At 37.4% G+C, this 62,191-nt stretch overlaps 1 protein-coding gene and 1 pseudogene across 1 annotated transcript; both read left to right on the top strand.

Annotated features, from left to right (window-relative positions):
* Nucleotides 1-15,074: 15,074 nt before the first annotated feature.
* On the top strand, nucleotides 15,075-59,374 carry TMX4 (thioredoxin related transmembrane protein 4). The gene is made up of 8 exons (XM_032295446.1): nucleotides 15,075-15,954; nucleotides 24,595-24,710; nucleotides 35,484-35,529; nucleotides 37,470-37,598; nucleotides 40,782-40,827; nucleotides 48,803-48,904; nucleotides 52,331-52,394; nucleotides 54,157-59,374. The coding sequence occupies exons 1-8, from the start codon at nucleotides 15,779-15,781 to the stop codon at nucleotides 54,525-54,527; spliced, it is 1,050 nt and encodes a 349-aa protein (XP_032151337.1). The 5' UTR covers nucleotides 15,075-15,778; the 3' UTR covers nucleotides 54,528-59,374.
* Nucleotides 52,401-53,559, top strand: LOC116562923 (annotated as a pseudogene).
* Nucleotides 59,375-62,191: the final 2,817 nt, after the last annotated feature.

Here is a 62,191-nt window from a genome sequence, read left to right on the forward strand (position 1 = left end):
CATACTAAATGTGCTATTTTATAACCTATTTATTATAATTTCCTAAATAATCAACATTATATGATGTTAATAAACTTCAACAACATGAATTTCAAATACTTTAAAGTAAAATACAAATATTTGAACGTATACAAACTACAAGCATGTAGCGTGATAAATTATCAGAATAAACAAACCCACTTCAGAACATCCATGATAACCCTACATCCTCTCTCTCAACTTGTTCATGAATTCACAGTATTTGAAATAGAATCCCAGAGTAACAAGTTGAAGTGTTCCATATATATTCTAAATCTTCTGTTTTGAAGACTACAAAATAGTTTTCATTAGCAATAGAGGGTGAGCTACGACTGAAATTTCCATCAATAAATTAACTGCAACTTATTTTACTATGCTCTTCTTACTAAAACCTCAGCTGATCATTTGCAAATCTAAACTTATGAGGTGTCTACGACATGATATATATGAAACTGAAGTTATCCATATAAACTCACATGACTAAAAGTTATAAAGGCCTATAATTAATTAAAGGCACAAATAATATTCAAATACTGTTTATATGGTTGACACTGGGCTATATGCTACACCTGCAAACTTCATTATTCACTACAACCTCAACAAGGACATTTCTAAGTTACCTAAAAGATAGTGATTTGAAGGAAGTAATTAAAAAAAAATCTCTAAACACTAAATGATATTTAAAAAAAACAGTACATTTTGTAGAGATCATGTTTCTTGGAAACCTACTAGACCATGGAAAGTTGATAGGTGTATTATTGAAGAAAAAATTAATCAAAAGGAAAAAAATCTAGGAAATCATCAGAAATACAAGTAAAATTTGCCAAATTGGTACACATAATTGCTCATTATTATGTCACAATTCACCTTTATAAATGGTGTGGTCTATCTATGTACGACAGGAAGCCCACGGGGCTCATGTTTATCAGTATTTCCAGACTTCAGCTTGGCTGCTGAAGTCAAGTCTGTGTTGTCTCCATTAGTCTCGTCTCTCCTATCTTTGAGTGAGTGTGTAACTTCAGTGGCTCTTGTTGAAGGAACAGAGGAACAAGGGGCCAAGGTCTAAGAAAAATGTTATGTTTTTTAGGGGGGACTGTGTGTGTGTGTATGTGTGTGTGTGTGTGTGTGTGTGCGCGTGCATGCGCGCATTAGAGAAAGACTTAACAGCTTTGATGTAGGCAGTATTGTGTAGGAAAAGAAATATAATTTTATTTTATTTATATACTTATTTTAAGAAGCACTATGTGGCTTAAGTGCTTTCAAAGGACTTGAGAAATGCAAATATTTTGAGATTACTTTCGAGTGTGGCATTGCATTCTTGCATCAGGATTTATACTTTTTTATGCATCATGAATGCAAAATCTATGCTTTAATACCTAAGCAGCATTTATTAACAAACTAATGTATGCTGCTTAAAAATCTAAATTCAGCATGCATTTGTCATTTTGGGATTTCATGTTTATAAAACACTAAAGAAACTCTTTCTCTTGAAACTTTGAATGAAAGAAGAAAGTTTTAAATTAACAAAACACTTTATTTTACAAATTAAAATTGAAGAAGTGTTTGATAGTGAAATATGTTCAGGAAACACTAATTTATAGTCTCATTCTATTTCTGCAGATATGTTAATACAAAAATGATTAATTTATTAAACAACTTTAGTTCGTTATATTTGAGTGTTTCTAAGTGTTAGCATACTTAATATATTTTTCTTTACAACCTGCAGACACTGTATCCAATTCTTCAGTAGTCCCCCATTTTTAGATATTTTACCACTCAAAAAAAACTTGCAATCTTACCCAACTCTTCCGGAGAATTTATTGTCTGAGACTTGCATATTCTTGATATCAGAACGCAAAGAAGCCAGAAAAATAAAGGAAAATTAAGGCTCATTTCCAATTATTAACATAATGCAAAAATCTTAGCCCAAATATTGGCAAACTGAATCCAAGAATTTATAAAAGGGATACAGCATCATAACTAAACTGCTATTCTTACCTCCTTTTCTTTGGGCTAAAAGGTTACTTTAATGTTAAAATGTCTGCTAACATAATTCAACACAGTAACCATTTGAAAGAAAAAATACCATATTTTTAAAAGGTGCAGAAACAGTGTTTGATATAAGTCAACACTTATTCCTGACAATAATTCTAGGGATCCACAAGAATTGCTTGATTTGATTAAAGAGTATCTATGAAAAACCTACAGTAAATGTCATACTTAACATCAAAACATTGAAAATGTTCCCTTAGATGTAAACAACTAGACAATAATGCCCCTACCGCCTTTTCTAGTCAACTTTGTACTAAAAGTTTTAAAGCAATAAGGGAAGAATAAGAACTAAAAGGTATAGAGATGGGGAAGGAAGCCTCATTATTCATTTAGAATACATTTATGCATGTAAAGAATTTAAAAGAGGCTTGTATAAAAGTTACCACAAACCTAATGGCTAAAAAACCACATATTTATAATCTCATTGTTTCTATGAACCACAAGCCAAGGAGCAATATAACATGGTTCTCTGCTCATGGCTTGAGTTGACCTGGGTGTTCTCATCTGGAGCTCAGGGGCCTTTTCCTAGCTCATTCAGGTTGTTGGCAGAAATCAGTTTCTTGTGGTTGTAGGACTGAGGTCCTCAGCTGTTGGAGGCCATCTCTCACTGTAGCAGTTCACAGCTTGGCTGCTTGCTTTTTCAAGGTTAGCAGAAGTTCTTTTTTCAGGAAGAGCCCAGTTCCTCCTTAAGAGCTCTCAACTGGTTAGGCCAGGCCTGTCCAGAATAAGCCCCCTGTTGATTAGCTCAGCTGATTCAAGACCTTAATCACTTCTGCAAAAATCCTTTTATCTTTGCCAGGCAACTAAACCTATTATTTACGGAGTGATATTCCATCATACTCACAGGCCCTGCCCACAGGTAAAGGGAGTGTCCACCAGAGGGCAGAAATCTTAGGAATCATCTTAGAACTCTTAGCCACAAAGCTTCAGAAAAATTTTTAAAAATTAGTAAGAGTTTAGCAAGTTTGGTGTTTACAAAACTTATATACAAAAACATTTGTATTTTTATGTACCAGAAATAGAGTTTAAAAATGATTAAAAAAACCATTTAAAATAGAATTAAAAATTGAATAATTAGTAGTTAATATGACAAATAATTGTATAATCTATATAGAGAAAATATAAAACTTTAATGAAAGTCATTAAATAAGGTGTATTAAAAGGAAAATGCTACCTTAATTTATATAACCAATGTAACCCCAATAAACCTAATAAGCAATTTTTGTTTGTTTGATTTTAGGATTGGCTAAAATGAAATAATTCCAAAATGTATATAAAAAAATGGAAAAACAAGAACACCCAAGCAACTAATAAAAAAGATAGACAAAGGGGTACAATTTTATCTATCATATATCAAGGTTGGTCATGAACTATACTAATTAAAACAGTACAGTGTCAGTACAGGAAAGACAAATGGTTCAATGAAACAGAGCAGACAACTCAGAAATTGAATTACCTATGTACCAATAGACTATGACAGAGTAGTAGATTACTAGGGAAAGTTAATACAGTTCATTAAGTGTTTCTAGGACAATTTGGCACCCATTTGAGAAAAAAGTTAAATTCCTACCTCACAGTATTAAAAAACTAAAGAGGGTAAAGGCCTAAAAAAATAAAGACATAATTGGAAAACTTTTAGAGATAATATAGAAAAAGTATCTTTCTAGCTACTTAAATTCTTAAACAGTACACAAAAGGTACTAACAAAAAGAAAAGTATAGGTAAATGCATTAAAAAAACTTTAAGAAATTGTATTAATAAAAATGACACCATAAAATTAGTGAAAAATCTACATGTAACTGGCAAAGGATTAATTTCCAAAATACTGTATACAAAGAAATACTACAAATCAATAAAAAAAAGACAACCCAGTAGAAAAAAATTGAGAATAAAAATTACCTAGCCCTTTATTAAAGACAAGAAGTTTGTCAATAAACATTTATAGATTATCAATCTTGTTAGTGATCAGAAAACTGGATTAAAATCTCAGTAAGATGTAGACCCACTGGATTGGTAGATATAAGGTCTGACAATAGCAAATATTGGAGAAGATATCATTTAATAGGGATTCTCATAGACTGTGCATAAGAGTACCATTTGGAAAATAATTTAATGCTATCTGGTAAAGCTGAAAATACACGTACACCAGATTTAGTATTTCAATCCTCTGTATATAATGTAGAGCAACTGGTCCACATCTGTCTCAAGGTTCATGTACAGTGATGGTCATAGTGGCATTGTCTTTGGCAGTCTCAACTTAGAAACAACCTAGACCGGGCACGGTGTCTCACGCCTATAATCCCAGCACTTTGGGAGGCCAAGGCGGGTGGATCACGAGGTCAAGAGATCGAGACCATCCTGGTCAACATGGTGAAACCCCATCTCTACTAAAAATACAAAAATTAGCTGGGCATGGTGGCACAAGCCTATAGTCCCAGCTACAAGCTCCTTGGGAGGCTGAGGCAGGAGAATTGCTTGAAACCAGGAGGTGGAGGTTGTGGTGAGCCGAGATCGTGGCATTGCACTCCAGTCTGGGTAACAAGAGCGGAACTCCATCTCAAAAAAAAAAAAAAAAGAAACAGCCTAAACATCAATCTGCATTAAACTGGACATATAAATCATGTTTTGTTCATACAATGCAATAGTACACAGCAACTTAAAAGAAGAGACCAGTTATATTCAATCAAATGCATAAGCCTCACAGACTATAATGTTGAATGAGAGAAGCAAGATGATAAAGAAAATCTGATCAAAGTATGATATTCATCTAAAAAGCATATTTATATAAAATATGAGACTGATAATACTCTAATATTAGTGATACATGCATAGATAGAAAAACTATAAATGTGGGTAGGAAAATATATGCCACATAAGTTGAGACAGAGATCACCTCTGGAGGGACTGGAGGGTGTTGTGACTGGGGAGGGACATGTGAGGGGCTTCAGTGGTGCTGGTGGTGCTCCATTTCTTCATCTGTGTGATTTTACATGTGTGCAAATATTTGTGTATAGTACAAGGTTTCTATTGAAATTTTAGCTTTTTATTGTGGGATGCTGTCCAGTGCATTCTGGCATATTTACCAGCATCTTTGGTCTCTACCCACTAGATGCCAGTAACATTTTATCCACTTCAAGTTCTGACAACCAAAATATCAGCAGACATTGCCAAATGTCCCCTGGGGAACAAGGTCACCTCCCACTCTTCCTTGAGACCCATCGGCGTTCTCTAATGAATATCTCTAATATAATCCAAGAATGGTTGTTACTCATTCACAATAGCCAACATGATTTTTACTTGAGCCTACCACATTTTAGCATAAGTGAAAAGTAGGAGGACATTTCTGTAGTTTGTCATCGGAGCATTTGTTGCTGCTTCTGCAAATCCTAGCTTTGAGATTGCTTTCATTCCCCAGTTCCTCTATTCAGTGATAGTTTTACAGGCCACTAGTTAATGGGAGAAGAATTTTTAATCACCTTCAAAGATTTGATGAAAATTTTCCCTGTGCATGGCATAAAATAAGACCAATAGAGAAAGTTCTTCTATTTTCAAATCAAACATTTTAAAACTAGCCTAATATTCCTGGCCCTTTGGTCTAGGAAAACACTATTTTTGAGTTAGTTAGATTTACATTCTCTTTTATTGATTAAAAAAGGTAGAAGCTGAAAACTTGACAACACAGTGCATGTTTTGTATTATAGATGTTTTAAAGCACATTGTCTTTTATGTAAGTGCATTTTGAAAAAAAAAATAATGTTATGATTCATTAGGGTTTAGGTAGTGCCGTAAACCTGCCATGGAACATAGGAAAAGCGTCATTTAGTTATGTTGGAAAGAGGACCATTGCCACAGCCCAACCACCTGTACTAAATTTAGTTATTTAAAAACTCAAGGGGTGTGTGTGTGTGTGTAGCAATATACACAAGCAGTGACACCAGTAACACTTAATGTAGCAAAATAATTCACTTGATAACATGTGTTCTTTAGTTATTTTTTTAAAAAAAGATGTTAAAGAAATAAATTTAGTAAGTGCCTAAAAGCATAGGATTAGGTCAAGTGTAGAATTTTTAAATGAGTCTAGTGTGCTATTTTTAAAGTTGATATATATGCAATACATACAATCCTATATTCATATATTTTATAAATGTATTTTAGAGTTCTTAGTTTATCCCATTAACATTTAGAATAAGTAAAGAGTAAGTATTTTGTTAAGTGGTAGTATACTATTATCAGTGTTTACAGTGTGGTGCTGGAATTATCTTGTACTAGCTTGCAAGAACCAATTGATAAGCTTTAAAAATTTTACTCGCTGGTAGATACCAAGTTGGTAGTCTGAAAGCAGTCATAGCGGGAATACTTAGACCACGAAAGTCAGCAAACTTAACAAATCAGGGCTCCGCAGCCTCAGGAACATGCGTTGCAAGCATTTGACAGCATGCCACTGGCACTTAGATTAAATGGTGTCATATAGACTCTAGTCTACTATATTCAGAAGTTTAAAGTATATTTATGCTTTTGTAGTAAAATTTGCTAATGATTTATGTGAAATACGGACTTGTAGTTACCTTTTAGTTCTGCTTTCTCTTACAGAATCCATCTTAACTGCTTTCCCAGCTTCTATCAAGAACATTAAAATTACTGCCTAGCAATTGTCCCAATGTATTTTATTAAAACCCAAAATATTAAATTCTTGGCCTGTATTATCTAAAATGTTAGTGTTTATTTGTATCTAATTTTGGATTTCAAAATTTTACATGAAGACAAAGGGAGAGCAGTTTGAAATAGGGAAAAGATATTAAGTTAGAAATATAAAATCACCTTTATTAAATGATGAACTGTTGTTTTCTACTTTCAGTGAAATATAAACAAAAAGAAGTTTAAAAATACATGATATAAGTACATTAAATGATATTTGGTTCAAATATCAATAAATGTTTTCTAAAATGAGATCTGTCAAGTAAAGTGAATTCTTGGTAGACATATAAGAACCACGGTTTAGTTAATGTTTTGCTGCCTTGCAGCAAAGCAGTAAACACAATGGATATCTTTGTTCCTTTCCAGTTTCTTCTCTTCAGTAAAAATAAATCTTAACTAAATCCATTAAGTACATAAATACAGTTCCTGATTTCCTAGTCTCCAAATGTCAAAAGACAAGAATAGATATATTTTCATCATAAATATTGTTTAGTTGTTTTTTGTTTTCAGATCAAGAGTTAAACTTTAAGGTTCTTATATTTTCTTATCAGACCATTTTCCCCACTTGAAATTTTCTCTGCCTGTCATTTTTAACTGTTAGTTACTTACTGAGAAAAAAAAAAAAAAACCAACAACTTCAGCCAAATTAACTATCCGTGAATCCTGCAGCCCCCAGAATCACAGAAGATTCATAGAGGCTCCAGCGTAGCCATGTAATGGAAGAAGATTTATAGACAAGAAAAGGGAAGTGACATGCAGAGATCAGCAGTGAGGTACAGAAACAGCTGGATTGGTTACAGTTTGCCATTTGCCTTATTTCAACACAGTTTGAACACTTAGCAGTCTATGAGTGGTTGAAATGGCTGCTGGGATTGGTCAAGACTCAGCTATAGGCACATACTCCTAAGTTAGGTTTTCAGTCTTGTCTGACTATTAAGCTAGGTTGCATTTCACCCACAAGGACTCAAATGTAGAAGTATGGAGACCTTCTCAGGCCATATTTAGTTTGCTTTAATGATTCCTCCTTTTGGTCATTTTCTCAATTTTGAGAGAATGAGCAAAACCTTAGTTATTGACATCACTAACACCATGGTAAATATATTCATATGATCTTGAAACACACTGGGAAACAGTAGAACAGTGGATTTTCTAAGGAGGGAATAAGGACTGAGTAGAGGATACATCTTTTTGCTGGAATGTTCTGTTTATAGGAGAAAAACAAAAACTGGTCTGTTCTAGGATCTATTTCCTTAAGTCCTTAGTTTGATTATGTCACATTTAGCACAAGTGACTCCATTTTATTTTGGTTTGCTCTGTTGGGGCCTAGTGCATGAGATCAGTCCAAAACAATGGCTTTCCATAATTTTGTTTTTAAAAACTTCCCCTTAAAAATGCAGGCCTTAGCGCCACTCTCAGTTACCATCGTTTTGGGTTTCCAGTCTCAGCATGTCATTCATAGGTTATGGTTTCCTCTTTCACATTTTGCCATTCCAGCTGAAGAAAGACCATTCGACCTTCTAGAGATGGCTGCATGCAAACATTCGAAACCTTTGAAGGAGTACAGCACATTAGGGAGACTATTACCATGACTATCAGGAGGATAATAGCAATAGTTTGGAGTATGCTCCTTATCCAGGGTCCCTATAAACAACACCACCTGAAATTAAATAGATTAAAGAAAGAGCTAGATGAAGAGTCTACTCACATGATTATGTGGTCTTTTCATTAATCTCTTAGAGCTGAAGTTTCAGAATTGACATTTCTTATATTTCTCACAGGCCACAAGCGTCAGCAGTTGCACAGACACTTTTCTGTTTAGTCAGTTATATTACTTAGCATAACTTTCACAAGAGAATGTAAAGTCTGTTGTGTAACCATAGCCTTTACAGTAGAATCTGCTATAGAGCCTATTATGAGGGATACATTTTTAATTATTGCCTCTTTTATTACAAAACCTTGGAAACAGGACCTAGCAAACGATGACTTGCTAGAAGAGCAGAGGTCTCCTGACAATGTTCTTTTTAACTCATGACGTGGGTTAATAAGAATTTTGACTGATTATGAGGCAACGTGTGTACCATAAAACTTTCTTACCTATAATGGGTCTTCATTTTTCATCTACCAAAGTAAAAGATTATTCATGGATAAGGCTGGCTGTAAAATCCTTCACAAATAAAAGTATAGTTCAGATCATTTCACCTGGTTTGGCTTTGCTTGATTTTTTTTTTTTAATTGAGTGGCAAATTTCCTAAAGCCCTTTTATAGCTTTAGTGTTTCATATGTTACATAGGAAGGCTTTGCCCACTAGATTGTTATATAATTATTTTCCAAACACTTTTCCAAGAGCATTTTAAATTTTGTGCTCTTCATTAGTGGATCTAGGACTTATTTTGGACATAGATTAATGTAGAGATATACTTTTTTTTCCCACTGATTAAGAGGAAATTGTTCTAACAACATTGTATATTAGTCTCACTTCTCCCACTGGTTTGAAATGTCATGCGTGGACATTATTATATTCATCAATATTTAGTTCCCCTGGCAGACCATCTTTCCTTTCTGTTAGGCGAGGTCTTATGATTAGTTCTTGCCAATGGCCTATGAGCTGGATTGGTAGGTGTTACTTGTGGACTAAGAAAGCAAAAAGCTTCTTGTAGCGTGTATATTTCTCCTTTCTTACTATGTGCAGGGAAAAGGTTTCATGTTGAGACAGCAAAGATATAAAACTTAAGCAATGTGTATTGTGTGGACCCTGCCCAAGGTATAGCTTCTCTGGAGAGTCTCTTAGCTCCAAGGTCAATTTTGCATGCAAGAGAAATTAGCTTTTTGAGTTAAGCCTCTGAGATTTTAGGGATTTTTTTTTAACTGCTACCTAAGTCTATCTTATCCTGACTAATATATGACCTTTAACATATATAAATACCCATAAACATATGAATATTTATTTTTTGGGGTTTTGTTTTTTGAGTCTTCATTCTGAACCATTTATTTATTTGCTTCTTCTCATGCCAATACTTCCCTTTAATTGTACTTTATAGTAACTTTACAGCAGATTTTAATACCTAAGAGGGCCAAGACCTACATCATTATTTGTTTTCAAAATCCTGTTGACTGGTCTCAGGCATTAATTTTTAAGGTAGATTTTTATAATTCTATAAAAGATAATGGTGAAATTTGCAATGGTATTGCATTAGATTTACAGCTTATAGATTAATTTAGGATAATTGCCATATAATGTCCTGTAGCTTTTTTCCTACATCTTGTATATTTCTATTAGTTTTTTAAAACATAGGGTTTTTTTTAAAGCTATTGAATGAGATCTTTGTCTATATTACATTTTAAAATTAATTCTAAGCAGTGTACAGGAAAATAATTGATTTGTATATTTCTCTTGCATGCAGCTGCTCTTTTCCTCAGCTCATTCATTAGTTCTGAAAATAGTTGATTTTCTTGCACCATGACATTGTCCTGGGGTTATTAGAGGCTTATCATGTCTTCTGGATTTGTCTCTAGGCACAAGCCTGGGTGCAATTCAGTGTATTTTCAACATTCATGATATCTTCTACCATCTGGTTCTAGGAAATATTACTGTGTCCTATTTAAATTCTCCATCCTACCTCTTGTTCCTGTAAGGCATTTAGCAAATCTGTTTGTGTAATTAAATTTTTGTACTATTATTACTTTATGGACTAATTTTACAGCATTGCTTAACTTATTTAATATTTCCATACTGGTTTTACCATCTTCAATAGGAAAACCATTGTATATTATAAATATACCCTATTAATATAGGGTTTTTAATCCGAATACAATTTTCTTATTTCTCACTGATTATCTTCCTAATATCAAGTCCTGACTTACCAGTTTTATCAAAGGCACTGTCTATAGCTATGTATTAAAATTTTCTATCATTAGAATATGAGTTTTGTCCTTCCTGGTAAATTGTTTCCCTACATCCATTATTCAGGGGTAAAATAGATGTGTTTACACAAATCTCAGCATACACTTTTGAATCTTTTTTGAATAAGCCTAACAAAAATTCTGTAACATTTGATGTGCACTTAAATAGCAAGGCATCAGGCTTGAGAATCATTTTACAGAAGGTAAAAAGGGAGAGGAAGTTTCTACTCTGCTCTCTGAAAATATCACCTCCGCTCCAAAATAAAGAACTCTCAGATGCTCATACATAAGTAGTCAAAGGAAAACAGTGAGTTAGTCAAAACGGGCTAGATTATGCTTCAGTGACAATTCCAAATTTTCAGAGTGGCCTTTTGATAGAGTAAGTATGGCTGCAATTCATTTTGTTGCTTCTTATTAAAGGGTAGTCTAATTCCTCTTCCCTTTAGTTTGGGATGTCCTTCAGGGCTTTCACTAAAAGAATGAGGTAGAAATGCCATTCTCAGACCTCTGGAGCAATGCGGTTTCCACCTGACCTTCTGGGGACTCTTGCTCTAGAGAAAATAAGTATGACAGACCTCAAACTGCCATGCTGAAGGAAGCCGAAGCTAGTCACATAGAGAGAATGCATGGGTAAGAGCAATGCCTGTACCAGTCCCCAGCTGTTCCAGCCAGCCTACACTAAGAGCCAGAAGTGAGTGAAAGGGACTTTAACTAATTCTGGCCTCGGTCTCCAGGTGTCTGCCACCATATAAAGGAATACAAGCAAACATAGCCCAGCTGAGCTCTCTATCCCCCAAAACCATAAGAGGTGAGTTTCGGGGTGGTTTGTTAGGCAGCAGTACTTAACCTGAATAGTCTATCACAGTGAAAATTTATTTCTTGCCTATGTAAAATCCTTTCTTTTTTTTGAGACAGAGTCTCGCTCTGTTGCCAGGCGCCAGGCTGGAATGCAGTGGCGCAATCTCGACTCACTGCAACCTCTGCCTCCCAGGTTCAAGCAATTCTCTTGCCTCAGCCTCCTGGGGAGCTGGGACTACAGGCGCGCACCACCACGCCCAGCCAATTTTTTTTGTATTTCTAGTAGAGACGGGGTTTCATCATGTTGGCCAGGATGGTCTCAATCTCTTGACCTCATGATCCACCCGCCTCCCGCCTCCCAAAGTGCTGGGATTACAGGCTTGAGCCACCACGTCCGGCCATAAAATACTTTTAAGAATCCAGGGAACCACCCAGTTCTACTATTCTCCGTGAGGCAGCTCAACAATTCAGGCTGCTCTGGTTTTGTAGACTCTTAGATCATGATCTTTTCTCTAAAATTTCCACAGCAGGAGAACAGAACACTGGGACATTCTGTGCTGGTGATTAAATGCTTCAGCCTGGAAGTGATACATACCTACCCCTTCCATTCATAGCCCATTGGCCACAACTATTCATATAAATATGCCTAACTTCTGAGGGGTATAGGAGCAGTTTCCCCCTCTCTCCTGCTAATGATGTTATCTCATCAGAGTCCTAGGAATTCCTTTGCTTACCAGGAACCACATATTTTTGGGTAACCAAAGCTGTCTTGCAGTGCCACCATTACTCTGGGGACAAAAGCCCTTTCTCCTAGTACGAGGTACCAATATTCTTAAAACTGTCAATCCATGTTTTAAACATGGACATTGATCACATACTGGCCTAGATATCAATTACAGCATAACAAATTGCCCCAAATCTCAGTGGCTTGATATTATATAACAACATTGATTACCTCACAGTTTCTGTGGGGGGAGGTCCCAGCTAAGCTAAGCTGTGCCTCCAGATTCTGGGTCATTTATAAGGCTCATTTGTCGCAAAAGCACTGGTGACAGATTTGCTTCTAGGTCACTCGTGGTTGTTTGAAGATCCAGTTCTTTGAGGGCTGTTGGGCTGAGGTGTCAGTTCCTCAGGCTGGAGACCTCCCTTGTCACATGGAGGTTGCTTGTCACATGGAGCTCTCCACACAGAGTCACAAAGTGAGCATGCAAGAGGAAAATAAGTTTCCAGCAAGACAGAAGTTGAAGGTTTTCGTAACCTTATCACAGAAGTGATAACCCATCAGTTTTCCCATCTTCTGTTAGAAGTGAGTCACCAGGCCCAACCCACACTCAAGAGGGAAGAATCACACAAGGGGCTGAATACCAGGAGGGAGAGATCTCAGGAGCAGTGTCAGAAGCTGCCTATCCCAAGGACACCTGTGGGATGGGTATTCTGCAATACAGGGGACACAAAGATATATAAGGTGAAGCCCTTGACTTTGAAGAGTTTTTAAGAGTGGTTGGAGGAGTGAGGGTAGAGGGTGATAACTACATATATTTGCATTGTACTATGAAAGGTATGTGGTGAAGTTATTGTATTAGTCCATTTTCACACTGTTGATAAAGACATGCCCAAGACTGGGTAATTTATACAGGAAAAAGCGTTTATTGGACTTACAGTTCCATATGGCTGGGGAAGCCTCATAATCATGGTGGAAGGCAAGGAGGAGCAAGTTATGTCTTACATGGATGTCAGCAGGCAAAGAGAGAGAACTTGTAAACAGGGAAATTTGTGTTAAAACCATCAGATCTCCTGAGACTTATTCACTATCACAAAATAGCACAGAAAGACCTGCCCCCATGATTCAATTGTCTCCCATGGGGTTCCTCCCATAACATGGGGGGATTATGGGAGCTACAAAGTGAGATTTGGATGGAGACACAGAGCCAAACCATATCAGTTACACAGAAGAGCAACTGGATTTGAGAAGAGACAGCAGCTCATTCTGCATGAGCTATCAGAGGTACAATGTGGGCTACATGATAGAGACTGAATGATTCACTGGACAACAGAAGAAGAGTGTTCTAAGCAGAACATAGGGGCAAGGAGACTGAAATACACAATGTGCTTCGGGAATGGGAAGCAGCTTTGTGTTACTAGGACACAGGGAATTGTGGGAACAGTGAAATGTAAAGTGGGCAAAACTGAAGCTGGACTGTGAAAGTCATTGTGTATCACACTAAGTGAACTTGACTTTAGGAAAAATAGAGACATTATAGCATACCATTGTCTCCAAATGATATTAATGTTGGCAATATTGTTGTGGCAAAAACCGCAATTGTGCTTGCACCAACCTAGTACATAAGCTTTTTGAGTCAGCATATTATTCTTATCTAATATAATTTTTACAGACACCTTTTTGGACCAGGTTCTATTACTACCTGCATTTTAACACAACTTTGGTGTTAACTAGTTTTAGCTCCAAATCACATAGCTAGGAAGTGTCAGGGCTGCGATGCCAATCATAGTCTGACAGCAACAGCTCCCTTACCCTGGTCTATGACTCCTCACCACTAGGTCACTCCCACACTTTCTTGCTACCATCCTTAGTCAGAAGGCCAAAAAATGCAATCCTTAAACCTACAACTTTTGTTAGAGATAGGAACTTTGGTAACGGCTGTCTTTTGTGCTGCAGGTGCTCTTTCTTTTTAATTTTTAATTTTGTAAATTTTCTAACATATGCACGAGTAGGTAAAAATAGCAAAATGAACTTAGTTTCAACACTGACATTGCATCACTTACCTTTCACCTATCTTCCCTCCATTCCCTCCATTTTATTTCTGGAGTATTGTAAAACAAATTCTAGACATCATGTTACTTCATCCATAAATATCTCACTATCTATAAGCAATAAAGACCTTTAAAATATAGTTATCACATCTTTACAGCTTCAGCAAAGTTAATAGTAATTCTTAAATACCAGATGCTATTTTTAAGAACTTTTTAAACCAATTACATATTCGATACAAAAAAGTTGCACTGAAAGTGACAGAATGATAGAATTCCTGTTTATGAATCATTGCTTTTTACAAGCACAGTAAAATGTTTTCCATCAAGCTTATGGGATATTAGTAGCATTCATTACAAAAACATTTTCTTAAATTCCAATAGTTTGTAAACCCTTGAGTGTTTTATTTTAATGATAAGGGCTGGGTCCACATAGTTTTTAGCTAATACTAATTAATGCATAATCCAGACTAGATCTTCTCTTCAGGCAAAATTAATTTTCCTCTCCTATAAGTACTGATCGAAGTTTGCTCTCATGTGCCCTGAAGTACTTTTAGTCACATAGCTTGTCTTTGTTTTTAAGCCCAGGGCAGAAACCACATCCTTTTCATGATCTATTAACCACATTACCGAGATTCATGGTTTGCACACCTAGTAAACACATACAAAGCACCCTTTGAGAAAGCTTCTTAATCCTCTAATTATAATCCAGCCTTACATACTAATGGTGTGGTGGTCCCAAGGTACAGATTCATCTAATGTGACCTGGAAGGAAAATTGGAAATCACTTAAGGCTACCCTCATTTTAAATCTGACAAAACTGTGGTCAAGAGAAAAGTGAGGTCCATTTTACTGCAGGTGGCAATAGTCTTAACTGACTCATTTAATCGGTTAGTACTCATGTTTTTAAGAGTTTCTATAAAATTAACATTATTTTTGTAAAAAACAAGTGCATAGCCTAATTTCATCAAATACTCAATTAGTGATGCTTCAAAATACACATGCAGAGAGTACTTAAATTTTCCTCTCTCTTCAGCAAGAGATGCTCACCACGTCCCTCCATTTCTCATTAAATATAGGTGTACTTTGCAATCCGCTGCTTTTATTTTTGCTGTCATTGAAGAGGGGATGGATTTTAAAATTACTGGCCATGTTTCCCTTTAGAGAAGCCCACACGTGCCAACCCTGCCTTTACTGGAGCCGTAGCAGCAGCGGTGCATGTTCTAACTTAGGCAACGTTGGGTCATCTGTTTATTGTCAGCTTGGCGGTCAGAAGAAAGGGCGGCGGTTGCCGAGGCAACCGACACCCCGGGCAACGGCAAGTGGGGGCGGGAGGGGGCGTGGCTGCGACGGGCAAGCGACGACAGGAGGAGGCGTCCGCCGCGGCGTTGGGAGCACCGCCCGTCTGCGCGGCCGGGCGTAGGCGGGGTGGCCCCAGCGTCTCCCGCTACCTTGAAAAACCAGGGCGGGCGGGCAAGCGAGGCTGCAGGCCCGGCCGCTGCCTTTCCCCACACTCCCGGCCGAGGAGCCTCGCTCGGCGCCCAACATGGCGGGTGGCCGCTGCGGCTCGCAGCTAACGGCGCTCCTAGTTGCCTGGGTCGCCGCGGCGGCGGCTACCGCAGGCCCGGATCAGGCCGCGCTGCCGGCAGAGCAGAGCCGGGTCCAGCCCATGACCGCTTCCAACTGGACGCTGGTGATGGAGGGCGAGTGGATGCTGAAATTGTGAGTGTGCCCGCCCCGCACGCCGCAGTGTCCTCGGGCGTCACCCTCCCAAGCTCGCGCGGCCAGCTAGAGATCTCGCATTGCCTCTCGGGGTCAACCTAAAACCCCGGACCCGCCCTGCCATCAACTTGAGGCGCCGGGACCGGGCCGCTCGCGATCCCGCACTGCCACTGGGCTAGACTTGGGGCCCCGGACCCGCGTTGTGAAAAACCTGCGGTGCTGGTGCTGGTGCTGGTGCCGGGGTCGGGCGGCTCGCGCCGCGCATGCGCGCCCAGTCCTCGCGGTGACAGCCGAGTGCAGAGTGTCTCCTTGCTTTGGGGGAAGGTGTTTTGGGGACGGAGTGGGCATCTTCCCAAAGGGAGGAGAGGGGAAGGGAGAAAATCTGCAACCAAACAGTGTGGTTTTAGATATAGGTATGCATTGGAAGAGAAAGCACATTCAGTGACATCCATGTGCAGTGCGAATACATAGCACAGGCTAGTTAAGTTACCTGTTGAAGGAATTGCAGCACGGCGAAGGCAGGCAGTTTGTATCATAGTCTTCCGTTTGAAGGCCTTGAGATGTCATTGTGAAAATAAAACACAAACATGGATGCCTTTTCAGTTTTACAATAAGATTTCAAATAAATGTTGATATTTATTATAACTTTTAAAGGTAGGACTTTCTGGGTAATATAATAATTGTGCTTCTGTCATAAAGAAAAGAACATACACATTACCCCTTTTAACAACAGAGGTAAATTTTGGATAGTGCCTTTTCTTTCAGGAGAAAACTATACTTTTGAGTTAGGAGAAAGAAAGGGATTTGTTGATCATAATTTAAACTTCTAACAGGAAGTGACCATTTGAAAGAAGGCTTGCAGTGAACGGTGGACAGATGTCTGAATGGGCTTGAGACCATCATGGTGGGCTTACAGGGAATGAAGAATGTCCGGGTGGTTTCAGGCAGTCTGTATACTACTATCCAATATTTATTTTATGCTGAGGACAGAGACACAAATTGGATCTTTCCTTTATCCAAGACCAAGTTTTGATTCTTTCAATTTAGATTGCAAGCAAGTGTCTACGGAGTGAAAACCCCAGTGTGAGATCAGAGCCAAAATTTATGTCACATAGCAGATTACCTTGCTCAAAGAACATAAGGCATATCACCCCTTCAAATGTGCATTTACCTCTTGGTCACAAAGAAGGGGAAATTTTAGACCTCAAAATGAAATGTCCTTGATATCATAATCAATCGGAGCTGTAGACACGAACAAGTTATTAAAATATTCCACTTAACTATTTTTGGAAGGAGGCGAGGGTGGCATATTCTATTTGAGAAACTTTTAAAATAAGTGGAGCGGTATTAAGACTGCTTTGTAATAATTTTAAGAATTTTATATAAACTACGTTTTGTCAGCCAATACTACAGAAAGTTCTCTTTTCAGTAGGTGCTTACAAAATGGACTTTTTCCTAGATGTCAGTTTTCAGGGTAAAATTGAGTTTGTGTATGTATGTATGTAAGGAAAGTTAAAACAGAAAGGCCTCCTCATGTTTAATGACATCAACTCCTTTATGGTTCTTTTTGGAATTGCTTTTTCCTTTTTTTTTTTTTTCTGCTAGAATTAAGAACACTAAAGCCTCAATAAGTTTTTAAATGAGTGACAGCCAACAAATCCTGTTTGGCTATGTTGATGGTTTAAATTTTACTTTTTTATGAATGTATAATCATTGTAATCAATTGCTCTGAGTTTGTCATATATCCAGTTGTATGGGATATGCTTGGGCTGTGATGCAAGATGAGTCTTGTAATCTGGAAGTAAGCTGTGTAGACACAAGGTCATTTTAGTAGAAGTTCTCTTTTTATCAAGTGCACTTCAGAATAGGTAGACTAGGAAGCAAGGCTGTAAAGGTGAGTTGATCTAAACCATTCCATCCAACTTCTTTTTATGTGCTAGAACCCAAGTGCTCATCCCAAAGAAATATTTTGGTTCTTACCTATTTGTGATTTTTCTGTATTATTAGGTGATACTCTTCCTCCTTGCTGTGAAAAAAAAAATCCAATACTTAAAATAATATAAAATTTGTTATAGCCTCAGTATCACTATAGGCCTGCTGTCAATTTCAAAGAATTCATTCAAATAGCCTGTAAGTTACCAGATTTTTTTTTTTTTTGATGTATATAACAGAAAAACAAAATGTGTTAGCTTCATGTTAACACTTTATTCACATGAACTGGTCATACATAAATGGAAATTGTTACGAATTCCAAGATGTAGTTCTTTAAAGAAACAAATTGAGAAGCTTTCTGCTAATATCAAAATGTATTTATTACTTTGAATGACAGTTCTTTATTTGTTAATTTGCTTATATGCTCTCTTTCTCCTGGGAATTTTTTTCTTTTACATCCCATGTCATACAGATCCCTTCTAATGTAATTTCTGGTTATGTTGGCATAGACAATTTATTCTTAAGAATCTGGCAGTGTTCGGCAAATTTAAGACATAAAAAGCCCCTATTATGAAATTAAATTTGGTTATATTTTCTTGGTTTTTCCAACAGTCAATTTTTGGATTCTTGCAATTGAATTTACAACGTGTTTAAAATGTATCAGTTAAAAGTATATTTGCAGTAATTCACCATTTCTATTCTGATGCTTTTAGAAATCTGAAAAGTTCCTCCATTACTACATGCATTTTCTTTAATGCTATGGGTTTATTGTATACTCGTTTGCCCTTTTTCTGAATTAGGAAAAATGACCTAATCTTTAAATTACTTTCTGATGCATGCTATTCTCTATTTCTATTGCTTTATACTACTCCTCATTCAGTTCCTTTGCAACCTTTTGCTACTTTCAACACTTGCTTGGCTCTCATTATGTCAGTCCTGGAGAAAATGACTTTTGTTCTTTTGAAACACAGAAGTATGTAATATGATACATTCTGGTGGCTTTTTCCGCCCAGAAGAAATAGCCAAGTGGCTTAATTTTGGCCTTCAAACTGATACTCAGAGGAAAAGTATGTCTTTGGGTTAATTTACCTCTGCAAAGCATATAAATCTTTATAAATTATTGCCTTTTCTGATTTTTGTTCTTGGAATGATCATGTTTCAAAATTAAAATTAAACACCTGGTGATAGATCAAAGCTTTGTTTATTTCTGTAGGACCTTTGGGTTTTAGTATTGTCTTTCCAGTCTTCCTTTATACGTGGAGAGAATGTGTTGAAAATCATTGCCTTAGCTTGCCCATGTCAAATAGTTACAATTTTTTGCATTTTAATAGATTGCCTTGATGTCTTGGTGGAATGTTTGAGAGAGAGTCATTAAATGTTTCTATGTCAGGTTCAGTGTTGGGGACCTAGGAAGGTAAAGAAGAATGAGGTTTCCAAGAGATTGGCCTACTGTGCTCTGAAGGAGATATGTCGTATAAGTTATGTTCATTTATTTAGTAAATTTTTCCTGAATGCTTCCTCTGTGTTGGACGTTTATCAGTGTTTCCCAACAGGGCACTATTGGCATTTTTGGTGGACAGTTCTTCGGTGTGTGGGGATGGCCCACATGTTGCAGAATCTTTGGCATCCTTGCCCATTATATTCTAGTAGTAGTCTCAGTCATGTGACATCAAAAAATTACAGCTCCCATTCCCTGTGCACACTACTAAATGCTTCTAATTGAAAACCACTGCTTTAGGTACTGTTATGGGTATTTAAAAACATGCAAATGTTGGATTTTAGATAGTTTCCACAAAGAGTTTAAAGTCTCATTAAAACTTGTCATACTTATCACCTGCATCTGCCTCCTCCACTTCCTCCTTCTCATCATCACAATCACACTTAACAGTTACGTTGCTTACATCACGTTTCAAATACGATTTTATTTGATCATCCCAGAAATGTAGTGAAGAATTATTATTCCCATTCTTACCGACTAGGGGAGATTAAAAAAAAAAAGATTTAAGCTTTGGCTAATGCCACATCCTTAGTAAGTAGTGAGCAAGGCCATAGCTATAATGCCGGCCTGAGCTTTGCAGGTTTTGATATGCAGTTCCTAGTTCTCGTGGGGAGGCTGGAAGAAGGCACAGAACCTGGTGGACTCTTAGGCCCTCATCTGGCCAGCAACCTGACTCACCTGAGGGGAGGCCTTGTTCTTAAAGGATTCAAAGGCCCATCCAAGCTCTTACCATCTCTCTAGTTTCTGCAAGTAAAGAACATTTTAGTGTATGCCCATTTTTGACACTGTTCACCACTTAAACAGGTGTCCTGCCTTCCCAACATCCCAATATGCAGGAAAATTCTATCTCCTTATGCTTTGGTTGTGTCTCTCAGGGTTCTATCACAAGTAGTAATTATAAATTTATTTATATACTTTTATACTAGGTCTTTCTTTGACTACCTCTATTATAAGCTTTTAAGTAAAGGAGCAAGGTTATTTTTTCCTTCCCTGTTTATCTCCAATGCTTTAATAACTCACAAGTAGTTCACATTCAAAAAATACTTTGTGACTAGATAAATGAGTGAACAATAGACTAATTGTTCCTTTAATCAGGTACTTCTTCAAGCATATCACTGAACGAGACATCTTTATATATCTTCTGAAGTCTTAAGGATAATTGCTATCATCTCCCATAAGGTCACTAATGGAATATTTATTGTGGTGGCCTAGGACCTTCCTGGATCTGTTCTAGGTGCAAGTGATGCAGCAGTCCCTACTTTCATGGAGTGTTAATTCTAGTGAAAATCATGAATTTCACTTTCTCTAGCAGTGTTATGATTTTCATAGAGCTGCTAGTTTTTATGTTTCTCTACCTTTTCTGATAGCATGTTCTAGAAATTATTGTCCAAATAAATAAATTGAGCATAAGACTTTCAATTCATCAGTCATTCCACATTTGCCAAAAAAAAAATAACACTTCAGGTAGTTAAGGCGTCTTTTGTTGACATTTTGATTTAGTTTCCTTTATTAAGTTGTAGAAAGATGAATCTAGCATACCTCTTTCCTCTTCATTGTTACTGAGTATTCTGGGCATTTTGATCAAAGTAAGTTCTACTAAGTGAAAATTGACTGGATTTGTTTTTGACCGTCTCATTTTTGCAAGGAAAGAAAAAGTCAGGAGAAAAGAGAGTGGGTACTGAGAAACACTGGTCAAATTAGAGTCAAAACAGAAGAAGAGTTGTTCTTTATTGGTAAATAAAAATTTATCGTAAATAAAATTTCCTTCTAGGAAATATAATTAAGTAAGTCCTTCTCTGAAATATTTAGCGTACCTAATGAAATCTTACACCAAATTCAGTAAGTTCATGGAATAAAAGATTCAGGGTCCTTCACCTTACATCAGGCAGAACCTCAGGCCACTTTGGACGTGAATACTAACATGGACAACAAAAGCGTGCTGTTGAATTTCATTTCCCAGAAATGGTTAAAAGTATTGCACTGGTGTATAAGTTGGTGTAATTTAGCAGAGCTTTTTGGCCACCTGGAATATATTTCAAATATCTTTATTAAGCTTACTAATTTTACATACCATTGTGACCTGCAACAAGTCAACAAAAGTTCAGTAGAAAAGTTACTGATTTACAGTTTCTATGACTATAATGGAGCTAACTGCTCTTGGAGGCTCTTAAGGATTATGTGTAAGAGACAAAGTTATGGTAGGGCATATCTTTTATAGTTCTTAGGATAAGATTGCCAGTGTGAACTAGTTTGAAATAACTATTAATGAAGATCATGTTCATGTTCTTTTTGATAAGTTTAATTTATGTGTACATACATAAATTATATATGTATGTGTGTGTATGTATGTGTGTGTATGTATGTGTGTGTATGTATATGTACACAGAGTGAGAGAAGAGCATGAAGGTCACATGACTTATCCTTGCATTCATTTTGTCTCTGGAGATATTTAGTTTCTAAATTTTTGCACAGATTACTGTTCTTTATATACAAAAGAATACTAAAAACGTTAAAAACTGCAGCAACAATGGACTAGTTCCCATGCTAAGGACTCAGAGCTGGCTTATCTCTGCCACTGAAAGAACATCTGGACACATTCCAACACAAATCAGCTGTAGTTAAATCTGTGAAATAATGCCATTAACAATGCCACAGACCAGTGAATAGCAGCTGTATAGAAATGGCATATCTAGAATTACCTCAATGGCATATCTGAGGATGTATTATAATTGTATATCTGAACATCAGTTTCACCAGAAAAAAACTTATGTAATAGCCTATCCAGAGATTAAGGCCTGAGATTTTTTTTAATTATGAAATTTGCATGATTTAATAAATACTGATGTAGAAAATGTGCCTCTGACTTATATGCAAAGAGAATCTAGGGAAATAAAGAGGATCTGAAGTTCATTATGTTACACTTCAAGATAGTTTCCTTATTCATGTTACTTTCCCATAACTTCTCTCTTTCTCCCTCTGGGTGTTGGTGTAGAGTTTTACATTCCGTGATGATTTTTATCAAATAAATACCTCTATCTTGGTTCTTGCTCTGAGTGGTCTTAAGCAAGTCTGTATACCTCCTTTGTCTGGCAGTGAGGCTGTAAGGTCACATGAGCTAATGCATTGTAAAAGTGTCTTGGACCCCAAATAACATTACAATTGTAACTTGTATTAATTATTGCTTCTATTAAAGCAGTATGTGCCTGCTTCATATTTCATGTAAGCTCTCAGTAACCTTTTAAGATAGCTACCATAATTATCCCATTTTACAGTTGAGGAAGCTGAGGAATGGAGAGATTATTAACCTGCCCAGAATATCATGGTTAATTCCTGGTTGATCTTTCTGATTGCTGTGGCACAGCTCTTATCCAATATCATGAAATGCCTGTTGAAATTTACTTAATAATTCAGAATTCCTTTTTTTTCCTAAAGTTTGCCAACTGCCTGAGTCTCATCTGTTACTTGGATATTTAGAAACTACATAGAAAATAACTGTTTTCTCAGGTGAAGAATATGATTTTCATTAAAGTTGATGTAATTGTTTATTCAGCAAATGTTTATTGAACACCTACTGTATATCAAGAATGTCTTTTTCCCTGGAAATACATAGTCACGAATGTTTTACAAAATCCACATTCAAAGATGTCTGCAGATTATTTTGTTATTCCTTTCTTCTGGATCTCAGGATTTGGACAGTGAGCTGTAATGGAAAGATTAATGAGGTTTTAGCATGATCTTGGAATCAGCTATAAAGTAGTCTTTTCTAGAGATGGTGAACAACTGTGCTTGCTGAGTCTTGCTGCTTCTGGGGCCTGGCTGGAGAGAGTAATGAATGCTTTGGCTTTGGGTAGATAGCCAGTTCTCTTCTGGGTTCTGCCTAATTTTCAATACTTTTCATGAAATAAATGCATTCCTTCTCCTAGTCTTGGCTTTTTAACCCTGAACTCCTCTTTTATAATGTGAAAGATCAAAATCTTGCCCAATTTCAGCTTTCTGTTTTTATTTTGTTATTCAGCAAAGTTGGTTTGTGTGTGTAATTGCACTGATTTTTTGAATGGTACTCATCAACATGCTTTTTGCACAGTTCAAAATTTTGAAGGAATTTGTAAATAGTGACCTGACAGGCACCTTTAAGCCTAAATCTTGTTAGAGGATTTGATCAATTTTTTACTTTTCCCTTACTTTGGTTCCCTTCCTAAAGCATTTTGTGTGTGAGACTGTTATATTTTGTTGGCAGGCATTCTTTTCTTCTTTCTCTCCCCTGGCCCCTTTCTTCCTTTAATACAAACATAATAGGTGCCACATTTTGTAAAAAACAATTCAGGAATGGAACAAATGAAAAATAAATTGGAGAGCATTGACATTTTAAAAATGCTTAGCCTGCTCATCCACAAGTTGGTATATTTCTCTATTTATTCAAGCCTTTATTATGAAAAATGTTAGACACAAAAATAAGAGTAGTAATAGTGTTTATCCCAGTGCTTATCTCTGTTTATCTCTTGGTTGTACCATCACAAGGAGAGGAGGCACCAAATCTCCTTCACAACTGTTGCCTCAGCTTCTACCATAGTGCTTTCTTAGTATTTATTGAATGAAAAATTATTGTAAAAAGTAGAGTTCTGACTTGAAAGCCAAGGTATTTTTAACTGCTGCTAAATTTAAAACAGTGTTGGATTAGAGCTGGTTTAGCCTATAGCTTCTACTTTCCTTTTCAGAATAGTTCAGAATTGCCATAGATCTTGGAAACATTGTTGAGGATGCTCAAGCAACAGATCTGATCTCTGCCCATCAGATCTGTAGCTTTGATGGATTTGAAACCGGTTTTGCTAGGTTAGGTGCACCCTGTGAAAATTATCCTCCTTTAGTGGGGCACTAAAAAGAGTGCTTCCCCTCAAAAATCAAAAGCTATCTGCAGAGTAACAAAATTGTACTACTAACATTGAAATAAAATGTTTATGGTTAATAATAGTTATTGGAAATATTATCAAACTTTGGCCAATTTTTTTCCTATAGAATTGACATTCATACATTAAATCCTAGGGGGGAACAATGTGCTTCTGCTTTTCTATATTAAATGACTTTGGAAAAGCCTCCTTTTATAATTCTTTTTTAATAATTTATTTTTTAAATTTAAATATTCTATTACTCGTTTGTTTTACAGATTTTTTTCCCATATGTTTATCAATATAATTCTTCTTCTTGTCTTCTAGTTATGCCCCATGGTGTCCATCCTGCCAGCAGACTGATTCAGAATGGGAGGCTTTTGCAAAGAATGGTGAAATACTTCAGATCAGTGTGGGGAAGGTAGATGTCATTCAAGAGCCAGGTACCGTAAATGTTGAACATAAACTGCAAAAGTTTAACAACTTTTTATTTTGAGTTTTTTCAAGCATGTAGAAACATTGAAAGTCTAGGATACTGATTACACATGAACTGGACACCTTTAATTAGCAGATTACATTTTTGCATACCTGGGTCTGTCTCTGCATGTGTGTGTTTGCACATACATATTTGCATATATATTTCTGTTTTTATTTTGCTGAACCATTTGAAAGTAAGTTACAGACATCGTGTTAATTTACTCTTCAATTCTTTAGCATGTTAAAACCTTCTTAATTATTTCCCATGTGTCCTTTTTAACAGTTTTTTGACTGAGAACCCAATCGTGGTTCATAAATTACATTTGGTTGTTACATCTTTTTACTCTGTCTCAATCGACAGTTATTCCCCATTTTTTAAAATGACGTTGATATTCTGAAAAGATCAGGCCAGGATTTTATGGTGACTTGTAACTTATAAGAATATTAACTTATATGAGTATTTTCTACAAACTGAGTGTTTAGGTGCATGATTTAGGTTAGACATTTATGGCAAGAGTACTTCATAGATGATACTGTGACTTCATATTACATCATTGGAAGGCACATGCTGTCACCATTAGTAGTAATATTAAGCTTGAGCACTTGGTTATGGTGATGACACTAAGTATCTCAATTATGAAGAAAGGATCCCACATTGTGATTAGCAAGTAACCTCTGGGATGATTCTTTGGGGTTTTAAGATCCATGTTGCTCTTGTCTGAATCAGTTACTATATTTTACTGTGATTCCAGAAGAGAAAATTTTCTAATTCTGTCATTCTGTCTACACTGATTACCTGTGAATCATATAATTTTTCATAAGAAAGAATGAATCATTTTTACCCCAAGGAGTGGAGAGATATAGAGACTTTTACATTCTGAAAAGGTATATACAATAAATTTGTGTTTGCGTTCTTTTTTTTTGAGATGGAGTCTCACTCTGTCACCCACACTGGAGTGCTGTGGTACAGTTTTGGCTCACTGCAACCTCTGCCTCCCAGGTTCAAGCAATTCTCTTGCCGCAGCCTCCTGAGTAGCTAGGATTACAGGCATCCACCACCTGGCCCGGCTAATTTTTTTTTTTTTTTTTTTTTCAGTAGACTCAGGCTTTCACCATGTTGGTGAGGCTAGTTTCAAATGCTTGACCTCATGATCCACCCTCCTTAGCCTCCAAAGTTCTGGGATTACAGATGTTAGCCACTGCACCTGTCAGTGTTTGCAGTTTTAAAATAACTTTATATTATATATAAATTGAGAAGAAAAGTTGGCCTTTTATAATCTAAATCTCCAAAATTTGGCTATTTTCAAATTTATTTATTTTTTTATTGCATTTTAGGTTTTGGGGTACATGTGAAGAACATGCAAGATTGTTGCATAGGTACACACATGGCAGTGTGATGTGCTGCCTTCCTCCCCATCACCTATATCTGGCATTTATCCCCATGCTATCTCTCCCCAACTCCCCACACCCCGCTGTCCCTCCCCTGTTTCCCCCCGACAGACCCCAGTGTGTGATACTCCCCTCCCTGTGTCCATGTGTTCTCATTGTTCAACACCCACCTATGAGTGAGAACATGCGGTGTTTGATTTTCTGTTCTTGTATCAGTTTGCTGAGAATGATGGTTTCCAGGTTCATCCATGTCCCTACAAAGGACACAAACTCATCGTTTTTTATGACTGCATAGTATTCCATGGTGTATATGTGCCACATTTTCCCTGTCCAGTCTATCATCAATGAGCATTTGGGTTAGTTCCAGGTCTTTGCTGTTGTAAACAGTGCTGCAGTGAACATTCGTGTGCATGTGTCCTTATAGTAGAACGATTTATAATCCTTTGGATATATACCCAGTAATGAGATTGCTGGGTCAAATGGAATTTCTATTTCTAGGTCCTTGAGGAATTGCCACACTGTCTTCCACAATGGTTGAACTAATTTACACTCCCACCAACAGTGTATAAAAATGTTACTGTTTCTCCACATCCTCTCCAGCATCTGTTGTCTCCCCATTTTTTAATGATCACCATTCTAACTGGTGTGAGATGGTATCTCAATGTAGTTTTGATTTGCATTTCTCTAATGACCAGTGATGATGAGCATTTTTTCATATGTTTGTTGGGCTCATGTATGTCTTCTTTGTAAAGTGTCTGTTCGTATCCTTTTCCCACTTTTGAATGGCCTTATTTGTTTTTTTCTTGTAAATCTATTTTAGTTCTTCGTAGATTCTGGATATTAGCCCTTTGTCAGATGGGTAGATTGCAAAAATTTTTCCCATTCTGTTGGTTGCCAATTCACTCTAATGACTTTCCTTTGCTGTGCAGAAGCTGTGGAGTTTGATTAGGTCCTATTTGTCTATTTTGGCTTCTGTTGCCAGTGCTTTTGGTGTTTTGGTCATGAAGTCCTTGCCTACACAAATGTCCTGAATGGTTTTGCCTAGGTTTTCTTCTAGGGTTTTTATGGTGTTAGGTCTTATGTTTAACTCTTTAATCCATCTGGAGTTAATTTTTTTGTAAGGTGTCAGGAAGGGGTCCAGTTTCTGCCCTCTGCACATAGCTAGCCAGTTTTCCCAACACCGTTTATTAAACGGGCACTGCTTTCCCCATGCTTGTTTTTGCCAGGTTTGTCAAAGATCAGATGGTTGTAGATGTGTGGTGTTGCCTCCGAGGCCTCTGTTCTGTTCCATTGGTCTATATGTCTGTTTTGGTACCAGTACCATGCTGTTTTGATTACTGTAGCCTTGTAGTATAGTTTGAAGTCCGGTAGTGTGATGCCTCCTGCTTTGTTCTTTTTGCTTAGAATTGACTTGGCTATGTGGGCTGTCTTTTGGTTCCATATGAAGTTTAAGGTGGTTTTTTTCCAGTTCTGTGAAGAAGGTCATTGGTTGCTTGATGGGGATAGCATTGAATCTGTAAATTACTTTTGGCCATTTTCACGATATTGATTCTTCCTAGCCATGAACATGGAGTGTTTCTCCATCTGTTTGAGTCCTCTCTTATTTCGTTGAGCAGTGGTTTGTAGTTCTCCTTGAAGAGGTCCTTTACGTTCCTTGTTAGTTGTATTCCTAGGTATTTTATTCTCTTTGTAGCAATTGTGAGTGGCAATTCATTCTTGATTTGGCTCTCTTTAAATCTGTTATTGGTGTATAGGAATGCTTGTGATTTTTGCACATTGATTTTGTATCCTGAAACTTTGCTGAAGTTGCTTATCAGTTTCAGGAGATTTTGGGCTGAGACGATGGGGTCTTCTAGATATACAATCATGTTGTCTGCAAATAGAGATAATTTGACTTCCTCTTTTCCTATTTGAATACCCTTTATTTCTGCTATTTTCAAATTTTAATAGTTATCTTTTTTATTGACATTCAGTTTATACCTACTGCATCCCTGCATCCTTGTACAAGGGCAGAAAGAAGATGGGCACATTCATTTTCTGTAATAAACTGTGTGTTAAAAACACACAAAGTAATGAAGTACCAGTTACTTGTACAACAAAATGGATGATATATGTTAAAATTGATGTGTCAACAATCCCATGGAGCGAGATTTCTATTAAAAGCCATGCATCCTCATGCCTCTATATTTGTAAGCATTTGAAGCAAATCCACCTGTCTGTCCTCCATCTAGAGATGGGTAATTATAGCTATTAGTTCATGGTTTTGGCTGTTAAAATAAGTTATTCTGTTTGGAGGCTAAATCGTTGCAAATGTTTCATTTTAGAGTTTAAGTAAAATAAAATCAGTTATAAGACTTGTTAATTACGGGGCACCAGGCACATTTTATGATAGGTTTCTTAAAAATGCAGCTGGTCAATTTACATTTCAATAATTTGGTATACCTGCCCTGAATTTATAGCATGATTTGAATTAAAAGAATTAAACAGCCTTGTGATGGGTTCACAAATCTAATGTTCTCTTTCCTTCTAAAAATGTAGAGTTGCAGCTATTTTTAACATTGTGAATTGATTAGGTTTTCTTGATGATGAAGTAAGAGAGAAATTGATTTTAAGAAATATTTTTAACACATTCAGTGTTTACTGGGTTTTATGTATATCTAAGCTATATATACTTGAAATATTCATTAAAGAAGAAGGAAAAAACTCTGGTATTCTGTAGGAATAGTAAAAAAAAAAGTCTAATAAAAGATGATTTTTTTTATGTGTTTATTATATTATTTTTATGTGTTTGAACAATTTTTATAGGCAGAGGTTCTAGAATTATTTTAAATGAAAAAAATGTAAAAAGTACAACTCATAAATAAAAAATAGGAGATAAACTTCTGCATGCATGATTATTCAAGAGACCTATAGAATATTTCAATTCAGATTATACTGTTTTAAATTTATAATTTTACTTTGAATTACAAATTTAATGCTTTCAATTAATTTTTTAATAGTGATTAGAAGTAAGTTGTTTATTCAACAAGTGTTTGAGTTTCTACTGTAAACAGGCTGTGTTCCAGATACCAGTGAAGAAAGGTGAATAAGGGGGATAGAGGCCTGGCTCCTCATTGAGCTACATTCTAGTGGAGGAGATAGTAACAAAAGAAAATTGGCAAATAATGTCAAGTGTTGGTAAGGGATATGAAGAAAAATTTAGATAAAAATGTACAAAATGATTGGATAAAAATGTACAAAATTTACTTCCTCAATTTATCAAAAAACCTGTTTAGCTTTAAATTGAGGAAGTAAATTTCAACAAGCTTTGTGGGAGGAGCATTCCAGGCAAAGCAAACACCATGTGTAGGTGCATGGGCTTATTTGGGCAACAGTTATGACAGTCAGTAGAGTACTTGAGATAAATGGGGATGAAGAAGTAGCTAGGGACGACACCCTATGAGGTCTTGTTGGTTATGGCAAGAAGTTTAGATTTTCTACAAAGTATGGATAGGGAGCTACTGGAAGATTGGAGCAGAATAGAAGTATGATTTATATTTTAAAATAATTCCTTTGGCAGCTATGTGAAAAAATTGACTAGAGGGGATCAGAAGGAAGCAGGGAGAATGGTTAGGCAGTAAATCAGTAGTCCAGAGTTGAGAAGATGAATGACTTGGACTTGTACCAGCAGTGGTAAGTGGTTGGATTTGAGATACTAGGATTTTCTGATGGATTGGTTGCCAGAAGTGGTGGAAAAGGAGGAAATGGAGAAGACTGAGGAGAAGTAGGTTTGGGACAGGGGCTAAGTTTGGGATGCTAATAGACATCCAAATAGAGATGAACTAGAGTTGTAAGTTTGAGGACTATCAGTGTACTTGGCATTTGGAGCTAGAAGAAAAATTCAGATTATTGAGGATCTGTGTGTGCTAGAGCAGTGAGAACTGGTCACTGCAACATTTAGAAAAAAGGAGTTGTGTCTGGGTGCGGTGGCTCATGCCTGTAATCCCAGCACTTTGGGAGGCTGAGGTGGGCCGATCACCTGAGGTCAGGAGTTCAAGTCCAGCCTGGTCAATATGGTAAAATCCCATCTCTACTAAAAATATAAAAGTTAGCTGGGCATGGTGGTGGGTGCTTGTAATCCTAGCTACTCAGGAGGCTGAGGCAGGAGAACCACTTGAACCTGGGAGGCATAGGTTGCAGTGAGCTGAGATCATACCATTGCATTCCAGCCTGGGCAACGAGAGTGAAAGACCATCTCAAAAAATAATAATAATAATAAAAAAGAAGTTGCAGCAGAGGAGGAGTACCAGTGAGATAAGAGAGGAAAAAGTAGGAGGTCTGGAAGCCAAGTAAAGAAGAGTGTCTTATGTGGTACTAACTCATTGGCAAGCCTTTGGGGCAGCTTGCCTCTATCTTGGAAACGATTTCTTTCTTTGTTTTTTACAAACTCTGATGTCTTGAATGAACAGTAGAAACCCATTGAAATGATATTATTTTTCCCCATAGTTGAGCACTTTACTGTGTATTTCTGTATACAAATTTCTGTTTGGTTGCGGCTCTTCCTTAGTATATTCTTGCCTTGCCACAGAAATGCTGGTAAGGAATAATTTCATTTCTTTCCCTGTAAATAAAATTTAAAAAGAGGAGAAACAATAATTTTGAAGTGTTCATGTATACTCTTTAGTTATCTTGTACCTTTTCCATCAGTATATCTAATAAGAGATTCTTTTAAGTATTTTAAACAAAATAAGATTTCATACTTATCAATGAAATGGGAAAAGTTCCCTTGTCCCCTCGAAGGGTGTGCGATGGGGGTGTGGCTTGCTTCTTTGATGCCTGGTGGCTCAAACCTCTAGGGGGAACATGCAGATGGACAAGGCTCTGGGGCTCTAATTCCATGGCAGTGTATAGGGTTGAATGTTTACAGCCGAAGCCCCAGTGGGCGAGTGTTTCTGTGTGTTCTTTGAATTTAGCCGTCTGTAAGTGGCTTGTGTTAGCTCAGTTAGACCCCCTTGCCTTATCGCAAGGACAGAGGGCTTTCTGTATCCTGGGGTTTCTTGCCTTGGTGTACCAGAAGAATCAGATCACATGCAGGCTTGGAGAATGAGTGCAAGGTTTTAATGAGTAGAAGTAGCTCTCAGTGAGGTTGATGGAGAGGTCAGAAAGGGGATGCAGTGGGAAGGTGGTGGTTTTCTGCTGGTATGTGCTTCTACTGGTGTGTCCTTCTAAAGGCGTGCTCCTCTCAGTGTCGTCTTGATATTCAGCTGCCTTTGTGTTCTTTTGCCGATGTGTTCACCTTGACACCCAGCTGCTTGTTTGTGTGCCTGCTAGAGACTAGGGATTTATATATGCACAGGATGGGGGTGTGGCAGGCCAGGGTTGTCTTGGGAAATGCAACATTTGGGCACAAAAACAGAAATGCCTGTTCTCACCTAGGTCCATGGATACAGGCCTGAGGGTGGAGCTCTCTCCGCGGACAGTCCTTCCCTTCCCAGCACTTCCCTGCTGTCTCCTGTATCATCAAGACTAGAGACTATAATCATGTTGCATTTTTATGGCTGAGCTGTAGAAGCCAAGGAAAGGGCATCCTTTAGATTAGGTTATATCACATCGCCTGTTTAATACTACATAGATCAGGTGATATTTCAGTTGAATTGACTTTGGGAAATTAAATTTAATGAGTATATACTTGAACCTTCTGTTCCATGCACATGAGCTTAGTTGTCAAGGACAGGAAAGCAGCAGCTGTTCATAGATCCCCATGGGTGATGACTATTTCACTAGATTAGAAGTAAGCCAGACTCCTACCACAGCCAAGAGTAAGAATTGTTTTTAAAACTACCGATTAATGCAGAAGCCAGTTTAGTTTACTGTGCTTGAGTTAGTGTTATAGTTTTAACTTTATAATTTAAATTTTATCTTGTATTCTATTATGATGGCAACCTTATTTCAATCTCAGAGGTAAGGTTAACTTTTTTTTCATTGTGTTTTCCTTCTGCTACCCTCTTTGGTAATAATAACAACATTTAGTGAGCATTTACTTCAGCCTGTATTTGTGTTATACCCTTACATGCATTTTAGCTTCATAACAACCCTGCGAAGAACAAACTGTTTATCTCTGTTTTACTCAGAAAACTGAGGCTAGGAGAGGTTTAGTAACATGAGAAAGGTAACACAGCTAATAAACAGTATAACAATAGCTAATAGATAGCTATTAGCTATCTCTGTTTTCCTAATACTGAACCTATATAATCTCTGTTGTGTTTTGGCTTATCAAAATGTACTTCTCTATCATAATTCTGTCCTTTCTCTAAGCTTTTAATTTTGCTTTCTTTTGCTGCATGTGTTTCGGATAAGTTTTCTGATACAAAGTTAAAATCTATCCTGCATTCTCCATTTATGCCCTTTTTATGTTGCTTCACAGCCTTCATTTTAAAGTGAAAGTTACCCTTAAAGTAAAAAAGGCATGCATAAATGTTGGAAGACTTTGTGGCCTAACTTTGTTTTTTTTACTGAAAGGCTTAGGAGTACACTTGTTTCTTCTAAGCTTACTGAAGTTCTTGCAGTGAACTATTATGTTAACCCTGAAACAAGCTGCTATTATAATGTTCAAATTCTTTGTCAAGATTCACATTTAACTGTGTTTTTAAACCCTGAAGCCACAATCTCAGATGGTACTTCTGTGTTGCAAGGTGGTCACGTTTTAATTTTCAAGTAACGAACATCTCTCTTAACCCTTCATAGAATCAGTGTTAAAGGTCAGAAGACATTTTTGGAACACTGAGATGAGACCCAGAGCTTTCAGATGTCTTTTAGCCTCCCAGAAGTGACTTTTTTTTTTTTTTTTTCTTGAGTTGAATTTCTTATGGTGTTGGATCTACAAGGATTTAGTATTATGTCATCATCCAACGATGACTTCAGCTATTCTGGATTTTGTTGTTAATTTTACTGAATATATCATTACATGACACAATATTATTCCAGACAGCAAACTGAACTCATCTGAGTTGGATGCTGCAACCTTATTATTAATATTCTACATAGGTTGTCATTTGAAGAAATATTGACAAACATAAATGAAAGTAATCTTGAGGTGATATAATTTATTGGTCTTTATTTTAATAAACCTTAATTGATGACCTTGTAAATTGGTACAATAGTCACTGAAACAACATAGCAATTCATATCAACAGACATAAAGTTATTATAGCCTTTAATCTGGCAATTTTGGGAACAGCTGTCCTGTTACTCCTTTTAGCATGAACCAGAAAGCTGCAGAAAAATCTCAGAGACCATCCATTACTTTGTTACTTTTTCTTTGTATGCACTGATTTTAATGGGCATATTTATTTGTAAAGATAATTTATGTTTTCTGAAATAAGGTACAATTTCCAAAAGACTTAAAACTAAAAGCTTCTGATTCTGGAAATGTTTTATATGACTGATTATTATTTATTGTCATAGCCAATGATGACTAAGAACATAAAAAAGATTTTAAAGAGTAAGTTAAAAAATCACTTTAAGTGAAGCCTAATATTTAATAGAAATCTTGTCTAAATTCAAGTAAAAAACTCTAAGAAGTGATGAGATACTATTTAATTTCTTCATTCCATTTTAAAAAGCGATACGGATAAAATATACATCCCTAATAGCAAAACTGTCCTTAGATAAAATTTTTGGCCGGTCATAAGAATCTGTAGCTAGGTAAGAAGTAATATATGAAACTGTTTGTAATAATTATCTGAAACTAAAGGCATATACTAGTTTTTAAAGTATTTAGGAATAACAGTGCTTTTCCCCCTGGCAGTTTAGAGTTGGAAGTATATTTTAGAATGCCCTTGTTCCCCTCTAGGGTGAAACTCCAAGCAATGTCACAGATGAAAATGCGCTTAGAAGTGCTTGTTACAATCCTCAGTTGACCTCTTTTCAGGTCACTTACATTTATATTACTGGTAACACAACTTTTTTTTCCAATGTACAATGTCAGATTTTTGTAGTAAATGTTTCTTTTTGTGACATCAACTTTTACTACTCCGGAGTACTGTGTTTCCTTTTAAATACAATTGAGATGTTTTGGAATCCACTTGGTCTGAATGAAATAAAATAGAGAATTATTTAAGAAGAGTCATCATTTGTTGCTAAATTATGAGAAATATGGGTTTAATTTATAAAATAGGTAAAAGCAAATTTCCTGTATTATTAAGAGTAAAGCTTCAGTGTTTTCAATTGCAAGTGACCACAGAGATGTATAATTTGAGCAAATTAATTTGAATAGATATTTGATTTTGTCCACGTTATTCTACAGTGGGAAGGGCAGCTGTGATGGGAAATGTTAAAGTGATGATGCCTCTGTCATTTTTCCATGTTGGCCAGGAGGATCCATAAGCTTTCATACTCTTTACTAATTCGTGGTGCCCATGCAAATATTATTTATGTACAACATTTAAAGGGCAGGGATCTGTTCTTTACTCCTAGTCTCATTCAGCACTTTTTTCATGTCTCTCCCCCCTTTTTTTTGATATTATAATTCTCTGTTTGTGGTTGTGATTGTGAATATTTGAATAAGTATTTTCCCTCTGCTACTAGACTATAAGCTCTGTGATAATAAAGGTTGTACATGTTTTTGTTCATCCATGTGTCTTGAGCAGTTACCACAGTCTCTAGAACAAAGAAGGTGCTTGGTAGATATTTGTTGAGGTACTGAGGGTTTTATTTATCTTTGTCTTTACATACACATAGCATAGCATTTTGATATGTACTTAGTATTCAGTAAAGGTTTGCTAAGACAGATTAAAAAAATACCTTTCACATATATTATATATGATCTTAAGCATTTCATTTTACTTATTCTTTTTAAACTGATAACTGTTAGAAGCATTCCTGTAGTTTGCTGAGTCCTTCACTATGTACCCAGCACCATGGTAAACCTAATACTTGCCCTAATCTAACTTTAGAATAATTAAGTAAGGCATTTATATACACATTTTACAGAGAAGGTAACTGAGACTCAGAAAGGTTAAATTTTCTAAGGTTATATTGTTAGTAAATGGGAAAGTGAGTATTTAACTTTGCAAAACCCCAGTTTGCATGACTCTAAATCCTATTCCTTCAGCCTCCATATAATCCAAGTGATGCTCAAACCTGGAAATTCCAGGATAACACACTGAAGATAAGCAAATTGTATGTCAGTTACTGGAAAGTGTTAGGTAAATAAAAATGGGTAGAAATGAAATTTCTGTAAGTCAAAAAACAATAGTAAATGGGAATCAATAATTGCAATGATTTTAATAATGTGATTATGAAAGTAACCTCAAGAATGTTTTTTTTGGAGGACTTAAGTGTAACTTTTGTTCTGTTTATGCTTCTTGTAGGTTTGAGTGGCCGCTTCTTTGTTACGACTCTCCCAGCATTTTTTCAGTAAGTTTAAATAATCTTCTGGTCTTGCAAAGATTAGAAATCAATAGATGTGTACCAGGAATTTTAAGTTGTCTTCCGTGACTGCCATTCGTTTGGCTTAACATGTGAGGGAAACAGGGCTGGTGTGCTCTGAGTGAGAGCTGTGACAAGAGAAGCTTGCCTGGAGTGCTGCAGAGAAGGAAGTCCTAATGTCAGGCAGGGGTAGGTGGGTAGGAGGAGTCAGAGATTTCTCTGATGATAATCAAAGGTGGGATAATTCTTAGTATCTAAGTAGGAACGGATTAAACTAACAAGGTAGAGAAGGTCTTTCCAGTTAAAGGAAATAGCATATAAAAGCCCAAGAGAAAATGAGGTACCTTTTGAGAAGTTTGTACTAGTTCTGTATGGCTGGACCATAGATATAGCTGGATCATGCTGAGTGATGAGGCTAAAGAGACTCAGGTACAGGCAGGGGAAAGACAAAGGAAGAAGTGGATTAGAGAGATAACTAGGAGGTGGGATCAATGGGACTTGGTGGCTGATTAGCCATGGGAAGAAAGAGTCTATGATGACTACCACAGGCCATGTGTAACTAACTAGTAAAAGCTATCGCAAGATAAGGAGCCATTAAAATAAAAGGAGGTTTGGAAGATAGAGACAAAAATACAAAAGATAGGGTGAATTAACTTTCCCAGCTCTAAATGGAGAAGTCTTGGTACAGTCTGATGTCAGGACCCACAGCTCAGAAGAAAGAGCTAGACTGTGCTGGGCCTGGTGGTTCATGCCTGTAATTCCAGCACTTTGGGAGGCTGAGGTGGGTGGATTACCTGAGGTCAGGAGTTCAAGACAAGCCTGACCAGCAAGGTGAAACCCTGCCTCCACGAAAAATATAAAAATTAGCCAGGTGTGATGGCACGCACCTGTAATCCCAGCTACTCAAAAGGCTGAGGCAGAAGAATCACTTGAACTTGGGAGGTGGAGGTTGCCGTGAGCTGGAATCGTACCATTGCACTACAGCCTGGGCAAGAAAAGTGAAACTTCATCTTGGGGGGAAAAAGAGAAAGATCTAGACTGGAGATATATATTGAGAATTCCTCAGCATCGAAGTAAATAACAATTGAAATATATCTAAAGAGAACATGTATGGTGAGAAGGGAAGCAGGTCAAGGACAGAACCTGGGATTGGCCAACTTTAGGACATCTGCAAAGGAAGACAGTGAGTGAAAGATTTGGAGAAAGGATGCTCAGAGCAGCAGGAAGAAGTCCAGAGAGCTCCTGTCATAAAAGCTAAGCAAAAGGAGGAAGGAAGTGGTGTTCAGCAGTGAGTGAACAATGCCAGTGACAGGTAAAGGAAACAGAAATCGATATGGCACTTAGGGGTCATTGGAGACCCCCAATATGAGCAGTTTCAAGGGAGTCCTGGGAGCAGAACCCCCAGTTGCCCCAAGTAGTGCATGAGACATAAAGAAGAGAAAACAGCAAGCCTAGACTCTTCCCTGGGAGCCCTGATTGCGGCAAGTAGGTGAGAGGGAGACCAGGTTGGGGGGCGGGTAATGAGGTTTTTTGTTGGTGTTTGAAGGGAGGGCCGTGAATGACATACATTTGAAAATGTGGATGCAATGTTTTAAACTTGGTAACAATGGCTATTTTGCTATTGTAAGAGAAAAATTAAAGTAATTGGTAGCAAAAATAATAAAAAGTAGCTTGGCATGTTAAACACTGCCAAGGACTCACATTGTATGGTGATAACATAGAATGTTAACACTTTCAGGTTTGGGTTTATCACTTGTAATAAATCTTATTAATGCTTTCTGATTTATGTCTGTGTATATTTTTCAGTTGAGTCCATTTAAAATTCAAGCAGAGTTCAATTGTATGACCAATAGCTGTTTTAATTTGTATTATCTGTAACATCTGTTGTTTTAATGCATTTGCTTTCTACTTGTTTTCATAATTTATAGTGCAAAGGATGGGATATTCCGCCGTTATCGTGGCCCAGGAATCTTCGAAGACCTGCAGAATTATATCTTAGAGAAGAAATGGCAATCAGTTGAGCCTCTGACTGGCTGGAAATCCCCGGCTTCTCTAACGTAACTTGTTAATTTTTTAATGACAAGGTGTTATTAATGAAACAGGAGGTTTTAAGTTAATAGCCTATGGGCCTCGAAAGCCCATGTTTTTCTTCACATTTACTTCCTATTACCCAGATTATCCATGGCCATGCTTAGCCCATGCAGTATTTCTGGTTTTGTGACCCACATATGTTTCAGCTGGTTTTTAGTACACTGGGAATTAAGTAGCCAGATTTGGGTGGGTTACAGAAAGCCTCTTTTCTACCTTTGGCATTGAGCCATGATGACTGTTTTTCTCTTTACAAAATATAGTTTGAACATCGTTTATCATTCTTCCTTTTGAGTTATTGATGAGACAGAGGAGTAACTCTTTATTAAATTATAGTTTATGGAGGAATTGCTATTCTATATTACGTGGAAAACAAAAGCTGTGGGGTCTTTGGCTGCCTAGCAGAATACCACTGTGGGTAGCTTTTGGCCTTGATGGCACATTGTATAATACTTGGTGAGGTAGATTAGGCCAAGCCATAACAACTTTTTCCACAGTTGGTTTTAATTTTGAATGGATTGTCGTATATATAGATAATTTTATATTAGTATATACAAATGTAAAAAATTTCCCTACTGAAAAAGGAGCAAATCATGCAATATTTCAGGAATAAATCAGCTTGTGGCATCTATATTAATATTAAGGAAACACATAGCTTGCTCTAAAAACAACTCCCCTCTGGCATTTCATTCTACAACCATTTGAACACCGATTCAGCCAGATACCTTTCTAGGTGCTAGGTATTTGACACTGAATAAGACAGACATTCGCCTCAGGTACAGAGAATCATAGTCTGGATAAGGGTGTATAAAAAACACAACATATTTTCCAAAGACGGGGGTTAGCTGTGGGGTTATGGACCTACTCTTCTAGGTGGAAAGAGTAGGAGACGTTTCTCTGAAGGGAGGCCTCTAGGTGATATCTGAAGGCTAGCAGGAACTAACCTAGGTAAAGAGCAGAGGGAAGAATATTCCCAGGAATGGGTATGGCATAGGCATAAGCCCCTGTTTGGAAAAGAGCTTGGTATACTTAAGGAACAGAATGGTGACCAGGGTCAAGCACAGTAAAAGGAAGCATAGGATGAGCTGAGTAAGAGAGGCAGGCTGAAGCCCGATCACACAGGGCCTGTGGCCACAGGAAAGAAGTTGGAAGTTATCGGTGCATGCAAGGAGAAGGTGACTCTTAGGAGATTGGCGAGGGCAAGAAGGGATGAAGCGAGTCCAGCCTTGGAGTGGTAGCTTGTGTCAGGTGGTGGCAGTGGGGATATGGGGATGGAGAGACTGAGTGGATTTCACATATGCTTTGAACGTAGGCTTGGCCAAGGTGAAGGAGAAGGATTCATAAGTAAAAGCTTACAAGTTTCTGGTTTGAGTACATGATGGATCTTGATACTAGTTAATGCTTTGGGCAAGAGAAAATTAAGGATTCTGTGTAAAACTTGAGTTTGAGATGCAGACTTCAAAGAACTGTCACTCTGGCTGCTGTATTCATCCATTCTAGCATTGCTATAAAGGAATACTTGAGACTGGGTAATTCATAAAGAAAAGATGTTTAATTGGCTCATGGTTCTGCAGGCTGTACAGGAAGGATGATGCTGATGTCTGCCTGGCTTCCGGGGAGGCTTCAGGAAACTTACAATCATGGTGGAAGGCGAAAGGGAAGCACATACATCACATGGCCAGAGTAGGAGCAAGCCACACACTGTTAAACAACCAAATCTCATGAGAGCTCACTCACTATCAAGAGAACAGCACCAAGTGGATAGTGGTAAACTATTTGTGAGAAACTGCCCCCATGAGCCAATCTCTTTCCACCAGACCCCACCTCCACCTCTAGGGATTACAGTTGAACATGAGATTTGGGTGGGGATACAGATTGAAACCATATCAGGTGCATGGAGATGGGTCCCTAGAAGAATTCAGGAAAACAAAGACAAAACCTGCAGGCAGTGATGAAGTGAGGGGAACACCTAAAAGAAGGAAAAAGAGAAGAGTACTTGGAAGTGAGTCATGGGCCACCCCCAAATTAAGAACCTGTGTTGAGAAATCAGCAAAAGGAAACTGAAATGAGTACCAGAGAGACATCATGAAAACCAGGCTCTGCCATTTTCCAGAAACCAAATGAAAGTGTTCAAGAAGAAGGGCGTAGTCCCTTGTGGCCCATGTTACTAAGAGGAGAAGGGCGGTCAAGTCTGAGACATGGACACTGAATGAAGCATGGTGAGGTCATCATGGCTTTGACAATCAGTGTTCCTGTAGTGGTGAAGGAGGAAGCCAGATTTGAATGGATTAAAGATACAGTAAAGAAGAAGAAACAGCATGTGTAGAGTACCCTGGAGAAATTTGTCTTTGAAGCTGGAGGGCCCTATGAGGTTCAGGGATATCAGAACTTAAAGGATATATATTAAAAAAAAGTTAGAAGAGAGCAGAGCATGTTTATATGCCAATGCGACTATTCTAGGAGAGAGAGAGAAGTTGCTCGTGCAGGAGAGGAAAATGAGAGAAAGAGCCAAGTCATAATAAGACAGAAGGGATAGGATCCAACTGTGATAAGACAGTTCGACTTTCCCTGTCATTATTAATAAGAGAAGGTGGATGCAGCTGGACACCAGGCTCAGATCTGGTAATGGGAAAGGAAGAGAGATCACATGGTGGCTTCTGATTTCACAGTGACATAGGAGGAGAGCTTGGAGGAATGCTTGTTAGCCAAGAGTACATGGGGATGGGAAAATGTGTAAATTTTGAAGAAAAGGAAAAGGAAATGAGGTATTATCTTAGTTAGAGCCTAGAAAATTCTGGACAGTATTAGTGTCCACTTAGGTTTGGAACTATGAGAAGAAAGAACCATCAGCTGGTTATGTGATGTTTTTTCCCCAGAGACATTCAGCTGCTCAGGGTTGAGATTTTTGCCAGGTAATACAGTGAAAGGAGAAAGGGCTAAGGAACTGGAATAGATTTGCAGCAGAGTGATTCAAATGATAGCCACTGAATCTAAGCTTTATAAGAACAGATACAAATCTGGGAGAGGGGAAAATATGTAGCAAAAAGTGGAGGGGAAAGGACCAGTCCTCCTGACCTGATTTTCATTTTGTTTGTTTGTTTGTTTTCTTAATAGTATATGTGATCAGTGTTTCTTCTCTTTATTTTTTTAAGGATGTCTGGAATGGCTGGTCTTTTCAGCATCTCTGGCAAAATATGGGTAAGTAATCTTAAATAACACATTCATATTTGCAGAGATGTTGTTAAGAATAAAAATATAGCTTTTAAGCAATAGGAAAATAAATATTTGTAAATAAATTTATAATTTCACTTTTTTTCTTAAGCTATGCAGCTACTCTCATGTGGGGTTCCCAGTGGTAATGTCTTTATGTAGAAGGGCATAATCTGAACAGGAACCTGTAACTACTGTGTCAAAGTCTTATTTTCTTAGATCAGTGATGGAGTCTTTGATCCAAGCGAAAGGGCTTTTGTGATTTTATTTTATCTTAAATTCGCATTGGCATATCTCCCTACATAGGAAAGATTATTTAAGCCTGCAAGTAGTTCTGTATGTCAGGGGTTAGCAAACTCTAGCCTGTGGGTAGGCTGCCTGTTTTGTAAATAAAGTCTTACTGGAACACAGCTACATTTATTCATTACCTATTGTCTGTGACTGCTTTCATGCTACAGTGGTAGAGTTAAATAGTTATGACAGAGACACAGAGAGCTGTGGCCCACAAGCCCGAAATACTTACAATCTGGCCTTTAAGTAGTAGACCCCTGCTATATGTGATTGTATAATTTCTCTGAGTCATTTCAGTGGGTTAGAACTGTGTTTCAGGTTGAATTGTTGAACTATTATATAATCTTGAATATGTCCCTTTTATTCTCCCTCTCTGTAGGGGAGGACTAAATCCAACCAGATTTAACAAAATTGCTCTAGAATTAAATATAGCTCAAAATATTTCAAAAAATCTTAGAAGTGAGTCTCTCTATATATGTCTTTTCTATGCTATGATTGTAGGTTATGGTGCCATGTTTGGAAGGTAATATTCAAAGAGTTTGTGAAGACTCTTTTTCTGTGTCTCATACACATTCATATATGTTGAAAGACATTTGAGAAAAACGTTTTCTATTCCACTTTCTCAGTTACATTTATATTCTGCCTTGTGAGATAGAATACCTACTATGGGGTTTTTTGGTTGTTTATTTTTTTTACAACAGAGGCTATGCAAAGACTTGGTTTCAGTCTTTCAGGTTAAAATTTAACTTTTTTGGCATTTGTTTATCACAGTAAACAGTAACTAATATTTCCTGCTCTCCGGATAGTTTTGTTTCATATGGTTTCCTTTTGCTGCTTTCTTAACATTGGTGAGAACTTAAATCAAGGGCTGAGAATTATGAATTGCAAACTGGGAACTGAAAAGAGATTCTGCCTTTTGCAATATGTCGATGTTAAAGATTGATGAAATTATGTAGCCTGCTAGCTGTCTGAGCTGTGTAGCATTATACTATCTAATTTAACAGAAGAATTGTAATAGATGGTTGTCAGGCAGCACTGACTGAAATTTTAGCACCAAATCTGTGATAAGTGCAGAACAATAGAATTTGTTCTACAGGTTAAGAAGAGCTTAGATGGAAGCTGATATGGCCTTCATTGATTGTAAAAGAGAAGTTTTACTTTTAAAGACAGTAGCAGGGAAGATACATACTCTGACCTCATATAGCTTGTCATTTGGAGCTTAAACAAGAGTTTAAATAAGGAGTTACAATTTTTCATTATGTCATGCAGTTGATTACAATGTGTAACACTTAGAGTGTGTCAAGGCCAGGAGTGGGTGTTTTATCTTTGTACACACAGTGCCCAACTATGGGCAACACAGATGTACTCTGTGTGGATGCATTAAACTGGAGAGAGAGAGCCATTTGGAGAATAGAATTTGATCCATGTCTGAATAACTAATGAATATGTTCTTCTTAATGGTTGAGAAGTAGAATATATATGTTATATAAATGTATATTTATAATTTCTTTCTAGATATATTTCCAAAAGGAACCAAAAATGATAATTTTATAAAATAAATTAAAATTTGGCACACAAGTAATTACATTTTATAATTGTAAAATGTAGAATGCAAACTGTACAATTATACAATTGTATAATTGTAAAATAGTTTTATCTAGTATTAATACTATGTTTTATCTTTTTTATAAGCATTTGCATGGAATAATTTTTCCATTTTCAACTTTTTTATTATGTTTTAAGTAAATCTTATAAAAAGTAGATAGCAATAAATAATTCTTTTAACTGATGAATTTAATCCATTTATATTTATTGGGATCACAAAAACATTTATCCTGATTGTAGAGAGAGAGTGTGTGTGTGTGTGTAGGGGAATGGAAGAGAGTTGTACATAAAAGAGCGCAAATGGTACAGTATTAGATTATTTTGATCTCCTTGTGTGTGTGTATACATTGCCTTAATAATTTGTGAAATCTGATAGTACCCTCCATATCAGCATGTAGTCTCCCCAAGCCTCTTGCCAACTTTGGTAATAGAAATAAGTCCCCATCCTTTCATCAAATCTCTAGGTAGGCCTCTTGCCACTTGTATTTCTAGAATCTGGCTCTTGCCCTCTTATTTACGAGGCATATAATCTTTGACCTAAAGAGACCCAGTCCTTTAGGCTACCCATCAGGTCTCTGGTTCCCACTTCCACCTCCAGTTATGGTTTTGCCTTGCTGTCCTTAGAGAGCCACTTACTCAGTCAATCCTCCCAGCTGACTGCCCTGCCTGCTCAGTTAGCTCATTCAGCTGACTCTTTCTTTAGCTGGAGTTCCTCAAATCAATGTTGAATGTATAATTGTGGCAAACTTAATTGTTTTTTAACTCACGTCTAGATCATATGAAACTGCAGTGCAAATATATTAATAATGAACAGAAGAAACACTGTACATAGTGAGACAGAGGTGGGGATGGGAGGTGGAACCAAAATAGTGTAAAGTCTCAGAGAAAGATTAAAAACGTGGAAGAAGGAAAGATGTAGAATGGCTAATGCCAGTGAGGCAAGATTGTTTATGCCTATCCGTAGTCTCTTTATCCTATTGAAATATCTGGATACATGTACAGATAGAAATCAGTCTTTCCTCAGCAACAGTCTTCCCTGGATGGGTAGCTGGTTAGATTTAAGTATTTATATAGGGAAGATAAAACAGTATCATGTGATGTTTATTGGAGTTTTTGTATGTATATAGGAAAATGCCTAGAGATAAATCAACAGATTTCTGGAATTATGAACAATTTTTAAAAGCCTTTTTTCTATAACTTCTATTTTTTCTGTAATGAGAAAATAAAAACAATATATCTAGAAGATCAGAGCGTATTGAACTAGTGATTATCTAGAAAATATCTAGAAGATCAGAGATCTACATAGAAAATCAGAGCCTACTGAACTCTAGTGATTCCTTAAGAGGCTTGAGTTTCTTTCTGCCTTCGAAGTAAAGCCAACTTGCTCAGTCTGACATTCTGGATATAAAAGCTGGTCCTCAAGATTCTGGGATCCCCTGGTGATGAGACACTTACATGGCTGAATTCCTATCAACTCGGAGGTGTTTTGGTTTGCATTTGACCTTTTTAATTTTATACAAACCTCCCCTGTGTTCTTGCTTGAGTAAACCCTGAGGTGACAAAATCCCTTGAATAATCTTATGAAGCAATTCCTGTGAGCTTCCTGCTGTTACCCTGAATCCCAGGGATCCTCCATATGTCATTTGTACCACAATGTGGACAACGAGGAGATGATCTCCAGTGTTCTTTCCATCGCTAAATTTAAATTGTCTTTTCAATTCAGTCATGATAGCATTCGCCTGCATATTTTAATTTTTATATAAACTCACAGAAGTAATTACCACATTAGCTACAGTATCTATCCTCATGGATAGTCTCGACATTTCACCCACCCCACTTACAGATGGAGTCACTGAGGCCTGGGAGATGGGACAGTTAGAGGAGTTTCTCAGAAAGTTGACATCTTCAAAGGACAAAATTGATTTTGATTTTATATTATAGTAGCAATATAAAATTTCTTTAAATTTGTATATAACTTAAAGTGACTTAAGTAAAAAATGTCAATACTGTAATGGATGGTACAAAGTGAGGTGGATATCATGAAAGCAATGTGCAGAAGATTGAACTTCAGGAGGCATCACTGCCAAATCAAATAGGATTAGAAGTCCTTGGGGTTTTTGTCTGTGGCACATGTGTGGAGAGAGACCATCCAGTCTTGTCTTCCCTCTGTTCACAGTTGGCTACAGTGCTGCAGAGAGGCACTATCCTTCTCTTCCAGAAGCACATCATTGTTTCCCACCTTGTGTGTAGGTCCCTGAATCTTTTTTTTTTCCTGCCATGGACTTGTTCCTAGAACGCTTTGAGTGCTTAGTGCAGAATCTGGTACCTAGTTATGTGCTTGATTATTGCTTTTTGTTAGTTATATTTATTAATCATCATTGTCTTTATTATTTTATTTTTCCTTCTCTTTATAGGCAACATGGAATACTTTTGTTAAATTTTTAGCCAATGCTGATAGCAGGCTTAAAATAGGGTTCTGCGGTAGTCACTCAGCATATAGGTTGAGCATCCCCAAATCCAAAAATTCAAAATCTAAAACGCTTCAGAATCTGAAACTGTTTGAGCACCAACATGACACTTAAAGGAAATGCTCACTGGAGCATTTTGATTTTCAGGTTTTTGGATTTGTGATGCTCAACTGGTAAGTGTAATGTAAAAATCTGATAAAACTGGAAATCTGAAGCATGTCCAGTCCCAAGCATTTGGGATAAGGGATTCTCAACCTGTGTATGCTTTTGCTAACTAGGTTTAGCATTTAAATGTATTTAAAGCATTATTTTATTGGATTTGGTGAATCTCTGCTGTTCATGGAGGTAATACAGGATGTAACTTCCCTCTCCTAAATGTTACTGTTGTTTTGAGAGGATGTAGGCATATGGCAAATTTTAGCTAAAATAAGATGTGCTACATCCTTGGGAGGACAATCTGTATGATGGATGCTACCTTCCCTTTTTATTAGAACAGCATGACAGAAGACTTACGGCTTTATTTAAAGTATCTGATTATCAGAATTAAAAGCCATGAACATTTAGACTAGAGAATAACAAAGCATATTTTAAAACTTGAAAACGTTCTTCTGTGATTTACATAGCATGCCTCTTCTCAATTTTTTTTTTCATATAAAAATGTTTAGAATGTTTTGTAGAATGTTACAGTGAGATAGTGGTACACATCTATAAGGTACTTCTCAAAAATCCTACGAGAGGCTTCAGGCCATGTTTTGTTACAAGTGATGCGAGCTAAAGCATGAAAGAAGTGAACCCTTGGCCACCATTGAAGAGTCTTTCCTAGCTGTCTCATTCCAGGGAAGATATTTTGGGGATTCTGATCTGTGTCTGAAAGAGATAAAGGACTTGTTCCAGAGCTCCTCAGAGTATATCCGATGACACAGGTGAACTCTAAATCCAAAGGCTTTCTGTCCTTAAGGGCCACTCCAGGTTTGAATGAGACTGTAACACTGGGCTGGATGACTGAGCAGGATTTAATTCAACCTGCAGTAGTTTAGACTTCCAGAGGGAGTGCTTTGCCTTTCTGAGGAGGGAAGGCTCTCCCTCAGATGCATGGAGGCCTTGACCTGCCTGTGTTCCTTAAGTCTATCTGACCACTGATTAGAATGCTCTTCTCATTTATTCTATTGTAATGATGTTTTGTCTTCTCACTCAAATATGTATGTTGCCAAAAGTTAGCTCTAACTTAATCATGCACTGTGATAATATAAGGTATCACGTGCATCAGAATTTTAGTGCATTTTCAGTGAACACAGTAAGATACTTTCTTATCTAGTACAATAGTATAAGGTATCATGCCCATCAGGTTACATTTTTGTGCATTTTCAGTGAACAACATGGGATATTTCCTTGAGGTAAGCACATATAATATTGAACAAGGATCAGTATTTTCCATTAAGTGAAAACTGTCACTTTGCCTGGAAAATAAAGAAACAGAAACACAATAATCTAAAACTGAATTGGATTTGATTTAATAAGCTATTCCTTTGGAAGCATATATAAAGCAAAACTTCAAGAACATGGTACCTAACACTCATAAGGGGCTTTAAAGCCGTTGTAGACTCAGACAAAGTAAACAGATAAAGATTTATATCTGTAGTTGTAAAGGTACAACGTGATTAATGAATCTTTAGTAATAATGACCTAAAAGACCAGAAGATGGCAGAGTTTCTCCAAGAAACTCAAATCCCTTTAAAGAGGAAGTTGATACAAGAAAATTAAAGTGCAGCTTATTAAAATAAGCGGATTTCTTGAAAGTACTAAGTATTTGAGTCAGAATGCAATGCTTCAAAAGCAAATGATTTAATGAAATTAAAAAATAATATAGAAAGTTTCCTGAGAGTTGCATTTATCATTTATTTTGCAGACAGGGCATAAGATACTGTACAGAAGGACTTAAAACTGCACGTTATTTGTCCTAACCATACAAGTAAGATAAATCAGCAGCTACTTATAAAGCAAGTTCTAGAACACATTCATGGGTTGGCACAAAGGCAGATTGACTTTTACCGTTTTCTCATTCATTGGTATATTTCAGAGTTTAATCCTGTTGATGGTACTGAGTCCCTGAGAAAAGCATAAGTTGAATACATAATATTTTCTAAAGTAGGAAACTGTACAATAAATTGTAAAACTTACATTGAAAAGAGTTTGAATGAAATGATGTTTTGATATCTCAAATACGCCCTTTGCTTGTTGAGTTGTAAAATACTAAGTTACTCTTAATAAACAATTGTCCTGGCCAAACACACACTGATGGCCAGTGACATCAACAGAGGACAGATGCCAGCTTTACAAATCGAGAGTGTGTTTGCATTTCCTATGAATGGTTCGGGTATTTGATGCATCTTTTCCTTATTCAACAAATACTGATTGAACAGTTTGATTCCATGTGTCAGTGTTTAAAATACTTACTTAGTCTTTAGCTCTGTCTCTTTTGCTGAATAAGTAATTGTAGAGAGATATTTCAGGTTATGCTAGATAACAAGCATTTTTCTTTATTTATTGTTCCAAATTAAGCCAGAATAAAATATGTTATTTAATTGCATTAACATAAACTAAGAAACCAATGGGAGTGATTTCAAATTTGAGAAATATGAAATTAAAATAGAAATTTGGACTCATTTTCATCAACCTTACTGGTTCTAGGCAAGTCATTGTCATTACCTCTGCTTGCTGGTGATATTTGGAGCCATTTCATCCTGTGTCCAGTAATTGCTTGAATTTTAGTTAATGGCCAGTTTTGAAGCTGTCAGGATCTTAAACAAATGACTAAATCATTGTGAGGAAGCATGGCTTCTGCAAGTCTACATCTAAGTAGGCTCTGACTTTAAAATAGCAAGTTCATTTCTGTTAATTTCTGTATAATTTAGCATGTAAGTAATTTCTAGCTATGAGTATGTCCCTTCACTCCTTTTTAAAGTATTTTTCATCAAATAGAATCTTAGGGAACAGTGAGCATGAAGGGATGTACACTCTATTCAAAGATTGCTGAAATCTAATTTGCTCATAATAAATTAACCAGAAAAAACTGTTTCTTCTGTCTACTGTTACATTATACGTTTTCTGGTAATCTACTAAACTTTGAAAGGATGAATAGATATAGAGCAATGAGAGCCTGATTAGGAAAAAGAGGTATGGAGACATTTTAAAAGGTTGATGTTCTGTAAGTAGTAATTTAGTTTTACTGAAAAGTCAATAAAGGCTGAAAAAGTTTAATTTTTTAATGAATGTTCTATTATAAGTAAACATTGAGATGTATATAATTATTAGGGGAGGAGGGCCGAAAGCATCCATCATGATAGAAGAAGGACTGTCAAAATGATCCTACCAGAATTCTATCCAGATTATGAACTCCAAACAAGTATAACTTTTTAAGTAATGACCTTATTACTCTCAGTTTCCCAATATTATAAAATTGATGTGTTCTCTAAGAATCATTTAGATAGATAAACCTTTGTGGGAATCTATGGATGTAGAAACAACAGCTAGAGAAGGAGATTCAAATATTTTTGGTTCTCTTAAAAATAAATACTTTACTTTTTTCCTTCTGATTACAGCATCTTCACAACTATTTCACAGTGACGCTTGGAATTCCTGCTTGGTGTTCTTACGTCTTTTTCGTCATAGCCACCTTGGTTTTTGGCCTTTTCATGGGTCTGGTAAGAGATAATACCAAACATTTTTCTGTCTTTAAGGCAAAGTGGATTTCATGTACAACTAATAGGCAGCCAAGAAAGAAAAAGCGCATAAAATATAGTGTTTTGTGTAATCTAAGTAGTTAAGTAGCATTTGCTTGTTTGAGACTGCTTTCAATGGTAATGTGAGATATAATTGAAAAATTATTAAATTCTTATCACCAGTCCTATCCCTTAAATATTTTGGAGTCACTGCCTAGAGTATAGACAGTAATACAAATAAAAGAGAGACCCTACTTGAATTGATAGTTTCTAAGACAACTGAGTCAGCTGTGATTTCACATATGGCCCACTTAATTAGAACACTGTAGTAGTAAGGCCAGTGTTTTGAATTTGTTCTTTGGGTAGATGCAAGATTTTTGTTTTGTTTTTATCCTCCAACTGAACTAATCCTGACCAGCTGCTTATTCATGCATACACTCTGGTTTTCCCGAGATAGAGTTTGTAAGATAATGTAGTTAAAACAACACAATTATTTTTTGGGCATGAAAATCAGTACCTAATATATATCTGTGCATTTTCTCCCCAGTGTTTCAGGCAAGAGTTGAATGGTAAATTTATTTATCTAACTGTATAGACAACTATAAAAGTTTAGCATGTTATATTCTTTGTTATTTTTTTCTTTCTCTTAACTAACCTAATCTTGATTAGTTTGATTTCATTTTAAACCCTAATTAAGCCAAAAAGTTTTAAAAAACCTTTATAATGTATACTAATCACATAGTTCCTATACACTATAATGGGAATAATTGATGATTACTAAAAATTTATATAAGAGAACAGACTTTAAGGTAAGATTATCTTAAAGTCTGTCCTAATATTTTATAATGAATTTTGTCTGTTTAGCAAGTTCTTTTTAAAAATAAGCTTAAAATGTTAACAATTGACTTATAGTAAGTCATAACCACCCCCAAGGAGCTAAGGAGGCTTGATTTGACTTTTCCATGAACATACCTAATTCAGATCATGGCTTATCTTTAAGACTTGGCTCCTGATGTTAACTTCAGGGGTGGGAATGAGACTTACTTAGATACCTGTATGTGTCCTTCATTAGGTCCTGGGTATGTTCTGTTCTGTTGCATTAATCTTTTTGCTAATTAACATGTCCCCATTGCCTGGGTCTAAAGAGAATCGACACTGGTTATAAATAGAATGCCATTGTGCTTCTCTCATCTGTTGTCTAGTTGCTAGATTTTTCTAGCAGTGTATTTTGGGGCTACATAGTGTGAGGTTCTTGTAGGGGGAACAGTATGTGGTCCCAGGAGAATCAGTGATGGAGTTATAGGGAATGTAGGTTGTGTGTGAACCTGTTGGAAGGCTAGTGAAAATGCTTAGAGGTTTAGAATATTATTTTGATGTTGACTTTAAGTTCATGAAATTGCGTTGGGCCTGCCTGCCTATGCCTTAGATTCTTTTGGAAGCCTAGATTCAGATAATTAGTGCAGAAGGATTATTGAAGCCTTGGCCTGAAGAAAGGAGAGAGTTGATTCTAGCCTGTTCAACTGATTGAGATAGACTATCCTTCCTTAATAAGAAGTTGGGAAAATAACTTTATTTAATAAAAGAACAATTTCAAAGCATAAGAATCATAAATTTAAAAAGATTCATACATTTATTGTTAATAAGTTTCCAAAAAATAAACACGTATCTGTGTTCAAAGTGCCTATTTTAGGTTGTGCACAGTGGGTCAGGCCTGTAATCCTGGCACTCTGGGAACCCGAGGCAGATGAATCATTTGAGCCTAGGAGTTTGAGACCAGCTGGGTAACATGGTAAAACCCTGTCTCTAGAAAAAATACGGAAATTAACCTGGCATAGTGGCACACGCCTGTAATCCCAGCTACTCGGGAGGCTGAGGTGGGAGGATCACTCGAGCCCAGCAGTTCAAGGCTGCAGTGAGCTATGATCTTGCCACTGTACTCCAGCCTTGGTGACAGAGGTAGACCCTGTCTCCCAAAAAAATAAACAAATAAAAATAAAAACAATACATACATACACATACAAATAGAATGCCTTTTCTATAACTGTAAAGTGTAAACACACAACAGCTGGAATGTTTGCCTTTAGTAACCTTTAATTTCTTATGTACTTTTCAGCCTCTTTTTGTGAGAGTTACATAATTTGAAACATCTGCATTCTTATCCCATTTTAAATCATCTATTCCAGAATGACATTTTTGTTAACTTCTAGGATGATAGAGAATTGTTTCTCAATTGTTTACATATCTTAGCCACACAGAGAATATTTATGTAGCATGCCAGTGTAAAGGGATGGTACTGAGGGACAAAGCTGCCTGAGGCTGGCTCTGAATGGCCCAGACTCCTTAAGGGATGACGTGCCTGTTGGGACGCTACGATCTAAATATTTTTCTTGTTCTTTTTTTTTTTTTTTTTTTAATAACTTCACCAGCTCAGTCAAAATTAAATGAGTAAGTTAGATAGACTAAACCTGAGATGAAATTGTTGGTTATACCATTTTCCAGAATAGAAGAATAGAATAAATTAAGGTGAGGGATATGGTAATTACCCTGATTTGATCATTATGCTATATATACATCCATTCAAACATCACATTGTATCCCGTCAGTATATATAGTTACTTTATGTCAATTATAAATAAAAAAAGAGAAGTCAGAAAAAAAATTATGTCCTGGAATAGCCAGTAAACATTATAACTATCACTTTAAAATGTAAGGTTTTCAAACCTGAATCATTTCAGATGGAATGCTTTTTCTCTTTGTTGTTCAAATTGATTTAAAGCCTTAGAGTTTATTGTTCCCCAACCCACCAAGCCTTCCTGCATCTCATTGCCCCACCTCCTGGGTCTCCTCAGTTTATCATTCAGGGCTTTCTCTGGATCCAAGATCCCCCTTGGAGATCCAACTTAGTTTAGTTTAGAGCAGCCAGGTTGTGCTGCTGTTCTCTCCTGACTGCCCAGGGCATTAAATGCCTCCTCCTTTCAAGTCATCTTCAATCCTTCCCCATCCACAGCTGGTTGTAACATTTGTGAAATGTTCTTCCACTCAGTCAGGGGTTACCCACTGGTGAGGGGCAGCCTATATACAGAGTAGTTTGGTTGTCCAGAATATGTGTTTAAAAGACTTGGTTCATACTGTCTATCTTCTTATGGCTGCTTGGTTCATCTATTTATAGTGGGTTCTCTGTAGACTTTTGACTTTGTGACCACTGTTCTAAATTAGTATTTTCCTGTATTATGTCACATTTGAAAACTAGGAAATTCTTAATTATATCCTTGTCTCTTGTGAAGACTTTTGACTAGCTGCTAATTAATAGTCTAAGAATATCTGATTATAGAAGCAAGGCCTAATTTTGAGTCCCTTTGGTAATAAATGTCCTATCTCTTCACTGTAAAATCACTTTTTCCCCTCCAGGTCTTGGTGGTAATATCAGAATGTTTCTATGTGCCATTTCCAAGGCATTTATCTGAGCATTCTGGTAAGTACAATTCGCTTCAGTGACATAGAGTGATTTTGGAATTCTGTGTTGTGCTCTTTTGTGCTCATATACATAGTGGGTTTTCTCTCTTATTTGCTAGGTTGCCAAATCATCACTACCAAATTTCATAAAATATGTTTCCTAGGTAGATTTGAACAAAAATTATTTTTCTCCTTCTCTTAAATTAGGAAATATTTCATTTTGGTAAATGCTTTTTCTTTTTAATTGTGTGCTCTTCATTAATCAGTGTCATGTTTTCCTTTAACTACAACTAGAAGTGAAGAAGGGGAATTCAATATATATTGAGTCTCCTCTCTGCCAGTAACTTTCCTAAGTCCTTTAAAAGCAGTCTCCTCAAATCCTTGCGCTGCTCCACACTGCTTCTGGGGCCAGGTGGCCCTGGATTTGCATGTCTTTATTCCAGACTATTTTTAAGACTGCATAAAGATGTTCACGAGAGTTTGTAATTGTTGAATTTTATGTAGGAGTTTAAATAAGCTCATGTTTCTTTTTAGTTCTTGAAGTTCTTGAGGCTTTGAGACTTTCATTGATAATTAGAAAATAGTTCCTTGCGGCGTCGGCCCTTCCGCCACGATCGCCATTGGAGAGTAGCAGCCATGGCTCTTCGCTATCCCATGGCCATGGGCCTCAACAAGGGCCACAAGGAAACCAAGAACGTGAGCAAGCCCAGGCACAGCCGCCGCCGCGGGCGTCTGACCAAATACACCAAGTGCATGCGGGACATGATCCGGGAGGTGTGTGGCTTTGCCCCGTACGACTGGCACGCCATGGAGTTACTGAAGGTTTCCAAGGACAAATGGGCCCTCAAGTTCATCAAGAAAAGGGTGGGGACACACATCCGCACCAAGAGGAAGCGGGAGGAGCTGAGCAATGCACTGGCTGCCATGAGAAAAGCCGCTGCCAAAAAAGACTGAGCCCCCTCCCCTGCCCTCTCCCTGAAATAAACAGCTCCACCCAAGCCCTGGCTCCGCTGCTGTCCCGGGGTGGGGGTGGGGTTTTTCAAGCATCTGTTTGGTGCCGACTAAGCCATGCCACGAATCAAAGCCCTGGCAGAGCCACCCACCCACCCTTCCTGGGACAGCAGGCAAGGAGGCCCCATACTGGAAATGACTTTAATGATTAAATAGTTCCTATGCCACACTGATTAAAAAATAATAATAATAGAAATCCAATATCAACCAGTTTAGGGAAAAAAATCAAAATTTATTAGCTCACATAACTGAAAAGCCCAGGGATGTTCTAGCTTCAAGCACGGCCCAAGTGATGTTAGGTTTTTCTTTCTGTGTGGCTTATTCATAAGAGTTGTTGACAGTCTGTGCTCATTTTCTCTGTTTAAAAATCCCTGAAGAAGGAGAGACTTTCCCTCTTGAGTCTGGTCCAGAACTTCTTGTTAGTCCTTTGAGTGGCTCAGCTTGTCACATTTCTGAACCAATCACCATGACCAATAGGGTCACTGAGTCTTCTACAAGACACAAAATACAGAGCGTAAAGGAAACTTTGCTCTTGCTGCCCACATGCCCTGCTGAAGTCATTATGGTCCATGAAATCTCCAGAGACAGATGGAGAAGCCCTAAATATGACTAGGATGTCAACCAGAGAATCTATCCTGTGTGACCATAACTTCAAGACAGAAAAAAACTATCACTTTCCCTCTGTTTTTATTTCACAGCTATACATACTCATTTGATTACTAAATTACAATTGTATATTCAGAGGATATTCCTCTTTCTTCCCTCCACAGAGCAGAATCGGAGGTCAGAGGAGGCTCATAGGGCTGAACAGTTGCAGGATGCAGAGGAGGAGAAAGATGATTCAAATGAAGAAGAAAACAAAGACAGCCTTGTAGATGATGACGAAGAGAAAGAAGACCTTGGCGATGAGGATGAAGCCGAGGAAGAAGAGGAGGAGGACAACCTGGCTGCTGGTGTGGATGAAGACAGAAGTGAGGCCAATGACCAGGGGCCCCCAGGAGAGGACAGTACAACCCAGGAGGAACTAGAGCCTGAGGAGGCTGAAGAAGCCATCTCTGAGCAGCCCTGCCCAGCTGACACAGAGGCGGTGGAAGACTCCTTGAGGCAACGTAAAAGTCAGCATGCTGACAAGGGACTGTAGATTTAATGATGTGTTTTCAAGAATACAGACCAAAACAATATGTCAGCTTCCCTCTGGCCTGCAGTTTGAACCAAATCCTTAATTTCTCCTGAATGAGCAAGCTTCTCTCTTAAAAGATGCTCTCTATTCATTTGGTCTCATGGCAGTAAGCCTCACTTATACTAAGGAGAGTCAGGTGTGACAATCAGGATATAGAAAAACAAATGTAGTGTTGGGATCTGTTTGGGGGCTGGGATGGGAACAATTTCATTTACTTGGCGGCGAGAAAGTCTTGACCAGAGGAGGCCACTCCCAGCCCTAAATAGCACCTTCTACAGACAAGGCTGCAGGCTGAGAGAAATAAAAGCAAAGCAGGAGCCTTGGATCCTGAGCATCCTCAAAGTGTAGCATAGAAACCTTACTTCCTTTTCTTGTGTAAATGATTTATTTTTGTCAAATTGCAAGAAACATCAGGCATCACAGTGCATGAACACTGTTTTACGGACAGCAATTGAGGAGGCCTTGGGTACAGAAAGGAGCTCAGAAGCCATCACAGCCCTCTGACTCTCCTGTGTCTTGTTTTATTTCTTACCTTTAATTTTTCCAACTTTTCCACCATGGGGGTTCAGGCTCTCCACACTCTTCACAATTATCTCTTGGTTAGAGGACTCCAATAGCAACCAGATTTACATGAACTGTGTTGCTTATTTTGACCTATGGGTTTAGGTAATCAGTAACCATAACCCATGAAGTCATGACCACCAAACATCTCAAATGAAATGTTGCAGCCATCAGAGGTTCAAAAGGAAGTAAGGATTTTACAAGACAGATTAAAAAAAAATTGTTTGGCCAAAATATAGTGTTTTTATTTTTTTAAGTTTCCTTAACAATATTCTTTTTCAAACCAGAAGTCCTCTAAGTCTTGACAGTACAAGGTGGTCTTGTGAAGAAAAGTTGAATACTGTTTTGTTTTATTTTCATCTCAAGGGGTTCCCTGGGTCTTGAACTACTTTAATAATAACTAAAAAGCCACTTCTGGTTTTCCTCCAGTGTTGTGCTTTTGGTGGAAGAATTAATGAACTTCAGTATCTGAAAGTGAAAGATTTGATTTTGTTTCCATCTTCTGTAATCTTCCAAAGAATTATATCTTTGTAAATCTCTCAATACTCAATCTCCTATAAATACCCAGGGAGCCTAATTTCTTTTAAAAAAATCTATCCATTTATTTTTCTCTTACCTGATTTTTGTGTTAGAATAAATTCATGAAATTAGGTTCCAAGCATATGAACGATGCCTAAAGTTGATTCTATGCCCCTTGGATCCAGATAGCATAATGAGTACAGGTTTATGAAACTCTAAAAGTTTCTGTTGTATTTAAAAAGGAACATGTGGTATATTTCTATCTGGCTGTTTAGATAACCCTTTCCTTGTATTAACTGCGAGCACAGGGCTCACTGGTGGGGGAGGTTCTGAAACTGTCTGCCCTCCTGTGGCTGAATGAAGCTGTTGCAAGACTTGCACAAAGGAGGTTATTCTTCTGACAGCATCAATTTTTAGAGATGATTATTTTTCATCTTTCCAATTCAATTACTTGACACGTCTCCTTCCCTAGTATGGTAAAGTTTAAGAGTCACCAGTAATTGTGCTTTTCAGACAGTGGTGCAGCTTCAAGATTGAGGCCATCACCCAGCTGATGGGCTGGGAGAAACTTGCCATGTCCTGCCCATTTTCTGCCTCCTTAGTCACTGCCCATTTCCTGCCCCTTTGGTCGCTGACACATATTCACCCAAAGTGCCATGGTTCTGATGGTGGCAGTTCCATCTCCCTGATACCAGGAAGCTTTTCTGGATAAGGGCAGAGCTGGGCCTGCCTGTCCTCCTGTCACTGGATTTCTTTCTCTTAAAATCAGCTGAAACAGAGTTTTCAAAGAACAGTCTACCCAGGTTCACAGGTATTATGGAATAAGAATGGTTTTATAGTTCGGCTTTTCTATATAATGCCTCCCACTCAAACTGAAATATTCTTTTTTTTTAGTGGAGGATTTGACTAGAGGGGAGGGAAGGCAGAAATACAGTCTACCCTGGCTTTTATAAATGTAAAGCCAATTTCCAACCAGACCTCAAATAGTACAGGTTGAACATTCCTCATCCACCAATCCAAAACTCCAAATGCTCCAAAATCTTAAACTTTTTGAGTTCCAACATAATGTCAGAAGTGGAAAATTTTAAACCTGACCTCATTTGACAGGTCACAGTGCAATCAAAACTTTGTTCCATGCACAAGATTATTAAAAATATTGTATAAAATTACCTTCAAGCTATGTTGTATAAAGTCTATGTAAAACATAAATGGATTTTGTGTTTAGATGTGGGTCTTATTCCCAAGAGATATCTCATACATACAGAAATCCCCAAATCCAGAAAAATTTGAAACACTTCTGGTCCCACACATTTTGGATAAGGGATATTTGATCTATATCTAATTATATAATAAGACAATTTTTTTTTTTTTTGGGATGGATTTTCTCTCTTGTCGCCCAGGCTGCAACGGCACAATCTCAGCTCGCTGCAATCTCCGCCTCCCTAGTTCAAGCTGTTCTCCTGCCTCAGCCTCCAAAGTAGCTGGAATTACAGGCGTGTGCCACCATGCCTGGCTAATTTGTGTACTTTTAGTAGAGATGGGGTTTTGCTATGTTGGTCAGGCTAGTCTTGAACTCCTGACCTTAGGTTATCCACCTGCCTTGGCCTCTCAAAATGTTTGTATTACAGGTATGAGCCACTGTGCCTGGCAGAAAATGTATTTTCTTTCTCAGGAATACTTTTAAAAAAACTGAAGGGTGAGGAAAAAAAAATCTTGGAGAAGAGAACCCTTTAAAACTTTAAATATTTATCTGTGGGAACGATTTTTCCTGATTTTCCCTTTTTTAACATCATGGCAAAGATGGATTTTTTTTACCAGATGTCCTGATAAGTACATAACTAATGTCTTTCCACTTAAGTCTTTAGGTTTGTTTTGAATACTTAATATAAACTAAAGGAGAAAAGTTAACCTAAAATAATTTAAACTTAAAATTATATGAACAATTCAATAAGACATTGTGGATTTTTTTTATAGATAATATATTTGATCCAGAACTTGAGTATATGGAAACATGATTTTGATTTTTAAAATCTAAAAAAAATTAAAATCATGCTTCCCTCTATTGCAATATCAGTTATTTAGTCACAGAATGGTATTTTATGTAAATTAAAATTAGGTGAATTCAGTGAAGGTAACTGGTTTTGGAATGGGAATGTGCATTGCTTCATGTTTGGGGGGTTGGAGCAGGGTACCTTTTCATTGATTAGAAGGAAAGCGTGAAACTTCTGATTACCTTTATGTTGGTTTCTCTTATGATTTATCTCTTGCTAGATCTGCTAAACCAGCGTAGCTTGCTCAGAGATCTCATTAAAGCCACGTACAGGCAATCCACATCTTTCTTTCCCTTTGAAGTATAGCTATTGGATGGGATGAGGGACAGGGCCTGTTGGGTTCACAGGGCCTTGCACTGCATGAGCACATGCTTACAAGCTCATCTTGTGCATAGAATCCCTGCCTGTTAACCACAGCCCTCTTCGTACATTCAAAATAACCACTGTCGTAGAAAATAGATAAGCTTCGGCGGGGTTAGCTTTTGATATTGGAGAAAGCCAAAAGTTTACTTTTTATGGCCAAAATTCCTTATTGACAACTGTGATATTCTGATATGATTTGGAAATATGTAAGTTTACAGAACCTGCCTCCTGTAAAAGTACCTTTGAGGTAGATGATAAAAGTCATTTTTAAGGCAAATACTTACCATGTGACTTTTTATTAGCAAGTGCATCAGTAGTAGAGCTGGTATGTTGTTTTTCAGGATGGAAACATTAAAGAGTCCAGAGAAAAATAAATTTTAAAGAACTTAGAAAACATAAGGTACACATGAGATTTCAGCATAAAATCTTTGGTATGAAGTGAGAGAAAGAAGAGGGAGGCTAGTGCTCTTGCTCCTATTGATAGGCTGTGTCCTTCCTCTTGGTGTTGGCAGTATTATTTCTGTCAGTATTATAAATGTGTGGTTGGCCCATCTTGTCAAATGTACCAACATTATCGAAAGTATTCATGTTAATCTCATATGCCAACAGAAAATTTCTTCCATATGTAATATCTCTTTACCTCAGTCCTACGTTTTGATTCTCTGGGGGAGATTTTAGCTTGTCTTCAAAAGCCAAATGTGAAGTCACCAAGCTTGGTGATCTGATGGGGCAACTTTTTGAACAGCTTTTCTGGAAGGAAGATCTTTTGAAAGGCTTTTGATCACTTCAGCCCGGGACATGGCCTTCAGATGGCTTATTCTCAGTGAAGCTTTATGTAGACTGTGACACTGTATATGTGTGACTCATAAAACTTTGATGCATTTCTGAAGTAGTTTATTCATATTTGTTATTAGACAGCTTCTTTGTGGAAATGCAACTTTTATACTAAAAACATTGCTTATAATGCAATGCATCATAAATTTGTTATATATATTCTTTGTATTAGTCTTAGCCTAATGAACTTAATTATGCTTCTTTCTGTATTCTTTGCTTCCCCAAGTAGTATCTGCAGCACTTGGAATGAGAAATCCAGATATGTGTTTCAAGTAGTACATTGCCTGAATCACAAATCACTTGATCACAGTATTGTACATAATTCTTGATCCTATTTGTTTCATTTTATTGTAAATTCCCATTTGCATCAAAACCTAATGATCATGATAAGTAAAAACAAATGGTGTACTGCTTTTCCTACAAGTATTTTCATAAAAGCCATTTGCCTAGGCAGCAAAAAATATTAATTTGTTAAAAAAAAATTTCCTTTGTGCCCATCCTCCATCTAGTCTCTTCATTCATTCTTTCTCTTTCTACCTTCCTGACTTGGTGAAACTCAGACTCTGTGCCCTTTAGTTGCTCTGGAAAGTACACAAAACCAAGGCTGGATCCAAAGATCCAAGGCCTCTCCAGTGTGTTGCCTTTAGAAACCTCTGGGGTCTCCCTCTATCCTGAGGTCTCGGGATAGCCAGATGGTACAGGATGCTACTCCTCCTCCAAGACACTGGATTGACCTTGTCTTTGGGGCTTTCAGAAAACTCCCTTCTACACCTAACACTCCCCACCACTTTAGTGGAAAAGCATCAAGGAGGTAAGGTGGGTCCTTGGAACACCCTCAGAGACTGAAACAATGGAGATTTGATTTTTGTCCTTTGGAAGATGGTTGGGGGAGTGTGGTGTAGAAAGAAGACAGTTACTAAACTTGCATGCCAGCAAGGTCCTCCCTCAGAGATAGTGGCTCAGAATGCTTATTTGCCTATACAGAGAGAGGTCTGTCATGCTGTGTCTGCCTTGATGACTTTGTTTATTCATCCTTACCTGTAGCAAAACTTGCAGCTTTCAAGCCAAAAACACTGAATTACAAATTTAACCCCCTGCTTTACTGTAGCCTTTAATGCTCATTGAAACATATTTCACAATAATAGGAATTCTTTCTTAGAACATTTGGGCTTCTTGAGATTGATAACTGTATTATGATAGTCCAGGCTGTGCTAACAGACCCCCAAATTATATCGCTGATTCGCATAGTCCAGGGCAGGCATCCCAGACAGTAGTGGCTGTGCTCCATGTAGGTTTTTCTGTGGTTTTTCTGGCCTCAAGGTCAAGGGAGGCTTTCCTGACTGCTAAAGTGGCTGTGATCATTTTCATCCCCATTAGTCAGAAGGAGTAAGAGATAGAGGAACGTTGCTGAGAGGTTTGAGCAAGGCTGCAACACATGTGTCACTTATGTTCACATTTCCTGTGAGAGGACAGTCACAGGGTCATACCTAACTGAAAGGAAGACTAGGATGTGTAATCTTGCTGTGTACTTAAGAAAAAAGGGAACTTTGAGAGGCAGCGATCTCTTGCCACAGTGACTTTTTCTTACCCACCTTTGTAAGCTCAGGACCTTTTATAGAGTAAGCTCCTGGGAAATGGTATGAATGCACACATGGCAAGAGAGGACAGAGTACATGCGGCCCCAGTGCTGGGTGTCTTCCTGCTGGACTTTGCCATTGTGGGCCTTCAAGATACCAGAGTTTTCAAACCAAGAACTGTGATTTCATGGAGTTTGTATTTTACTTGGGAAGGTGAATATTAGCAGGTAAAGAGTTACAAGTGGAAAAGTTAACGAATGCTACATGAGTTTATAAAAAGGAACCTGACCTAGGCTGAGGGTGTAGATAGTATGTGTGACCAGCAGGGCAACCTTAGGAGCTGCGGAGGCTAAGATGGTATGGGACCCCTTGGGTATACACAACCTTTAAGCAGCATGTGTGAAAACAGAGGATAGCTTTTATCTCTGAGAGAATGTCTACTAAGTCATCATGGTAGATTCTTGTCCTCTTTTTTTTTTTATGAGGGAGTGATGGAGGCACAGTTTCTTACTAATCTTTGCATGAACTTTTTCTCATTTGAATATCTTTGATATCCCAATCGGTAGGCTGAGCACAGTAGCTCACGCCTGTAATCCTAGCACTTTGAAAGGCTAAGGTGGTTGGATCTCTTGAGCTCAGGAGTTTCAGATGAGCATGGGCAACATGATGTCACATCGTCTCTACAAGGGATACAAAAATAAGCCAGGTGTAGTGGTGCGTGCCTGTAGTCCCAGCTACTTGAGAAGTTGAGGTGAGAGGATTTCCTGAGTCCAGGGAGTTTGAGGCTGCAGTGAGCCATGATCATGCCACTGCACACCAGCCTGAGTGACAGAGCAAGACCGTATGTCAAAAAAAAAAAAAAAAAAAAAAAGTAGTGACCTAAAAAAGAAGCCCATGCCTATTCTTAGTTGGGGGGAGAACTGCCTCATTCATAATATGTAAACAAAATGGTGATTTAGGGCCAAACCGAAGTCAGGGAGGTCTTTGTGTATAATGTACCACAAAGGGTTTTATGACCAGATAATTTTTAAATTGGTGACCTTTAATGGGCTAATCATGTGACTCTCCAAGGAGAAGTTTAGTTTCTAGCTTTTCCAAAACTTAATTGAAAAGTGATATTATGAAACAGATCATTCGAAAACCATCCCACTACAAAAACTAGAAATGCTAGTTAAAATATAACCAATATCTTTTTCATTGTAGAACTGAGCTCAAAAGAAAGTAAGAAAAATTCACAAGGCCAAAAACCAAGAGGTCAAGAAATATGACCTGATATTGGAACTGCCACCAGTGATGGTAGAGAGGGCAGCTACTGCCTTAGGTAAGCAGAGAGAGTACATTTTATTGTCCATGTAGGTATAGGATACAAAGCCTCAACTATAGCAAGTTAGAAAGCTGGAACTGAAACTGCATAAAATTCCCAGCTCCATCCTTGGTGAAATAAAAAAATCTCACTGGCACATAGACACTTCAAGAAAGCTCTTCTGTCTTGGCCTGTTCTATGTGTTGAAAAATAATAGACCTCCCTAAGAAATCACAATCAATGGTTTGACCTTACACAACTTAGAGTTTGAATTTACAGTAGTTTCATATTCTCAAAAGGACCTACACCAAAAAAATTCTCATAAAAAGGCTAATGGGTTGGCAGGGTATATACATGGTGGGCGAGGGTGAGGGGTGTGGGAGGGGGTATATACTAGCAGAAGCAAGCACGGAGCTG

The sequence above is a fragment of the Sapajus apella genome, unplaced genomic scaffold (genome assembly GCF_009761245.1).
Source record: "Sapajus apella isolate SASKATOON/1434 unplaced genomic scaffold, GSC_monkey_1.0 scaffold33, whole genome shotgun sequence".
NCBI classification, from domain to species: domain Eukaryota; kingdom Metazoa; phylum Chordata; class Mammalia; order Primates; family Cebidae; genus Sapajus; species Sapajus apella.

Coding starts and splice junctions, on each gene's coding strand:
- TMX4 (XM_032295446.1), top strand. CDS start 15,779: ATGGCGGGTGGCCGCTGCGGCTCGCAGCTAACGGCGCTCCTAGTTGCC. Junction 37,599..40,781: donor AAATCCCCGGCTTCTCTAAC/GTAACTTGTTAA, acceptor TATTTTTTTAAG/GATGTCTGGAATGGCTGGTC. Junction 40,828..48,802: donor GCATCTCTGGCAAAATATGG/GTAAGTAATCTT, acceptor TTCTGATTACAG/CATCTTCACAACTATTTCAC.